At 42.9% G+C, this 72,089-nt stretch overlaps 1 long non-coding RNA gene across 1 annotated transcript; it reads left to right on the plus strand.

Moving 5' to 3' along the window:
* Nucleotides 1-535: 535 nt before the first annotated feature.
* LOC134943582 (uncharacterized) lies at nt 536-54,948 on the plus strand. The gene is made up of 3 exons (XR_010181623.1): nt 536-669; nt 45,730-45,847; nt 54,467-54,948. It is a non-coding gene; the product is annotated as an uncharacterized LOC134943582 (long non-coding RNA).
* Nucleotides 54,949-72,089: the final 17,141 nt, after the last annotated feature.

The following is a 72,089-nucleotide window of genomic DNA, read 5'->3' on the forward strand; positions in this document are numbered from 1 at the left end:
CATGTAAAAATAAATTAATAATAAAATGATATAAAAAAAAGCTTTCTTCTAACGCGTTTCGTCATGTAGAGACTTCTTCAGGGGTGTTCTTCAGGGTTGTACAAGGAAAAATTATAAAAATATATAAATAACAAGGAACATTGATAAAGAGAGGACCATTAAAACTTCTCCCTACATAACGTGTAGCATTCATCATATATATATATATATATATATATATATATATACACAGTACGTCAGCTTTTATAGATATAATACTTCACTTGTCCTGACTCAATGTGAAGGAGTGGAGAACTCTCCTCTGGGTACTTTCATCAGCCATTGGCTTTCTATGGGATTCAATGTTGCTAACAAGTTCATTCATTTACATAGGGTATACTCAAATTACATAGCTATTCCTCCCCCTTGAGCTACTTGTGTTCTGACAGTTTGTGACACTACCCCAACTCCTCCTATATCTGAGCTGATTTGGTGAGGTGTTTGGCTTACCTTTCCTAAGGCCAATGGTGCTGATTCTGTCATTCAGTGTTTTACCTCACAGATCCTCGGGCGGGGTTTTCCCTGAAGACGACTTGCCAGCCAGACCTCTCTCCACCCCCTGCACTCTGGTTCCTGCTGTCAGTGATTCCCATACTTCACCGATTTTGTCGGGTGTCACCTGCTATACTGGTAAGTGATCCCCCTGTCCTCTGTCACTTTTCCTTTCACTGCCCACTGCCAATGCTGTCTGGTTCACCGCCCGGTCAATGATGCGCACCGTTCCAGCCTCCTCACTGTTCACAGGCTCACGGCTCTTTCCCCTAACTGCCGAACCAGCAGCCCTTTTTATAACCACCTCTCCAACCGCTTGTGACTCCTACTCCTCAGCTACGGCATGCGGATGCATGCTTCCATGAGGACATTCTAGCAGCTTCTTCCCCCTCCACTGTATTATAGCTTACACTGCTATAAACCCTAAATTTCCCTGTTTTAATAAACTAGGCAGCACCTATTCCCTTTACCATGCCTACAGGGAGTGTCCCCCCCTTTTTACATTATTAGGCATGGTTACAATAGCATGATTTCTCAGCACCCTAGGCAAAATGTTTGACTTCTGCTGGGCCACTCCCCCAACATCCTCCCCCCCAAAATACGTCCCCTTCAAAAAAAAAATGAAAAAAAACCCACACTATAGCAGCTATCCAATTGCTGGCAATAACTTACCGCATGGCACAAACGGGCTAAATAACCCAATAGTACTCTATTATCTGGCTTACCAATTAGCACATTTTTACCATGCGGTAGATAACCAGTTTTTGGGCCTAATTCACACCTCATCACAGCAGCAAATTTGTAATCTGATGGACAAAAGCATGTGCACTGCAGGGGGGTGGGGGCAGATATAACATGTGCAGAGAGAGTTAGATTTGGTTGGGGTGTGTTCAAACTAGTGATGTGCACCGGACATTTTTCGGGTTTTGTGTTTTGGTTTTGGATTCGGTTCCGTGGACGTCTTTTGGATTCGGATGCGTTTTGGCAAAACCTCCCTGAAATTTTTTTGTCGGATTTGGGTGTGTTTTGGATTCGTTTTTTTTTTTTTTAAACCCTCAAAAACAGCTTAAATCATAGAATTTGGGGGTCATTTTGATCCCATAGTATTATTTAACCTCAATAACCATAATTTCCACTCATTTTCAGTCTATTCTGAGCACCTCACACTTCACAATATTATTTTTAGTCCTAAAATTTGCACCTAGGTCGCTGGATGGCTAAGCTAAGCGACCCAAGTGGCCGACACAAACACCTGGCCCATCTAGGAGTGGCACTGCAGTGTCAGACAGGATGGCACTTCAAAAAAATTGTCCCCAAACAGCACATGATGCAAATAAAAAAAGAGGCGCACCAAGGTCGCTGTGTGACTAAGCTAAGCGACACAAGTGGCCGACACAAACACCTGGCCCATCTAGGAGTGGCACTGCAGTGTCAGGCAGGATGGCACTTCAAAAAAATTGTCCCCAAACAGCACATGATGCAAAGAAAAAAAGAGGCGCACCAAGGTCGCTGTGTGACTAAGCTAAGCGACCCAAGTGGCCGACACAAACACCTGGCCCATCTAGGAGTGGCACTGCAGTGTCAGGCAGGATGGCACTTCAAAAAAATTGTCCCCAAACAGCACATGATGCAAAGAAAAATGAAAGAAAAAAGAGGTGCAAGATGGAATTGTCCTTGGGCCCTCCCACCCACCCTTATATTGTATAAACAGGACATGCACACTTTAACGAACCCATCATTTCAGCGACAGGGTCTGCCACACGACTGAGACTGAAATGACTGGTTGGTTTGGGCCCCCACCAAAAAAAGAAGCAATCAATCTCTCCTTGCACAAACTGGCTCTACAGAGGCAAGATGTCCACCTCATCATCATCCTCCGATTCCTCACCCCTTTCACTGTGTACATCCCCCTCCTCACAGATTATTAATTCGTCCCCACTGGAATCCACCACCTCAGGTCCCTGTGTACTTTCTGGAGGCAATTGCTGCTGGTGAATGTCTCCACGGAGGAATTGATTATAATTCATTTTGATGAACATCATCTTCTCCACATTTTCTGGAAGTAACCTCGTACGCCGATTGCTGACAAGGTGAGCGGTTGTACTAAACATTCTTTCGGAGTACACACTGGAGGGAGGGCAACTTAGGTAGAATAAAGCCAGTTTGTGCAAGGGCCTCCAAATTGCCTCTTTTTCCTGCCAGCATACGTACGGACTGTCTGACGTGCCTACTTGGATGCAGTCACTCATATAATCCTCCACCATTCTTTCAATGGTGAGAGAATCATATGCAGTGACAGTAGACGACATGTCAGTAATCGTTGGCAGGTCCTTCAGTACGGACCAGATGTCAGCACTCGCTCCAGACTGCCCTGCATCACCGCCAGCGGGTGGGCTCAGAATTCTTAGCCTTTTCCTCGCACCCCCAGTTGCGGGAGAATGTGAAGGAGGAGATGTTGACGGGTCACGTTCCGCTTGACTTGACAATTTTCTCACCAGCAGGTCTTTGAACCTCTGCAGACTTGTGTCTGCCGGAAAGAGAGATACAACGTAGGTTTTAAATCTAGGATCGAGCACGGTGGCCAAAATGTAGTGCACTGATTTCAACAGATTGACCACCCGTGAATCTTGGTTAAGCGAATTAAGGGCTCCATCTACAAGTCCCACATGCCTAGCGGAATCGCTCTGTTTTAGCTCCTCCTTCAATCTCTCCAGCTTCTTCTGCAAAAGCCTGATGAGGGGAATGACCTGACTCAGGCTGGCAGTGTCTGAACTGACTTCACGTGTGGTAAGTTCAAAGGGTTGCAGAACCTTGCACAATGTTGAAATCATTCTCCACTGTGCTTGAGTCAGGTGCATTCCCCCTCCTTTGCCTATATCGTGGGCAGATGTATAGGCTTGAATGGCCTTTTGCTGCTCCTCCATCCTCTGAAGCATATAGAGGGTTGAATTCCACCTCGTTACCACCTCTTGCTTCAGATGATGGCAGGGCAGGTTCAGGAATGTTTGGTGGTGCTCCAGTCTTCGGCACGCGGTGGCTGAATGCCGAAAGTGGCCCACAATTCTTCGGGCCACCGACAGCATCTCTCTTTTGTATGTGCAAAACATGGGACGTGCTGGAATTTGCCCAGATGTAATGCATGCACAATATTGCTGGCGTTGTCTGATGTCACAAATCCCCAGGAGAGTCCAATTGGGGTAAGCCATTCTGCGATGATCTTCCTCGGTTTCCGTAAGAGGTTGTCAGCTGTGTGCCTCTTCTGGAAAGCGGTGATACAAAGCGTAGCCTGCCTAGGAACGAGTTGGCGTTTGCGAGATGCTGCTACTGGTGCCGCCGCTGCTGTTCTTGCTGTGGGAGGCAATACATCTACCCAGTGGGCTGTCACAGTCATATAGTCCTGAGTCTGCCCTGCTCCACTTGTCCACATGTCCGTGGTTAAGTGGACATTGGGTACAACTGCATTTTTTAGGACACTGGTGACTCTTTTTCTGACGTTTGTGTACATTTTCGGTATCGCCTGCCTAGAGAAATGGAACCTAGATGGTATTTGGTACCGGGGACACAGTACCTCAATCAAGTCTCTAGTTGCCTCTGAATTAACGGTGGATACCGGAACCACGTTTCTCACCGCCCAGGCTGCCAAGGCCTGAGTTATCCGCTTTTCAACAGGATGACTGCTGTGATATTTCATCTTCCTCGCAAAGGACTGTTGGACAGTCAATTGCTTACTGGAAGTAGTACAAGTGGTCTTCCGACTTTCCCTCAGGGATGACGATCGACTCCCAGCAGCAACAACAGCAGCGCCAGCAGCAGTAGGCGTTACACTCAAGGATGCATCAGAGGAATCCCAGGCAGGAGAGGACTCGTCATATTTGCCAGTGACATGGCCTGCAGGACTATTGGCTTTCCTGTGTAAGGTGGAAATTGACACTGAGGGAGTTAGTGGTGTGGTTTGCAGGAGCTTGGTTACAAGAGGAAGCGATTTAGTGGTCAGTTTACTGCTTCCGCTGTCATCCAAAGTTTTTGAACTTGTCACTGACTTATGATGAATGCGCTGCAGGTGACGTATAAGGGAGGATGTTCTGAGGTGGTTAACGTCCTTACCCCTACTTATTACAGCTTGACAAAGGCAACACACGGCTTGACACCTGTTGTCTGCATTTGTTTTGAAATAATTCCACACCGAAGAGGTGATTTTTTTTGTATTTTGACCAGGCATGTCAATGGCCATATTCGTCCCACGGACAACAGGTGTCTCCCCGGGTGCCTGACTTAAACAAACCACCTCACCATCAGAATCCTTCTTGTCAATTTCCTCCCCAGCACCAGCAACACCCATATCCTCATCCTGGTGTACTTCAACAGTGACATCTTCAATTTGACTATCAGGAACTGGACTGCGGGTGCTCCTTCCAGCACTTGCAGGGGGCGTGCAAATGGTGGAAGGCGCAGGCTCTTCCCGTCCAGTGTTGGGAAGGTCAGGCATCGCAACCAACACAATTGTTCTCTCCTTGGGGATTTGTGATTAAGAAGAACGCACAGTTCTTTGCTGTGCTTTTGCCAGCTTAAGTCTTTTCATTTTTCTAGCAAGAGGATGAGTGCTTCCAACCTCATGTGAAGCTGAACCACTAGCCATGAACATAGGCCAGGGCCTCAGCCGTTCCTTGCCACTCCGTGTGGTAAATGGCATATTGGCAAGTTTACGCTTCTCCTCAGACGCTTTCAATTTAGATTTTTGGGTAATTTTACTGAACTTTTGTTTTTTGGATTTTACATGCTTTCTACTATGACATTGGGCATCGGCCTTGGCAGACGACATTGATGGCATTTCATCATCTCTGCCATGACTAGTGGCAGCAGCTTCAGCACTAGGTGGAAGTGGATCTTGATCTTTCCCTATTTTACCCTCCACATTTTTGTTCTCCATTTTTTAATGTGTGGAATTATATGCCAGTAATATATCTGGAATTAGACGGCAGTAATGTCTGGAATTAGATACCACTAGATAGATACCAGATACCACTGTGACTGGAATGATGATGACTTATGCACAGTGACAGGACACTACCACAGCACTCTACAGCAGCAAGATGCAGCACAAGACACTGGACTTCTAAACACCACAATGCAGCACTGATGCTGAGCACAGATATTGAGCACTGTTAAGGATACTAGAACTGACACTGGGCAGCAAGAACAGCACTGGACTACTGTACTGTACTGCTATATACTGTTCACCACAATGCAGCAATGATAATAATGAGCACACATATTGAGCACTGCTCAGGATACAAGAACTGACACGGAGCAGCAGAATACAGCAATGGACTACTGTACTGTACTACTATATACTGGTCACCACAATGCAGCAATGATAATAATGAGCACAGATATTGAGCACTGTTCAGGATAATAGAACTGACACTGGGCAGCGAGAACAGCTCTGGACTACTGTACTGCACTACTATATACTGGTCACCACAATGCAGCAATGATAATAATGAGCACAGATATTGAGCACTGTTCAGGATAATAGAACTGACACGGAGCAGCAAAATACAGCAATGGACTAATGTACTGTACTACTATATACTGGTCACCACTGAGAAGTTCGATAGACTTCTTGGAAAAACAGCCACTAACCCCTATTGCACACTGTAACTGAAGCCGCTGCAGCTGCTGTAATCTATACTCTGTCCCCAGTTAGCGTACACACGCCGGAATAGCCGTGCAGCTTACACTCAGTGCATACACACAGACCGACACGCTGAGAGCACGAGGCAGCTCTAGGTGTGGCAATTATACTATACAAACGCTCAACAGAAACTGAATGCGACACCAGTATTTGATTGTATGTTGTGGTCCAAAGCAGCAACAAGTAATAATATATTTGTAAAAGGGGTTTACAATAAGTTAAAATATAATGGTACAACACAATACAATTCAATCACAGAGAGAGAGTCACACCCAATGATACTTACGCTTTGTTCGCCTGCGCAACCCGGATCCGGTTCTCTAGTCGATCTGGCAAGATGACCTATGAGTCTTTTAAAAAGCAGAGAGAGAGAGCGACCGGCCCAGGTGCAAGGTTTATATACCCTTGCCCAAAATACAATACAATGGGGTTGTATGCTCTCCACTGATTGGTTGGAGGGATGGTCATTTACAGTACTGGAGAGGTCATTGGTCGGTTTGGAGAGATGGGCGATGCCTTGATCCAGGGGTGTGTAGCTCTGGATTCCAGCCGCATACCAAGTACATAATAAACACAAATATACCTTTAATCTGCCTTTGCGAATAACTATTCGCAACGACATGCGATCTTCTACAAACCAACACCGGATTATTACTCATAATTATCCGAACACGTAGATACCATGCATGATGCTCTGATCAGTTACTGTCCCCTCGTATACTGTAAAGGTGTATAATTCCCTTGTTGTGCCTTGCAAATAAGTAAAAGTTGCATGAGGGGAAAGGGCAGACTATGTGCAATGTGTGCACCAAGTTTGGGAAACATGCAATGTGTGACAGATATTTCCATGTTCATTAGATTACCCTGTCATGCTATCTTCAAGCAACATGATCCTACACATGAAATGACCAACCATTCTCAAGATACACACAAAAATAAATAAATAAATATATATATATATATATATATATACATATATATATGTATATATATATATACACATACATATATATACACAAGTGTTACTGCAGGATGCCTATAGTTAATAATTTGTAACCACAAGCTTGTGTGTATCTATTTGGGATATTTGTCTCCCATTGTTCTGGTTTCCATTAAACAATGACAGTTTGGTTTGTGTGTATCTTTCTTCACAGACCAGGGGGTCTGTTAAAACATTGGAATACCAAGACATTGTGTTGGAAAGATTTGCATGTTTGGTTAGATTAGTGTGTGTGTGTGAACAGTGACTCGACACAGACTGTGGCATGTACTGCATTAATTTCCATTGCAAGTAAGAATCTTTCTGTAATTGCTCATACCACGCCCGTACGTGCACTCCCGTGGGAGGCGATTGTACGCAATTTGCGAGTATGCTGCACGCACGCCAGCCTAAGTACATATATGGATGCCATCTGTGTGGTGTTTGCATGTGGTGTGTGTATTGCAATATTTTCCGACTTCGACAGTCCACCCTTTGGCAGTCAACAATAACTGCCACTAATATTAATAACAGAAGAATAAAAAAATATTTACATGCTATACATTACAATGGGCGAGTATGTACCTTGGAAGAGGGAGAAAAGGTCATAGGTGAGAAATGGATGGCCTAGTGTGATAGGAAAAACGTGTATGTATGAGTAACTGCCTGAGGGGGATGTATCATCGTGCATCACTAGCTTCTAGGCTTTGCAAAGTATTTATTTTATTCCTTCTCATCCCGTATTAAGGGTCTGTACATGGTCCAACAAACTCCACCGAGCTATATGATAAATGGGGAGCACATTTATCTGATGATACATCGTGGGGATCCATATGTGTGAGCAATTATGTGTCCCTATTATCTAATGACTATGTGTGTTTCACTAACCTAGCCCTACAGAGATGAACAGAAGACATGTAATGGTACATACAACAATAAAATGACATTTTTGGTGATTGATGAGTTGGGTTCCGGTTTGTGGATTTCCTTTTTCTGATGCTAGCCTTGGTGAAAGTGATACGCTGATCCTGGGATCCTACCAACCCGTACTCTCCATCAGAACTCACTCCAGATCCTTGCTCCACCTCTCTGGGACCCTCACAAAAACAAGTTGTCCTTATTAAAACCAAAGTCTCTAACAGAACCCGAAACGCAGTCTCTTGTAACCGATCCATTTCGTTAGGGGAAAGGATGAAAATAAGAAGGAGAAAAGAAAGGAAAAATGCAGGGGGAGGTGAAAAAAGAAAATGGTACGACAACCGTTCTAACTCTCGTTACTCTCCGTGCTCAGATGCCTTTCAACAGTCCTGCCTCTCAATTTTCCCGGAACAAGCACTCTAGTGATACGAGGTTCTCTTCCACCTGCTCTTTGTCACGAGTCTTCTCCGGGTCAGCGACCTTCTTGCAATGGGACGAGTGGACCCAAGTCTCTCTCTCTGCAACCTTCAATGCTTTTGTGCTGGTTAACAAAACTTGGTATAGTCCTTCCCACCTGTCTATGAGGCAACCTGAGCGTAAGAAATTTCGAATCATCACATAATCCCCAGGTTCAATGTCATGACAATTACTGTTTGGAAGGTCAGGAATCACCAGCTTTAGATTTCTTTGTTGATTTCTGAGCTGCTGGCTCATCCTAACCAAATATTGCACAGTCACTTCGTTATTACATTTCAAATCATCCTGGGGGTCAATCATTACGTGAGGTTGTCGCCCAAAAAGAACTTCAAAGGGTGATAGGTTAAGTGGGGACCTGGGAGTGGTTCTGATGCTGTACAACACTAGTGGCAATGCCTCTGGCCACAACAATCCAGTTTCAACCATCACTTTGCTAAGCTTGTTCTTAATAGTGCTATTCATTCTCTCCACCTTTGCGCTCGCCTGTGGCCGGTACGGAGTATGTAGCTTGCTATTAATACCCATCAGTTTGCACATGACCTGAAAGACTTCACCTGTAAAATGGGTACCCCTATCACTTTCAATTATTCTAGGGATACCATATCTACACACAAATTCCTGCACAATTTTCTTTGCAGTGAACGTAGCAGTATTTGTGGCAGCAGGGAACGCTTCTACCCAGTTGGAAAACACATCAATACAGACTAATACATATTTTAAATTCCTACAGGGTGGTAACTGTATGAAGTCAATTTGTATTACCTGAAAAGGGCCGTCTGTCGGAGGGATATGGGATGGTTCTGTTGGTATTGACTTTCCAATATTCTTCCTCAAGCAAGTAAGACATGTCATTGCTCTCTTACCCGCATGAGAAGAGAATCCTGGCGCACACCAGTAGGCTCTCACCAGCTTACACATACCCTCTTTACCTAGATGAGTCAGACCGTGTGCCACCTCAGCTAAGCTTGGAAGATATGCTCTGGGAGCCACTGGCTTACTGTGCCCATCTGTCCAAAGGCCCGAAGACTCTCTTCCATATCCCTTCGCCTTCCAGACGTACTTCTCCTGCAGGGAACACAAATCTTGCATTTCAATGAGTTGTTGTGTGCTTATTGTGTTAAATGTCTTCAGTGGTGTGATGTTGGTTAGTGTGGCTGAACTTGCTGCTGCCTTGGCAGCTTCGTCTGCCCGGCTGTTACCAAGTGACACTGGGTCTTGACTGTAAGTGTGGGCTTTGCACTTGATAACAGCCACTCTGTCGGGGTCTTGTACTGCTGATAGCAATCTTTTGATGTGGGTCGCATGCGCCATGGGTGTGCCAGCTGCTGTCATGAAATTTCTGAGGCGCCATAGGGCCCCGAAATCATGTACCACTCCAAAGGCATACCTAGAATCTGTGTATATATTAGCTGACTTACCCTTGGCCAATTCACACGCTCTGGTTAGGGCGACCAGCTCAGCAACTTGTGCTGAGTGCGGTGGGCCCAGGGGCTCAGCTTCTATGATACCTCTGTCATCTACGACTGCGTATCCAGTACACAGGTCTCCCGAGTCCGTCTGTCTGTGGCAACTACCGTCAGTGTAAAAAGTAAAATCTACGTTTTCCAGTGGGTTGTCACTAATGTCAGGTCTCGCAGTGAAAGTCTGGTTCAGATATTCCATACAATCATGCGTATCAGTGTCTGCACTAAATCCTCCTTCACCATCATTCTCATCCTCCACCCTTTGTGCCTGTCCAGGCACACTTGGCAGATAAGTTGCAGGATTTAGTGAGCTGCATCTCTTTATGGTGATGTTTACAGGGGCAATTAGTGATAATTCCCACCTTGTAAACCGCGCAGATGAGACATGTCTGGTTTGGGCAGAGTTCAGTAAGGCTGATACTGCATGAGGTGTATGGACGGTCAGGTTGTGTCTTAACACTACGTCTTCGCTCTTACTCACTAGCAAAGCTATCGCTGCAACACTTCGCAAGCATGTGGGGAGAGACCGTGCTACAGTGTCCAATTGTGCACTGTAGTATGCTACTGGTCTGCTGGCATCACCATGTTTCTGTGTTAAAACACCTGCCGCACACCCAGCACTCTCTGTACCGTACAATTCAAAGGGTTTCCCATAATCTGGCATACCTAATGCAGGTGCCTGTGATAGGCACTGTTTGAGTCTCTCAAATGCCAGTTTGGACTCATCTGTGTGCGAAATCCGATCTGGTTTGTTTGAAGAGACCATCTCTTGCAAAGGTAAAGCCAGTATGGAGAACCCTGGGATCCAGTTTCAGCAGTACCCACACATTCCTAGGAAAGTGCGGATCTGTTGCTGGGTTTGTGGCAGAGTCATGTTGCGAATCACTTCTATCCTATCAGCAGTGAGGTGTCGTTGTCCTTGTGTCAAGCAATGCCCCAAATACCTCACCCTTTTACTGCACAACTGTAATTTATCCTTTAAAACCTTGTGTCCTGTCTGGGAGACGTGAAGCAGCAGCTGCTTCGTATCTGCCAAGGACGTTTCAAATGAGTCAGAGCACAACAATAAGTCATCAACATACTGTATTAGCACTGAGCCATTTTCAGGTTGAAAGGATTGCAAACAGTCATGCAGTGCTTGGGAGAAGATACTTGGGCTGTCAATGAAGCCTTGGGGGAGACGAGTCCAGGTGTACTGTACTCCCCTGTAAGAGAAGGCGAAAAGGTACTGACTGTCAGGGTGGAGAGGGACAGAAAAGAAGGCAGAACAGAGATCAATGACAGTGAAGTATGAAGAGGTTGCGGGGATCTGCATCAAGATGACAGCTGGATTGGGCACTACGGGGAATTGACTCTCAACTATTTTGTTCACCCCTCTTAAATCCTGCACTAGCCGGTAACCCCTCCCCCCACTCTTTTTCACAGGGAAGATGGGACTATTGGCTGTGCTGGATGTCCTGACTAGGATGCCCTTTTGTAGCAAGCGCTCTATGACGGGGTACACTCCTAATTCTACCTCTGGCTTCAGAGGATACCGAGGGATTTTTGGAGCTATCCTACCATCTTTTACTTGCACTACTACTGGGGCTACATTCGCCATCAATCCAGTGTCTTGTCCATCTTTGGTCCAAAGGGAACCCGGTATTTGTGAGATAATTTCCTCTACCTTTGATGGACACTTGTCTATAACAGCAGAGTGCGACATTAGCCTTTGAGGGGTGTCTAATATATCTTGCACTTCTTGAACGTGATTCTCGGGTATATCCAAGAAGACACCCTCAGGAGTACAATATATGACACACCGCATTTTACACAATAAATCTCTGCCGAGCAGATTAGTCGGAGCCGATGCAGCCAGCAGAAAAGAGTGTTTGGTCTGCAGGGGCCCTATCGTAATCTCTGCCGGTCTACTCAAAGGGTAGTGTTGCACCGTTCCTGTTAATCCCATAGCCGAAATGGTTTTGCCCGTTGTCAGTAAATTGGTTGGAGCTTTGAGTACAGATCTGGCCGCCCCTGTATCTACAAGAAATGGTTGTAGTGTTCCTGCTACTTTGACCAAGACCTCAGGTTCATTCCCAGGGCCAGCGATCAGCTTCACAGGCTGCAGACTACAGGTGTGGCCTAACCTCTATTGGGGCCGTCGACCCACCCTTTGGGCGTTGGCGGCTATGATATGTGAGGGGAATAACGGTAAGTCTTCGAGGGCTCGCCAGTCCTCCCATGGTGGATACCTCCTTGTTTCCCCTCTATGCGGCTCGTACTCTCTCCTGTATGATCCCTGATCTCCTCTATGTGTATAATTACTTTGCTCGTGTTCTTGTCTAGGGGGTCTGAATTTTTGTGTGCTGTTACAATTGCTGGCATAATGCCCTTCCCTTTTACACAGATAACAAACTCTTGGCTTTTTCCATGTGTCAGGGGCCTGGGGTTTTGGTCGAGTTGGTGCTCCTTCCAGTGCTTGGATGCTCATAACCATCAACCGCTCCCCTTGTGCCTCCCTGGTTTTCTGGATATTACGGTCGTGCTCCAGTGCTGATTCCCTAAGTGCAGTCACGTAATACCCCTCCAGTTTGGCAGAGAAGTTTGCACCCTAGTTTTCAGTGCCTCCTTCAATCCCTCCATTAATACAGAGACAGCTAATTCCCTGTGGTTGACATTGTCTCTAATATCCTCAACCCCAGTGAATTTAGCCATTTCCATCAAAGCTCTGTGGAAATATTCGGATGCCAGTTCATTCTCTTTCTGTCTTATGGAAAAAATCTTATTCCATCTAACTACGGCTGGGAAATACAAACCTAGTTGTATATTGATTTGCCTGACATTCTCCTGATTGTAAGCATCAGTGAGTGGCACTTCTGCATCTAGGTTGCAGTCTGTAATAAATTTTGGGATGTCAATGTTAGAGGGGAGACTCGCTCGCAACACCGTCCGCCAATCTTTGTTTGTTGGTTCTTGGGAAAGTCCTAAATCTTTTATATATTTCTGGCATCCAACTAAATCCTTTCTGGGGTCAGGGAATTCTGCCATAATTGACCTCAGCTCCATACGGGACCAGGGACAGTACATTTCAATGTTCCTGATTGGGGTCACCCCCTGAGTGTCAGTTCTCCCGTTAGGGACTGCAATCACCCTAACTGGATGCAACTCAACCACATCTTTCTTGTTTGTCTCTACAATACGGGGAGTCACTGTTTCTGCATAATGGACGGTACCATACTTAACCAGTCACCACGATCTCATCTGCCCCCTCACTGGCTGATATGGCCATTGCCCTTGGTGGTTGGGCAATGCCCACCCTTGTGTCATGTATGGTGGCAGCCAGGGCAAGGGCTGAGATCATGCTAGGCTCATCCTCTACGTTGCTGTAATCTTGGGAAGAAGGTAAAACAGGGTACAAGGTACAAGCGTTAGTTTTAATACATTCGCTGCGCATTTCCCTGACCTCTACCTTTGTATCATTGGTGGTGACACTCTTCTCTCCATCAACATATGGTGGTGGTGGTGCTGTCGCATTCACGCTTCTGCCTGGTTTGGAACTTGCTGTGCGAGCAAGCTCCCTTTGCACATCCCCCTCTTGTTGCCACAAGTTTAAACAATCTGTATGCCTTACCCTTTGCTTTCTGGATTTGAGCAGACATATTCTAATCCTTACATTGTGTAGTACCTCTGGATCAAAACTACCTATCCCAGGAAATGATGCTTTATCCCCCACAGTCATTCGTGTCCATTCATCACAAAAGGTCTCAGTGTGGGGACCATACTTCCCCCACATTACCAACCGAGCAGACCCTCTGGGTCTCAATTCTGCTGTCTGAACCCTGACTGAGGAACGTCCCTGTGTTGTGCACTTGGCTCCCATTGTGGACCCTTTTAACACGGGAAAACTTCCTAAAATGCTCCAAACACAGTAGTCTAACGGTGGAAGTCCTCAAAGTTCTACCACTAACTTCTTCTGCTCCGAGTAGCACGGATCCGTCCTGTTTAGCAGACACGCGTAGCCAGTGCAGGCCCTTCTTCGGCCTATATCCCCTGGGCCTTTAGGAGTAACTTACCGTACCCAGTGAATATCTGCCTAAAAGACAATTTTTACACAAATCACGCTTGCATGTGCTTTACACAACGCGTATGATGACGAAGTTTACGCACAAATATGCAAAACTTCGTATCACGTTGCACCACGTATCGCTCACTCAACCGTGCGGTCCAATCGTACAGCTTATAGACACTTGCTATCTATAAGTTGTAGGATCACTGGAGTCTTCACACTGTGCTCCAAAACAGCCGGAGTGTAATACCAAGAAAAAAAACCTTTAAAACAACAACTTCACAAAGCTTTATCACACTCCGTTGCACGTGTTCACCTAGACCGTGCTCACCAAGTTCACCGAGTTTCACTGAGTTCACCGAGTTCACCAAGTCCACCAAGCAGGGTTCAATACATTCACACCTTTTTCAGCCCACACTAGCACTCTATAGTTTTCTGATCAGAAAAATATCCTTCCCTGTTAACTGATAGCTTTCCCCAGAGGTAACACACTTTATCAATGTTATTCTAATCTGCGTTTGAAACCGGATAGTTATGTGCTATTTGTAGATAAACATCTACTACTCCGCTTTAAATAGAACTATTGTGTGGTTTGTCCTTGGCGTTAGCGATCTTACGCAACTTGCGTAATTACGCAACCGCACGTGCCTTTTCACGCTTGTGCGTGCTCATGTACTTTGTCTGGGCCACGTGTACAAAAGTGCGCCCGCACTAAAACAAATCACACAGTATAAATGTGAGCGATATAAACTATTGTCGCTCACGAACACACCCCACATTTGCTCTGTTTTAACCTAAAATACTAGGCCAGAGCTGCGTTTTGTGTTCTTACAACTATATCATTAACATGGTTACTTCAAATGTATATAGCAACACAGATGTATCCGGTTTCACACAAACCTATAAATGACTGTTATAACCTATGGCAACAATATGTGGGATGGATGCAAAGTATGGGTACGCTGTGTGCGCCTTTATGCAAAGTTACATGTGCAAAAGAAAAAACAACAAACTTTTAAATGGCTTTTTTTTTCCTTTGTCCTTGCGGTTCACGCCAGCATCCCTAACCAATGCAGTACAGGCGCGGTTCAGCAGCACAAGATAGCTCAACACAATATAATAATGCTAATCCACCCTTGCTGCTGGCAAGCGCCTGTACTGTTGTGCAAAAGCCGGGTATGAGACGAGCCGAACGATGTCCCCAATTGAGAAGTTCGATAGACTTCTTGGAAAAACAGCCACTAACCCCTATTGCACACTGTAACTGAAGCCACTGCGGCTGCTGTAATCTATACTCTGTCCCCAGTTAGCGTACACACGCCGGAATAGCCGTGCAGCTTACACTCAGTGCATACACACAGACCGACACGCTGAGAGCACGAGGCAGCTCTAGGTGTGGCAATTATACTATACAAACGCTCAACAGAAACTGAATGCGACACCAGTATTTGATTGTATGTTGTGGTCCAAAGCAGCAACAAGTAATAATATATTTGTAAAAGGGGTTTACAATAAGTTAAAATATAATGGTACAACACAATACAATTCAATCACAGAGAGAGAGTCACACCCAATGATACGTACGCTTTGTTCGCCTGCGCAACCCGGATCCGGTCCTCTAGTCGATCTGGCAAGATGACCTATGAGTCTTTTAAAAAGCAGAGAGAGAGAGCGACCGGCCCAGGTGCAAGGTTTATATACCCTTGCCCAAAATACAATACAATGGGGTTGTATGCTCTCCACTGATTGGTTGGAGGGATGGTCGTTTACAGTACTGGAGAGGTCATTGGTCGGTTTGGAGAGATGGGCAATGCCTTGATCCAGGGGTGTGTAGCTCTGGATTCCAGCCGCATACCAAGTACATAATAAACACAAATATACCTTTAATCTGCCTTTGCGAATAACTATTCGCAACGACATGCGATCTTCTCCAAACCAACACCGGATTATTACTCATAATTATCCGAACACGTAGATACCATGCATGATGCTCTGATCAGTTACTGTCCCCTCGTATACTGTAAAGGTGTATAATTCCCTTGTTGTGCCTTGCAAATAAGTAAAAGTTGCATGAGGGGAAAGGGCAGACTATGTGCAATGTTTGCACCAAGTTTGGGAAACATGCAATGTGTGACAGATATTTCCATGTTCATTAGATTACCCTGTCATGCTATCTTCAAGCAACATGATCCTACACATGAAATGACCAACCATTCTCAAGATACACACAAAAATAAATAAATATGGGGTGTACCTCAATTGACTCTCCACTTAAAAGATAAGCAGCACTCTTTTATCCGATATTTAACTAATTATTTATTGTCTTTTATTACATGCAATTTATGTAGTTTTTTAGCTGTCCTTTTATTTTATTTTGTATTAGATTCCCGGCTTTTAAACCCACCCTGATACTAATTATTTTTATATTGTATAAATAAATGTTCTATTATTTTATACGTATCCATTAAGTCTCCTCATACTTATATCTTATTGTATTAGACACCGTTGGTCGCTGAAACCCTTATCCACTCCTTTCACATATCCTAACTGAGGCAGTTTATCCCTGCCTAATACTTAAGGGTTAGCTGACGCCTTGTATTACTTAAGGAGTGTCTGAATTTGTTGCATTTTTATCATTTTATTTGTTCTACTACTCACACACCTGTGGCGCCATACTTCCACTACCCAATATATATATATATATATATATATATACATACACAAGTGTTACTGCAGGATGCCTATAGTTAATAATTTGTAACCACAAGCTTGTGTGTATCTATTTGGGATATTTGTCTCCCATTGTTCTGGTTTCCATTAAACAATGACAGTTTGGTTTGTGTGTATCTTTCTTCACAGACCAGGGGGTCTGTTCAAACATTGGAATACCAAGACACTGGGGTATATGCAATTGCGGTCGAATTCCCGAAATTGTCGAATTTCGGGAATTTTTCGCCAAAAAAAAAAAATCGACAATGCAATTCAGTACTTTCCGCCAAAAAAACGGACTTTCAAAATTCGACTTTTTGAAATTCGACTTTTGACAAATTCGACTTTTTTGCAATGATACACATGCTGCAATTCGACCAAAGTCTATTCAATTCAAGTTTGGAAATTCGACAACAGTGCTTTTAGACAGTAAATTCGTCATTTTCAATCCGCCACACTTTGGAGGGTGAAACCAATAAAAAAAAATTAAAACATGTTTTTTTTGGTGGGTTTTTTTTTGGTAACAGCATATCTATTTATATTAGAAGGGATTAGGTACTTGGTTTGTCTTTTTTGGAGGCACAAGTATTATTTATATATTTTTTAAAATATATATATATATTTTTTTTAATAGCTGGAACGGTAAAATCAAGGAAAAAAATGGCGTGGGGTCCCCCCTCCAAAGCATAACCAGCCTCGGGCTCTTCGAGCTGGTCCTGGTTCTAAAAATGCGGGGAAAAATTTGACAGGGGATCCCCCGTATTTTTAAAACCAGCACCGGGCTCTGCGCCTGATGCTGGTGCAAAAAATATGGGGGACAAAAAGAGTAGGGGTCCCCCGTATTTTATACACCAGCATCGGGCTCCACTTGCTGGACAGATAATGCCACAGCCGGGGGTCACTTTTATACAGCGCCCTGCGGCCGTGGCATTAAATATCCAACTAGTCACCCCTGGCTGGGGTACCCTGGGGGAGTGGGGACCCCTTCAATCAAGGGGTCCCCCCCCCAGCCACCCAAGGGCCAGGGATGAAGCCCGAGGCTGTCCCCCCCCATCCAAGGGCTTCGGATGGGAGGCTGATAGCCTTGAGAAAAATGTCAGAATATTGCTTTTTCCAGTAGTACTACAAGTCCCAGCAAGCCTCCCCCGCAAGCTGGTACTTGGAGAACCACAAGTACCAGCATGCGGGAGAAAAACGGGCCAGCTGGTACCTGTAGTACTACTGGAAAAAAAATAGTCAAATAAAAACAGGACACACACACCGTGACAAGTACAAATTTATTACATACTGCCGACACACACATACTTACCTATGTTGACACGCCGACTGCCACAGTCTCCGACGATCCGAGGGTACCTGTTAAAAAATTATACTCACCTTCCAGCGTCCAGAGATAAATCCACGTCCAGAGTATAATTCAGGTACTTGGCAAAATAACAAAACGCAAAAACCCGTGCCAGCGGACTGAAAGGGGTCCCATGTTGACACATGAGACCCCTTTCCCCGAATGCAGAGACCTCTACGTGACAGCTGTCACTGAAAGGTCTCTTCAGCCAATCAGCGAGTGCAACGTCCTTGCACTCTGCTGATTGGCTCTGCGCGTCTGAGCTCAGACAGCGCATCGCAAAGCCTCTCCATTATATTCAATGGTGGGAACCTTGCGGTTAGCGGTGGGGTCACCCGCCGGTCAGCGGCTGACCGCGGGTAACCCCCCGCTGATGGCAAAGTTCCCACCATTGAATATAATGGTGAGGCTTTGCGATGCGCTGTCACAGCACAGACAGCGCACAGCCAATCAGGTGAGCGCCACGTAGTAGCGCTTCCTGATTGGCTGAAGGGACCTCAGTGACAGGAGTCACGAGGGGTCCCGGCACATTCGGGGAAAGGGAAAGGGGTCTCATGTGTCAATATGGGATCCCTTTTAGTCCGCAGGATCGGGTCATTGCGTTTTTTTTTTTGCCAAGTACCTGGATTATTTTCTGGACGTGGATGTATCTCTGGACGCTGGAAGGTGAGTATAATTATCTTTTATTTTCAGGTATCCATGGATTCTACTTGGAGAAGAGGACCGACTGCTTTGTGTCAACATAGGTAAGTATGTGTGTGTCGGCAGTATGTAATAAAGTTGTTCTTGTCACGGTGTGTGTGTCCTGTTTTTATTTGGGTATTTTTTTCCAGTAGTACTACAGGTACTAGCGGGCCCGTCTTTCTCCCGCATGCTGGTACTTGTGGTTCTCCAAGTACCAGCTTGCAGAGAGGCTTGCTGGGACTTGTAGTACTACTGGAAAAAAACAATATTCAGACATTTTTCTCAAGGCTATCAGCCTCCCATCCGCAGCCCTTGGATGGGGGGGACAGCCTCGGGCTTCACCTCTGGCCCTTGGGTGGCTGGGGGGGGACCCCTTGATTGAAGGGGTCCCCACTCCCCCAGGGTACCCCGGCCAGGGGTGACTAGTTGGATATTTAATGCCACGGCCGCAGGGCACTGTATAAAAGTGACCCCCGGCTGTGGCATTATCTGTCCAGCTAGTGGAGCCCGATGCTGGTGTAAAAAATACGGGGGACCCCTACTCGTTTTGTCCCCCATATTTTTTGCACCAGCATCAGGCGCAGAGCCCGGTGCTGGTTTTAAAAATACGGGGGATCCGCTGTCAATTTTGACCCCGGATTTTTAAAACCAGGACCAGCTCGAAGAGCCCGAGGCTGGTTATGCTTTGGAGTGGGGACCCCACGCCATTTTTTTCTTTGTGTTTTTCCCGTTTTTTCCCGTTTTTTAATTCGCGGCAAAATCCGGCAAATCGGACGTTTTTCGCCCGCGGGACTGTCGAATCCGTTTTTCATTGAATATGGTGAATTCCGTCAGCCACCTGCCGGAATTCACCTGTCGAATTGTGTCGAATTAAAAAACGGCGATAATTTGCCGCGATTCGCCGTGAATTGCATATACCCCATTGTGTTGGAAAGATGTGCATGTTTGGTTAGATTAGTGTGTGTGTGAACAGTGACTCGACACAGACTGTGGCATGTACTGCATTAATTTCCATTGCAAGTAAGTATCTTTCTGTAATTGCTCATACCACGCCCGTACGCGCACTCCCGTGGGAGGCGATTGTACGCAATTTGCGAGTATGCTGCACGCACGCCAGCCTAAGTACATATATGGATGCCATCTGTGTGGTGTTTGCATGTGGTGTGTGTATTGCAATATTTTCCGACTTCGACACCACAATGCAGCAATGATAATAATGAGCACAGATAGTGAGCACTGTTCAGGATAATAGCACTGACACTGGGCAGCGAGAACAGCACTGGACTACTGTACTGTACTACTATATAATGGTCACCACAATGCAGCAATGATAATAATGAGCACAGATATTGAGCACTGTTCAGGATAATAGTACTGACACTGGGCAGCGAGAACAGCACTGGACTACTGTACTGTACTACTATATACTGGTCACCACAGTGCAGCAATGATAATAATGAGCACAGATATTGAGCACTGTTCAGGATAATAGAACTGACACTGGGCAGTGAGAACAGCACTGGACTACTGTACTGTCCTACTATATACTGGTCACCACAATGCAGCAATGATAAAAATGAGCATTGATATTGACCACTGTTCAGGATAATAGAACTGACACCGGGCAGCGAGAACAGCACTGGACTACTGTACTGTACTACTATATAATGGTCACCACAATGCAGCAATGATAATAATGAGCACAGATATTGAGCACTGTTCAGGATAATAGAACTGACACGGAGCAGCAAAATACAGCAATTGTCTACCACTGTACTGTACTACTATATACTGGTCACCACAATGCAGCACTGATACTGAGCACAGATATTGAACTGATATTTAGCTGATATTGGGCTATTCAGGCAGAGAACGTAGCCACATCCTCTCCACTCAATCTACAATGCACAAGTGAAAATGGCGGCAACGCCCGGCTCTTTATATGGAATCCGAGTCTCGCGAGAATCCGACAGCGGGTTGATGAAATTTTCCCCAATTCGGGTTTTGCGAGCAAGGCGGGAATAACTGAGGCTGCCTCGGACCCGTGTAAACCACGTGAAGTTTGGGGGGTTATGATCTCGACAAACCGAACCCGCTCATCTCTAGTTTTAAGGGTTACTTGACCCTTCCTCTAGGGGGGGAATTGTCACAGGCCATAGCCTGTGTCTCCAACAGTGTCCAGTCATTGCTAGGTGACCAGGACGCTGCGTCCTTCCTCCCCCGTCCGCCGACTCCATAGCAACCAGGATGCTGAGCTGATGCGGCGGGCAGAGGGAACTTCCGCTTGGTGGGTTCAGTGAGTTGCCTGGTTACACAGATGCCAGACACTCACAGGACAGTGGGACATGCAGTGGGACAGCTGTATGGAATAGTAATTAAGGGGAGGATCTTTGCTTGTCATATTTTCTGGCTGCCGTGGGAGCCCTTGCTATTGGTTCCAGTACAAGCCTGTGAATTCCTCTGCCTGGTTACCTTATGATCGTCCTCTGCAGAGTTCTTGTTTCCAGCCCAGTGCCAGTGACTCCTGGCTTGTGTCTTGTCTTTTACACTCTTGTCTTTATTTCTCTGGATCTCAAGATTTTTCCCTTCGACACTGTATTGCCATTCTCTTTCTCCTGTCTTTTGTCTTTGAGCTACTCCTCTATTCCTTGGGTATTTCATTCTATCGGCATTGACTCGGGTCACTTGGGGTTAAGCTCATACTACCACCAGTGGCATCCCAGTACCAGTAGGCACATCACGGCTTATGGGAAAAGCAGCTATTATAGGTAAGACCCCTGCTGGTGAATTCTATGAGTCTTAACCCAGGGTGTACAAGGGTCACTGCTCAGAAGATCTCCATAAACCACAGCCTCTTCAGAAAAAAATAATAATAATCAGTTGTAACTATCTGTCCATTCACATTTGGACAGGAACTGATTAAATTTCAATTTGTTGCTGTAATTTGTTCTTCTGTGAGGTATTTATCATGTTCACTATTAGTCAGTGGTGGATTTTACCTATGGGCTGCAGGACTGCAGCCACCCCCCAGTAAAATCCGCTACTACAGGGAGTGAGACAGTTGCAGTGACTGGTGCATGCACAGTAAAACCGCAGCATGACTGCACATGCAGAAACCATGGCTTTTATGGACTGCAGCCAATACAGTCCTTAGAAGCTGGGGGTTTGCGCATGCTCAGTCAAGCTACTACTTGACTGCGCATGTGCGGACCTGGCTGGCAGCAGCAGCTGCTATCTCCTTTTCCCGGGAACTACCCGGTGGCAGCAGCAGCTCTTTACCATCCCTAGGACCCAGCAGGCAGCAGCAGTGGTTCTCTTTTTTCCCTGGGACCTGGCCCGTGGTAGCCCCCTCCACCTTAAAGGTAGGAGCCACTGCTGCTATTAGTTATTCTGTATTTATTTTTGTGTCTTTTTGGCTTAATTAGGTTCTTGTTGGTCAGTACCCCAAGGCAATCCAAACCAGAATTCTCTAAACAGGGCTTCTAGACTGAAACGTTTTCCAACTGGGTTTTGGAATCAAGTGCACATCCCCTGCAGAATCAATCCACAATGCTTGTCACAGTAAACAAGCATGATACAGACATTTGATACAGCCATCTGCATGTGTTTTGTTCTGGTAACAGTGTAAAGGTCTCATAATTGTGACAGAACATGACTTAGGGGGTCATTCCTAGTTGATCGTAGCCCTGCAAAATTCTGCAGAGCTACGATCATGTCCATAGACATGCGGGGGGACGCCCAGCACAGAGCTATCCCGCCCCGCATGTCATTGCCGGCCCCGCACCCGCAGAAGTGCAAAAGCATTGCACAGCGGCGATGCTTTTGCACTTTAGGAGTAGCTCCCCGGCCCGCAGCGGTTGCATGTGACGTCACGCAGCTGCTGCGCCCCGCCCCCCCGCACAGTCCGGCTACGCCTGCATTGGCCGGACCGCGCACATGAAACAGCGACCAAACGCCGCCGTTCCCCCACGCCCAGTGACCGCCTCTGCCTGTCAATCAGGCAGAGGTGATCGTAACGCAGTGACAGCCTTCAGCCGTCGGGCATGCACCGGCGCACTGCGGCGTTGGTGCATGCGCAGTTCTGACCCAATCGCGCCGCTGCGATAAACTGCAGTGTGCGATCGGGTCAGAATGACCCCCTAAGTGCAGTAAAAAAAACTATATAATATGGTTAATTTTCTTATATTATCAGATTTTCTCTAATATTGGCAAAATTGAAATCAGTTGTTAATAAAGAAAGATGGCTGTCAGTGTGCTTTGCAGAGGACTACATATGACAAGGCCATTATAAAACTTCCTTTCTGCACATCAAACTATTTTTTTTACTCAAAGTTATAACTGTAACTTCATATTGTAATTGTCATTAAATTTATGTTTCACTTCTGTTCACATCTGCTTAATTAGAAACCTTGTTTTTTAATGATTCACCACAGTAAGAAAAAAGAATAGAGGCATATCATATAATATTGCAGTAGTATCACATTGTTATAAAGTGCAATTAAAAGGAACATGTGCCTAAAACATAGTAATTTTTTTATTATAAAGTCTAAAATATCTAATTAAAAATGTATTTAGCTATGTTAGTGAAAAAATATATGGTATTTCACCTAAGTCCACAGGATCCACAGGATAACAATGGGCAATGGGATATGGGCCCTCATTCCGAGTTGTTCGCTCGTTCTTTTTCATCGCATCGCAGCGATTTTCCGCAAACTGCGCATGCGCAATGTTCGCACTGCGACTGCGCCAAGTAAATTTGCTATGGAGTTTGTTCTTTTACTCACGGCATTACAAGGTTTTTTCTTCGTTCTGGTGATCGTTGTGTGATTGACAGGAAGTGGGTGTTTCTGGGCGGAAACTGGCCGTTTTATGGGTGTGTGTGAAAAAACGCTGCAGTTTATGGGAAAAACGCGGGAGTGGCTGGAGAAACGGGGGAGTGTCTGGGCGAACGCTGGGTGTGTTTGTGACGTCAAATCAGGAACGAAACTGACTGAACTGATCGCAGTGGCAGAGTAAGTGTCGAGCTACTCAGAAACTGCTTAGAAATTTCTGTTCGCAATTTTTCGAATCTTTCGTTCGCAATTTTGCTAAGCTAAGATTCACTCCCAGTAGGCGGCGGCTTAGCGTGTGCAATGCTGCTAAAAGCAGCTTGCGAGCGAGCAACTCGGAATGAGGGCTATGATGAAGCAACAGCGGATTGGCACCAATCTATCAAAGCTTTCCATCCTCCAAGCATGCAACGGGCCCATCCATATATCTCCGCCACCTGGCTCAGGCAAATCAGTTGTATTCCAAAGCACAAGGCAGGAGCATCATGTAGAACCCTTATAAGGCGAAAAGAACACACATGCACACCCTTCCGTACAAGAAGGAAGAGGTTAGTGAGTAAAAGGATCCTCAAATCAAGTGCATAAGGGTGGGATCCCTGTGGATCCTGTGGACTTAGAAATACCATTATCAACGGTAAGTTCTTACCATAACGTGTATTTCTCTGGCAGGGTCCACAGGTTATCCACAAGATAACAATGGGATTTCTCAAATCAATTTAGTGATGGGTACGCTCCTGATTGGACAGGAGAACCCTTTGCCTGAATTCAGCGTCATGAGAGGCAAAGGTATCCAAGGCATAATATCTAATGAATGTGTTAATGGAAGACCATGTGCCTGCCATACATATCTGTTCTGCTGAAGCACCATGCTGTGCTGCCCATGAGGTACCTACCTTACGAGTAGAGTGAGCAGAGACATTAGCTGGAACAGGGAGATCAGCCTGAGAATATGCTTCTGAAATCGTCATCCAAAGCCATCTTGTCAGCGTTTGTTTACTAGCAAGCCATCCTCACTTGTAAAATCCATAGAGAATGAAGAGAGAATCTGTCTTTCTGATGGCATTGGTAGGATCCACGTACATCCTTAATGCACAGACCACGTCCAGCGATGCATCTCCCGCAGATAGTCCCGGTACCTGAAAAGCCGGGACTACAATTTCTTCATCAAGGTGGAAGTAAGACACCACCTTAGGAAGATACCCAGATCTAGTTCTGTGAACTGCTCTATCCGGATAAATAATTAGAAATGGGGAACGACATGACAATGCCCCTAAATCTGATACTCTTCTAGCTGATGCCATAGTCAGCAGAAAGAGCGATTTTATTAAGTGGTTCAAATGGGGCAACTTGAAGGGCTTTCAGGACTAAACATAAGTACCACGGCACTGTAGGCAGAACAAACAGAGGTTGAATGCGCAGCATTCCCTGGAAAAAAGTACGCACATCCTGTAAGTTGGCTATTTTCTTTTGTAACCATACAGTCAATGCCGATACTTGGACTCTCAAGGAAGCCACCTTCAAACCTTTATCCATTCCTGCCTAAAGGAATGCTAAGACCCTGGAAACTCTGAAAGATTTAGGGTCAACCTTTCTTTCACTGCACCAATGAATATAGGTTTGCCATATTTGGTGATAAATACGAGCAGAGGAAGGTTTCCTTGCTCTGAGCATTGTTTGATTTACCGGTTTTGAGAATCCTCTTGATTTCAGGATAGCGGTTTCAAGAGCCACGCAGTCAAAGACAGTCAATCCAGATGTCTGTGATATCAAGGACCCTGCGTTAGTAGGTCTGACGTTGAGGGAGCAGAAATGGAGCAGCCATCGACATCCTCTGCAGATCTGTGTACCAATGCCTTCTGGGCCAAGCTGGAGCTATTAGTATCACAGCACCCTTTCCTTGCTTTATCTTTCTCACCACCCTGGGTAATAGAGTGGTTGGGGGGAACACATAAGCCAGATGAAAGTCACATCTCACCGACAAGGTGTCCACAAACATTGCTCTGGGATCTTCTGTTCTTGACCCGTATGCGAGCACTTTGTTTTTCAGACGGAACGCCATGAGATCTATCTCTGGCAACCCCCATTTGTATACTAGAGTCTGGAAGACCTCCGAGTTTAGAGCCCATTTGCTTGCTTGAATGGTGTGTCGACTGAGAAAGTCCGGTTCCCAGTTTAGGACTCCCGGAACGAATACTGCGGACAAGGCTGGATGATGAAGTTCTGCCCACTTTATTATGTGACTTACCTACTTCATTGCTTTTTGGCTGCGAGTTCCTCCCTGATGGTTGAGGTACGCTACTGCCGTCACATTGTCCGAGTGGATCTGGACTGGTTATCCTCGAAGAATGTCCTTTGTCCGAAGTTCCAACACATTTATTGGCAGGCAACTTTCTTCTTTGGTCCATCGCCCCTGGAAACACAACCTTCCGGACACTGCTCCCCAGCACTGGAGAGTGGCATCTTTTGTCAGAATTTCCCAATCTGATATCTAAAAGGGTCTCCCCTTGTCCAGATGGGCCGTCTGTAGCCACCAGGCTAATGATCTTCTTACTTTTATCAAAAGAACCATAGTCTGTGTTTTTATCGTCTGATGTAATCCATTCCATTTGGCAAGAATCAGACACTGCAGAAACCTTGAGTGGAATTGTGCATACTCCACCATGTCGAATGTTGACACCATCAAACCCATCACTCGCATTGATGCATGAATGGATACTGTTTAACTGTGTAGCAAGTCTTGAATCCTTGACTGAACCTTGGATATCTTGTTCTGAGGTAAAAATACTCTCTGCAGACCTGAATCCAGTACAGCCCCCAAGTGAGTCATCCATTGTGACGGAACTAGAGACGATTTTGCCAAATTTATGAGCCCCCCCCATGCCTCTGTAGACATGTTATTGTCTGTTGGAGATGACATAGTAGCAATTCCTGTGACTGTGCAAGGATTAAAAGATTTTCGAGGTATGGAAAAATTCTTATCCCCTGCTGGCGGAGATAAGCTGCCATAACCACCATCATTTTGGTAAATACTCTGGGGGCTGTGGCTAAGCCAAAGGGTAGGGCCTGGAACTGAAAATGCTGTTGGAGGATAGCGAATCTGAGATAACACTGATGAGAAAGTGCTATAGGAATATGTAGGTAAGCATCCTGTATATCCAGGGATACCATATAATCCCCTGGCTCCATGGCCAAGACTATGGAACATAACGTCTCCATGTGAAACCGAGGTACCCAAATAAATTTGTTTGGCATCTTGAGATTGAGAATGGGCCGAAATGACCCATTTGGCTTCAGAACCAAAAACAGGTTGGAGTAAAAACCCTATCCTCGTTGTGTAGGGGGAACTGGAATGACTGCTCCTGACTGAAGCAATTTCTGAACTGCCTCTTGCAAAGCCCTTTCCTTCATCTCTACCCGAGATGGGATGGTACAAAAAAACCTTCGAGGAGGATGCTTCTTGTAGGGAAAAGCATAACCTAGAGATACCGCTTCCTGCACCCAGGCATCTGTTGTAGACTGCTGCCAGATCTGTGCAAACTGCAGAAGTCGTCCCCCTACCCTGGGATCCCCCAGGTGGAGGCCTGCACAATCAGGCTGATGGCTTGTCTTCTGATTTGGAAGCCGGCCCTCTGGTAGCCCAATGCTTTTTTTACTAACCAGACTTGTTGTATTGGGGCTGCTTGCGATCCCCTTTTCCCCTAGCTTTTCCTTGAGACCGAAAGGGCCAAAAAGCCGGAACTTTAGGTTTGAAGTTGTATGTGGAAGGAAACCTGATCTTTTTGGAGTCTGCTTCTTCCAAGAATATTGCAGCCTGTTTTCTATGAGCTATATGGGATTTTTGCTCTCTAGAAGCTACAGAAAAATTCCCCTCCAATGTTTAAGCCCAGGCAGCCACTGCCTTTGCCATCCAAGCTGAAGCCATGACTGGCCTTATGACTGCCCCATACAGGAAAAATATGGTTTTTAGAAACCCATCCACTCTCCTATCCGTGACATAATTTAATGATGTTGAAGACAAAGGTAATATAGATTTTCGCACTAATCGAATCACATGCGTATCTACTTTAGGAGCCACCTCCCTTTTTAAACAGTACCCGGCTGGAAAAGGATAATTGGAATCCCATTTTTTAGGAATTCTAAACTTCTTATTGGGCATAGCCCAAGCCTCTTCCATGATCTCTGTCAGCTGATCTGACCCTGGAAACTCATTTTTAACTGTTTTGGGACGTTTAAACACAGGTGCCTTGGTTTTTAACACAGGCTCTGCTGAATCCTCTAAGGATAGAATGGATTTCATTGCTTTAATTAACTCAGCTATGTCCACTGAGCTGAGACCTTCTTCCTCCTCTTTGTATGCCGAAGTAGAATTAATTGAGCTTTCATCTTCCGATGAATCCTCCTCTGCCTCATGTGTAGCCTGTGAAGGTGAAGATTTACTTACCATTGGTTTATCAGATTGTTTCTCTTGAGAAACTGCTGGTGGAATTGATATATCATAGGTAGGGAGCTGCATGTAAGGGTTAATAGTGTAACTTATTCCTGGTACAGAAGCTGTAGGAATTATCCATTCAGCTATACTGGATAAGGTCTGTGCAAACATAGCCCAAGGTGGATCCATCTGTACCTGATGTTGTACAGGGATCTGCCTTGTATTTTGCTGAAAGCTAAAACAATTTGCACACAAACCATCCTGAATCAGATCCTGGGAGGATAATACAGTTTTGCAAAACAAACATGATATGAGTGTTGGTGTTGCAGTGAGTGTACCTTCCTCACCTTTGCCGCTCTTAAACATGATAAATAATCAGCACTTTCAGAGTGTACTACAAAATTTGTGACTGTAATCACTTTAACTTTCTAAAGTGACATACAATCTGACCCTACTCATGCACCGGCATTGAGGATCAGAAAAACAAACTTACAGACATATAGTAAAGTCAGCATCACATCAGCAGTCAGTCACATGTTATAAATTAGTATAATTAGCAATATGAGCACATCATCAACTACAAACACATTTTTAAGTATGTAGGCGAACATATTACTGACCATGTTTAAATGGATCTAACGTATTCAGACGCAATGCGAAAGAAACACCAGTAAATGTAACAAACTCATATGCAATAGGCACTTATCTAACTATTCACATGGGGGGTAATTCAGAGTTGATCGCAGCAGGAATTTTGTTAGCAGTTGGGGAAAACCATGTGCACTGCAGGGGAGGCAGATTTAACGTGTGCAGAGAGAGTTAGATTTGGGTGGGGTTTGTTCAATCTGCAATCTAATTTGCAGTGTAAAAATAAAGCAGCCAGTATTTACCCTGCACAGAAACAAAATAACCCACCCAAATCTAACTCTCTCTGCAAATGTTATATCTGCCCCCCCCTGCAGTGCACATGGTTTTGCCCAATTGCTAACAAACTTGCTTCTGCGATCAACTCAGAATTACCCCCATGGTTTTGCCCAACTGCTAACAAAATTCCTGCTGCGGTCAACTTGGAATTACCCCCTTTGTTAGCAGTTGGGCAAAACCAAGGGGGTAATTCCAAGTTGATCGCAGCAGGAATTTTTTTAGCAGTTGGGCAAAACCAGGGCCCTCATTCCGAGTTGTTCACTCGCAAGCTGCTTTTAGCAGATTTACTCACGCTAAGCCGCCGCCTACTGGGAGTGAATCTTAGCTTCTTAAAATTGCGAACGACGTATTCGCAATATTGCGATTACACCTCTCTTAGCAGTTTCTGAGTAGCTCCAGACTTACTCGGCATCTGCGATCAGTTCAGTGCTTGTCGTTCCTGGTTTGACGTCATAAACACACCCAGCGTTCGCCCAGACACTCCTCCGTTTCTCCAGCCACTCCCGCGTTTTTCCCAGAAACGGTAGGTTTTTTCACACACTCCCATAAAACGGTCTGTTTCCGCCCAGAAACACCCACTTCCTGTCAATCACACTACGATCACCAGAACGAAGAAAAAACCTCGTAATGCCGTGAGTAAAATACCTAACTGCATAGCAAATTTACTTGGCGCAGTCGCAGTGCGAACATTGCGCATGCGCAGTCAGCGGAAAATCGCTGTGATGCGAAGAAAAATACAGAGCGAACAACTCGGAATGACCCCCATGGTTTTGCCCAACTGCTAACAAAATTCCTGCTGCAATCAACTTGGAATTACCCCCCATGTGCACTGCAGGGGAGGCAGATATAACATTTGCATAGAGAGTTCCTGCTGCGATCAACTCAGAATTACCCCCAACATGCTTTCTTTTAGTGCAGTGAGCTCTGTGGCCTAGTTCACTGATGGCTGTAAGATTTGTTCTCATTTCTGGTATGTAAGGCATGTCTTGGATCTCCGTGACATTTGTTCTTGCTCCAACTATCAGGCAAGCTTTAATTGTTCCATCTTTTTTAGCTACATTTGATTGCCAATCCCTTTGATTGCGATAGGGACACATTTAATTAATGTGGTGGCCTACTCCTCATTGCAGCTTAAATGCCTTGGTGTAACTGAATCAATATACTGTACCTGTAATATTTGCTATGGCTATCTGTAACACTAAGGGCTGACTTATGCCAATGCTGTTTTTTCTTTGCAAAGGAAATACATTCTTTTGCTTACACTCAAATACTTTGTGACCTATCTTGAGACAATTGTAGCACATGTACTTGAAATTTCTGAATGTTTCGTCTTTTGCATGCAGTAGCCTCAACATTTAACTCACAGGGCACAACTTCTTGGAACTGTAGTAACTTTGCTATGACTGTATCTGTGGTTAATTTTCCTGTGTTTGCTTCCAATGCCACAATGAGGAAGTCAAACTCAGGTGGCAAGTTCTGGAGCTCTGGAGCAATGTCTTCGTAATGTACAGTATGTGCAATCCAACAGACATTAGTTGCTGAGAAACAGTCATCATTCTGTCAATGTAGTCACTCAAACTGCTGCATTCACATAAATTGGTGTTATCCAATATATGTTTTAAATTTATTCTCCTCATGAGACCACCATCCTGGTATGCTTCCTGAAGTGCTATCCACATGCCTTTAGCTGACATATTCAAATGTATTATAGAATACACATGTTGCTCTACATTTACGCCAATAGCATCCATGTCTCTCTTTCTATGTCATCTGGGATCTACTGTCACTTTCCACAATTTCTCATGCTTCAGTTGCATTTCCATATTAAAATTACAGGTTGTATAATTATCTGTCCTTATTAGTTTGATAAACCCCATTATTGGTGTACTTCCTGTATACATGCTTCTTACAGTTATAATTGTGAATCTTGTGTGGTGCAATCTTCTGCCCTGCATCTACATTGTAATGGAAACACTCTGTGCTGTCTTCACTCTGTGGTCTATGGCAGTCTGTGCTGGGGTTTGTGTACTTAAAACCTGTGTGTCTGGGCCCATAATTAACCTGTTGGAAATGTGTGTACAGGCTTAAAGAAGTAGCAAAGTTTGTGTATACACCAGTGGACGCCTTATAACAATGAACAGCCCAGTGTTTTTAACTAGTACTTTTATTAAAGACTCTAAATTTCCTATTATTACATAGTATATAGTTCTTCTTACTAACAGCCAGCAGAGTGCGTGGGAAAAATCCCTTTTGTATTTCTTGTCTAGAGTAACCCCCTCCCGCAGCACCTGGGGATTGTTACCAGCTTGATTAGAGCAGTTTTCCACTATTTATTGCAGTTCAGAGAGGCATAGATGGAGCCAGCATTAGGAGGGCATGCTGGGTCCTGTGGTGCCATTTGGAGGATACAGGGGTGCCTCCAGGTAAACTAGCTCTCAATCTGGATATGTTCTGTATGTGCCATTATCATGTGGCCATACATTAAGCAATTGTATGACCCATAGTGGATGTTATTATTATTATTATGCTGTGTATGGGTTTGGGGAGTGGTACCCCCCGGGTCTGGTGGGGCTGGGCCACCTTGGGGTAGCATGCCATATTATTTATTTAGCACTTATGTAACAATCCTATTTTTTCACTAATATTACTCTTTTGGGTATTTTATTAACACCCTTATTTTTGTAGCACTTTCTAACCCATAGCTTCTGCTTCTTTCTTAACACATATTAACACTTTAGTATTTCAATGGTGTGCTGCCCTGGGGTGGTCGGGCCTGAGCCGACTTTGTGGGGTCCAAGCCCTGGACCTATGCTTAGTTAGGGACCTCCAGTAATAGAGCAGCCGTGAAGTGGCCTGGAGGCTTATCATATCTTTTGCAAAACATATGTAACGAAGAGCTCTAAATTTCCTATTATTACATAGTATATAGTTCTTCTTACTAACAGCCAGCAGAGTGCGTGGGAAAAAATCCCTTTTGTATTTCTTAAGTAAATATTAATCCATGGTTCTTGGCGTTACCCGAGGAGCACCCGAAGCAGATACGGTAAAAAGTGACAAGATCATTTTTGTGATTTATTAAATTCTACACACTGGAGGTGCAATCTAAATTTTGATCTGATTGCCTGTTTGTGCATTATCGTTCACGCAATGCAGGCCATGCTTCAATAATGATGTCTTTATGTCAACCCCCTTTTCATCTCCTTAAGGGAGGTTTATTAAAAAATCTTATTACATGGCTTTCCTATTTCCCACCTGAAGAATACCTATGTTAAATTTCAGCTTCTTAATATATCGGGAAGTAAGATAATTACTGATGAGTGAGTCAGTTAGTCAGTGAATGAGTGAGTGAAGGCTTTTGCATATATATATATATATATATATATATATATTTATATAATTACCACTCCTAGCAGGCGGCGGCACTCAGAGTCTGGTCTCAGCAATAAGGTGCAAAATGTGCTTTAATGGATGGAGTGATCCATTAAAGCACATTTGCACCTTATTGCTGAGACCAGACTCTGAGTGCCGCCGCCTGCTAGGAGTGGTAATTATACTAAGTATTTTCCGGAGGGCACCTGAGCACTATTTGCATTAAGTAACAGTGAGTGCCGATTCAACAGGGATATATATATATATATATATATATATCTATATATATATTCAGAGACTGCCCCGGCACTCCTCCAAATCAACTGGCTGTGGTGCCCTTCCTTGTGGACATGCCAGTCCACCAACATGTACCAAACGAAATCAGGTGGCACTCACAGACTTGTAGCTGGGTAGAAACAAACTTCACCCCGTGAAGATTTTTAATGAAAACAACAGGTAACGTTTCGGGGACATGTCCCCTTCCTCAGACAATTCAATAGTGCAAAAAGAAGTGTATAAATAACATACATTAGCCCCACTTACCCCCGCCATCACGACTCCCAGCTGCGTGGACCACAGAGCGTCTCGGCGTCCCCCGTCCCGCACTTCCGGCCTCGACGTCACAGTCCGACCGGAAGTGACACGTTCAGGCTTTGCCGGTCACCATGGCAACACGCTGGGAGCCCTGTGAATGTAAACAAAAACAAAGCAGCACTTATAAATCACAATCAAAAATGACCATGTGACATAAAAACGGCACACATCTCAAAAGCGCTCACACGGAGCTGGAGTGTGCCTATCAAAACAAACATATGTGTAATAATAAAAACATCATAAAAAATTACAAAACATGAACATGGATTTAGATCAAACCTACAACAACACATTATGTATGACGCACATGCGGATGTCAAGAACAATATTACCAACTCTCTAGTGCAGCTAAAATATAAAGCTCCATCAAAATTAACTAGAGGTGGACGGGCATGGATGGCTCTACTCTACGGGTCACAACTTATTATTTGCCAAAACTGTCCCAAATGTGAACCGGCAGCTCTGATATTGACTCCACTACTGATTGCGGTGATGCTATTTTATCAATGCGATTTAACCACGCTAGTGATTAAGAATCTGGAAGCTGGGCCTTTGTCAAAGACATTGATGAAAGGGTTCTTGTACCGATTTAGAGAAAGTTAATTAAACCCAAGGACTCATTTAAGCCTCTCGGTGCTAAGCAATCCAGGCGAAAAATCCACCTGGATTCAAGCTGTAATAGTTTTTTCCCCCTGTCACCCCCTCGTATGGACGCTGGTGCATGGTCTATGGCCCTATACCTCAGGCTTGCCAACGTGTGATGCTGTATGGCAAAATGCCTGGCCACTGGTTGATTGCTGGTCCCTGCCTGTAGGGCTGCCCGAATAGCAGACCTGTGCTGGGTTAATCGAACTTTCAATTGACATTCAGTTTTGCCCACGTAATAGAGCCCACATGGGCACACTATTACATAGACAACGAATCGGGACGTGCAGGTAAGTGGCCACCTAATTTTCAGACGTTGGCCCGTATGCGGGTGTGGGAAGGTCTCACCGACTAGCAAGAAGGAACAGGTCGTGCATCCTAGGCATTTGAAGCAACCATTTTTCCTGCTTAAAAAATGCTTGGATGTACTCTTGGTGTCAAAACAGAGGACTGATATCATCATTAGAGCCGCCGATAAAGGCGGCTCAGTTGTTATTCAGGACACGTCCTCATATGCTGCAGAGTGTGACAGGTTACTTAGTGACAGTAAGACATATTGCCTGCTTGACCATGACCCCACCCCTGTCTTCAAGCAGGAGCTTGATGCGCTGTTGAAACGAGCAGTAGGTGAGGGGTTGATATCACAGGTAATTAGTGATAAATTGTCCACAAAATGGCCAGTGGTCCCATTATTTTACACCCTTCCAAAGATCCACAAGGACGCACAGAGGCCACCAGGGAGACCCATCATCTCTGCCCGGGGGTCTCTGTGCGAACCAGTGGCTGTGTTTCTTGACACGTTTTTGCAGCCATGCATCCAAGCCACCTTTTCTTATCTAAAGGACACCAACATGCTGTTGGAGAGATTAGCAGGGTTGGGACCAGTCCCTAGTGAAACAACCATGGTGACGTTGGACGTGACCAGCCTCTATACATGTATTCTCCATGAGGCTGGGTTGGAGGCGGTTAGACGGCTTATCACGGGCAATAGTCTATACACAGGTCCAGATGTTAATTTGTTTATTGAGTTACTAACCTTCACATTGACACACAATTTCTTTTTGTTCAACGAGAAGTTCTACAAACAACTGACGGGTTGTTCGATGGGATCCCTGGTGGCCCCGTCATTTGCCAACTGTTATATGTGGGAGGTGGAGAGGGATCTGTTCTTTGTAGATACAAGCATCTCAAGAACAATTTTACTATATTTCCGTTACATCGACGACCTCCTGATTTTGTGGAATGATGATATACAGAAACTGATTGGGATCATCATGAAACAAAATAACTCTAATAGTCCCATAAAATTGACCTGGGACTTCAGCAAATCAGATATCTGTTACCTAGATGTATGTATTCAGCTCAGAGAGGAGCAGGTTGTGACAGCTCTGTACAAAAAGCCCACGGACAGGAACACCCTGCTCTGGGCAGAGAGCTCCCACCCTAAAGCGATGATTCGTAGCTTGCCCTACTCCCAGCTTCTCAGGGTTTGCAGGAACAATACCGACCCAAATATATGGGAGTTACAACTTGATGAGATGATACGGAAATTTAGTGAGAGAGGGTATGCATTACCAGAACTGAAAAAAGCATGAGAGAGAACTCTGTACAATTTTCAGAAACAAGCTAAGCAGCGTCACAAAACACTGCCCAGGGATATTATTCCATGGGTGATGGAGTATAATTCTAACAGTCCTGTTCTGGTAAAGTGCTCCTGTGCCGCATATTGTGTTATATAACTCCAGAAAAAAAATGGAGAACAAAAATGTGGAGGTTAAAATAGGGAAAGATCAAGAACCACTTCCTCCTAGTGCCAAAGCTGCTGCCACTAGTCATGACATAGATGGTGAAATGCCATTAACATCATCTGCCAAGGCCGATGCCTAATGTGATAGTAGAGGGCATGTAAAGTCCAAAAATCCAAAGTTCAGTAAAATGACCCAAAAATAGAAATTTAAATAGTCTGAGGAGAAACAAAAACTTTCAAATATGCTATTTACGACACGGAGTGGCAAGGAATGGCTAAGGCCCTGGCCTATGTTCATGACTAGTGGTTCAGCTTCACATGACGATGGAATCCCCCATACTCCCACTTGAAAAATGAAAAAAGTTAAGCTGGCAAAAGCACAGCAAAGAAATTGGCGTTCTAAGATGCCATCACAAATCCCTAAGGAGAGTCCAAGTGTGTCGGCGGTTGCGATGCCTGATCTTCCCAACACTGGATGGGAAGAGGTGGCTCCTTTCACCATTTGTACACCCTCTGCAAGTGCTGGAGGGTGCACCCAAAGTCCAGTTTCTGATATTCAAATTGAAGATGTCACTGTTGAAGTACACCAGGATGAGGATATGGGTGTTGCTGGCGCTGAGGAGGAAGTTGACGAGAAGGATTCTGATGGTGATGTGGTTTGTTTAAATGAGGCACCAGGGGAGACACATGTTGTCCATGGGATGAATAAGCCCATTATGAAACATAGGCAAACTACCAAAAAAGCCACCTCTTCGGTGTGGAATTAGGGGTAGGGACGTTAACCACCTAGGAACATCCTACCTTATAAATCACCTGTAGCACATTCATCAGAAGTCAGTGTCAAGTTGTGAAACTTTGGGAAAGAGTGCAAGCAGTCCACTGACACCTAAATCAATTTTTTCCACTTGTACCCAAGCTCCTGCAAGCCACACCACCAACTCCCTCAACGTCAACTTCTTCCTCAGTCAAGAACATCAGTATTCCTGCAGGCCATTTCATTGGCAAGACTGAGGAGTCCTCTTCTAACCGGTATTCCTCTGGAGGATCCTTGAGTGGTACGCCTCCTGCTGCTGTTACTGCCACTGCTGTTGTTGCTGCTGGGCGTCGATCGTCATCCCAGAGGGGAAGTCGGAAGACTACTTGTACTAATTCAACTAAGCAACTGACTGTCCAACAGTCCTTTGTGAGGAATATGAAATATGACAGCAGTAATCCTGTTGCAAAGTGGATAACTGAGGCCTTGACAGCTACGTTGGTGTTAGACGTGTGTCCGGTATCCGCCATTAGTTCAGTGGGACTTAAAGAATTGTTTGAGGTAGTGTGTCCCAGGTACCAAATCCCATCTAGGTTCCACTTCACTAGGCAGGCGATACCGAGAATGTGTCCTCAGTGTCCTCAGTGTCCTAAAAAATGCAGATGTACCCTTTATAATCTTAAACATGGACATGTGGACAAGTGGAACAGGGAAGACTAAGGACTATATGACTGTGACAGCCCACTGGGTAGATGTATTGCCTCCTGCAGCAACAACAACAGCAGCGGCACCAGTAGCAGCATCTGGCAAATGCCAACTCTTTCCTAGGCAGGCTACACTATGTATCACCGCTTTCCGTAAAAGGCACACCGCTGACAACCTCTTACAGAAACTGAGGGACATCATCGCACAATGGCTTACCCCAATTGGACTCTCCTGGGGATTTGTGATATCGGACAATGCCATCAATTTTGCGCATGCATTTCATCTGGGCAAATTCCAACACCTCCCATGTTTTGCACATACAGTTAATTTGGTGGGGCAGAATTTTTTTTTAAATGACAGGGTTGTGTAGGAGATGCTGTCGGTAGCCCCAAAAATTGCGGGCCACTTTCTACATTCAGCCACCGTGTGCCAAAAACTGGAGCGCCAGCAAACACTCCTGAACCTGCCCTGCCATCACCTGAAGCAAGAGGTGGTAATGAGGTGGAATTCAGCACTCTATTGCTTCAGAGGATGGAGGAGCAGCAAAAAGCCATTCAAGCCTAAACATCCACCTATGATATAGGCAAAGGAAGGATGATGCACCTGACTCAAGCGCAGTGGAGAATGATTTCCGTCTTGTGCAAGGTTCTCCAACCCTTCGAACTTGCCACATGTGAAGTCAGTTCAGACACTGCCAGCTTGAGTCAGGTCATTCCCATCTTCAGGCTATTGCAGAAGCAGCTGGAGAAATTGAAGGAGGAGCTAAGACGGAGCGATTCCGCTAGGCATGTGGGACTTGTGGATGGAGCCCTTCATTTGCTTTGCCAGGATTCAAGGGTGGTCAATCTGTTGAAATCAGAGCACTACATTTTGGCCACCGTGCTCGATCTTAGGTTTAAAGCCTATGTTGTATCTCTCTTTCTGGCAGACACAAGTCTGCAGAGGTTCAAAGACCTGCTGGTGAGAAAATTGTCAACTCAAGCGGAAACATGACCCATCAACAGCTCCTCCTTCACTTTCTCCCGCAACTGGGGCTGCGAGGAAAAGGATAAGATTTCCTAGCCCACCCACTCGCATTGATGCAGGGCAATCAGGAGTGAAAGCTGACATCTGGTCCGGACTGAAGGACCTGCCAACGTTTAGTGACATGTCTACTGTCAATGCATATGATTCTGTCACCATTGAAAGAATGGTGTAGGATTATATGAGTGACAGCATCCAAGTAGGCAGACAGTCCATATGTATATTGGAAGGAAAAAGAGGCAATTTGGATGCCCTTGCACAAACTGTCTTTATTTTACCTAAGTTGCCCCCCCTCCAATATGTACTCCGAAAGAATGTTTAGTACAGCCAGTAACCTTATCAGCGATCGGCGTAGGAAGTTACTTCCACAAAATGTGGAGAAGATGATGTTCAGCAAAATGAATTATAATTTTCTCCGGGAAGACCTTTACCAGCAATTGCCTACAGACAGTACACAGGGACCTGTGATGGTGGATTCCAGTGGGGACGAATTAATACTCTGTGAGGAGGAGGATGTACAAGGGGTGAGGAATTGGAGGATGAGGATGAGGTCGACATGTTGCATCTTTATGGCCAGTTTGTGCAAGGAGAGATTGATTGCTTATTTTTTGGTGGGAGCCCAAACAAACCAGTTATTTCAGCCACAGTCATGTGGCAGACCCTGTCGCCAATATGATTGGTTTGTTAAAGTGTGCATGTCCTGTTTATACAACATAAGGGTGGGTGGAAGGGCCCAAGGACAATTCCATCTTGCACCTCTTTTTCTTCTTATCATGTGCTGTTTGGGGACTAGTTTTTTAAAGTGCCATCCTGTCTGATACTGCCGTACAACTCCAGGGGTACTGCCGTATAAGTCCAGTGATACTGCCGTGTAAGTCCAGTCCAGTGGTGCTGCATCAGTCTAGTGGTGGTGTATTGTGCTGCCATAAGTCCAGTGGTGGTGTTCTGTGCTGTATATTATTTACTCCAAATAAAAGGGTTATATGCATTACTTATACAGGTTGAGTATCCCTTATCCAAAATGCTTGGGACCAGAAGTATTATGGACATCGGATTTTTCCGTATTTTGGAATAATTACATACCATAATGAGAAATCATGGTGATGGGACCCAAGTCTAAGCACAGAAAGCATTTATGTATCATATACACCTTATACACACAGCCTGAAGGTAATTTTAGCCAATATTTTGAATAACTTTGTGCAATAAACAAAGTGTGTGTACATTCACACAATTCATTTATGTTTCATATACACCTTATACACACAGCCTGAAGGTCATTTAATACAATATTTTTAATAATTTTGTGTATTAAACAAAGTTTGTGTACATCGAACCATCAGAAAACAAAGGTTTCACTATCTCAGTCTCACTCCAAAAATTCCGTATTTCGGAATATTCCGTATTTCGGAATATTTGGATATGGGATACTCAACCTGTATTATTATTATCCAAATAATTTTTACAGGGTTTGCCCTGTGTAGTGTAGAGGTACGCTCGCCTGTGCTGTATATAATTATAATAGCTCCAAATAAAAGAGTTATTATTATCCAAATTAATTTAACAGGCTTTGCCGTGTGTGTGTGTGTGTGTGTGTGTGTGTGTGTGTGTGTGGTTTAGGGGTATGATCTCCAATATTGTGCATGTATTACATCTGGGCAAATTCCATCACATCCCATGTTGTTTGTGCCACACACTTGTGTTGCTTAGCTTAGTCATACAGCTACCTCATTGCACCTCTTTTCTTCTTTGCATGATGTGCTGTTTGGGGCCTAGTTTTTTTAAGTGCCATCCTGCCTGCAATGGCAGTGCCACTCCTAGATGGGCCAGGTGGTTGTGCCGCACACTTGTGTCGCTTAGCTTAGTCCTACAGCTACCTCATTGCACCCCTTTTACTTCTTTGCATGATGTGCTGTTTGGGGCCTAGTTTTTTTAAGTGCCATCCTGTCTGCAACTGAAGTGCCACTCCAAGATGAGCCAAGTGGTTGTGCCGCACACTTGTGTTGCTTACCTCCACTTCTGCCACTCTCCTTCGACAAAATCTACACTGGCTCCCATTCCCCTACAGAATCCTCTTCAAACTCCTCACCCTCACATACAAGGCCATCTCTAATTCCACTGCTCCCTACATCTCCAACCTCCTCTCCCTTCATACCCCCTCCCGCCCACTACGGTCGGCTGATGACCGTCGCCTCTCCTCTGCCTTAGTCACTGCTTCCCATGCACGAGTTCAGGATTTTGGCCATGCTGCACCCCTTCAGTGGAACGCGCTCCCCCGCTCCATTAGACTCTCCCCGACCTTGCAAAGCTTCAAACGGGCACTGAAAACCCACCTATTTATCAAAGCGTACCCCTCCAATGCATAACCTAGTCCTTAGGCTGCTCCTCCATCCCCCTGCTCCACGCCTTGAACATCTCTGCTTTGCTTGCATACTGCCATCAGGCTTCCTCCTGCTTGCTTGCACCTCATGTCATCTGTCTGTCACCCCTCCCCACTAGATTGTTAGCTCTTCAGAGCAGGGCCCTCTTTCCTATTTTTGTCTAAGCCCTCTTCTCGACACATTTCAGTCAGCGACCATCTTTACCTGCTTTTTCTCCTGCTGGTAAAGGCTCCTCTCTATCTATGGCCGCCAGCCCCAAGTAGTACAACGATTACTCCCTTGCTACTTACATCTAAGCTATATTATGTTTTGAGAACTGTGGTGCTCTTTGTAACCTGTACTCTATTTTTGTTATTTAATTACTGTTATACTAAGTTTTGTCTCTCTGTACTGTCCTTTGTATGGCGCTGCGTAACACTTGTGGCGCCCTATAAATAAAATGTAATAATAATAATTAGCTTAGTCATACAGCTACCACATTGCACCTCTTTTTCTTCTTTGCATTATGTGCTGTTTGGGGCCTAGTTTTTAAATCTGCCATCCTGTCTGCCACTGCATTGCCACTCCTAGATGGGCCAGGGGTTTGTGCCGCACACTTGTGCCACTTAGCTTAGCCATCCAGCCACCTCGGTGCAACCTTTTGGCTTAAATACAATATTGTAAGGTGTGAGGTGTTCAGAATAGACTGGAAATGGGTGGAAATGAATGTTATTGAGGTTAATAATACTGTAGGATCAAAATTACCCCCAAATTCTGTGATTTTAGCTGTTTTTATGTTTTTTAAAAAAAAATCATTTAGATCCAAAACCAAAACACAAAAGGGTGGTTTTGGTAAAACCAATCCAGATCCAAAACACGAGTATGGAAACAGAGCCAAAACATAAACACAAAACGCCGCACATCTCTAATATGAACCTATATGTTCTGCACTCCTAAGATTTAAAGATACCTTTATGAGTCTTTTGCATATTCACTTAAAGTAAGAATAAACTGAACACTATTTTGGCTTATCATCACAGTGGTGCCCCATATTGTAGAGGACCTTTGCACCCTACCTTTTGAATTTAGAATTGTCATTTATACCTCCCTTCTTTTCTTCATTTTTTCATACCCTCATATCGATGCGACAAATTAAATGAAGAAACTCTAAAGGAGAGTCTAAACAATCAACATAGTGACTGTGTGTTGAAAAATTTACATCTGGATCAAGTTAGGCACAAGGACCGATTTATTTTGTTATATTCTTTGTTTTCATAAGTTTTTGGTGATTTTGTTTTTGATTGTGTCTATGCTGCCTTTCTAACTAGCGCCCAGGCTTTGGTATACCTACATATACAGTTTTCCATTTCTTTTCACCAAAATGTATCAATGACATTGTAGAAAATTGGTAAAGGAGCACAAATCAGTTTGGTGATTTTTATGACATTTTGGGCCATATGTATTAATAATCGCAGTACTGTCGTGATTATGAACACTCTGTATTGTGCCATATATTTTCATTTTTAATGAAAATATTCTTGCTTTGTATGTAGAGATACACATAGGGACAGTGGTAGCGATAACTGCTGTCTCTGTCAGTTTCAGAGATCCGAGTCTGTGACTGACAGAGGCTGCGGGAGGGAGATTGAAAGATATTTCTCCCAGTAACATTCCTCCATAAGATAAAGGTAGTTTACACCATCTGTAGATGGTGAAAACTAATCTGACCAAACTCTGAAAATCTTTGTTTTTCAGGGTTTAATACATATGGGTCAGATTGTAGTCTCCAATGATAATAATGGGGACTGTGATCTGTAGCGCTAATTAGCATTCTGCAGGACAGTTTTGTGAAATCTTGCATTATGCTATTAGTACAGTACACCACCACAAACCATAAAATTATGCAGAAACTTCAGTTTTTACATAATTTTATGGAAAAAAGCTTTATAAATAGGCCCCTTATTCTTTATAATAATCTTAAATTTATATTTAAGATAGAAACAGAAAGATATGCATTACTTGAAATTATATTACAAAGAGTTAACAACAAAAGAGCTATGGCTATTGTTATGCAAGTTTGGATTACAGTGTAGGTTCTAATAGCTACCTCCATTATTCAAGTTGCAATATTTATAAATTGAATAATACAATTCTGTTGTTACATTTTCTTAGTATTAAAGTAAATTGTAGTTGTATTGAGGATTTTATCACCTTATAAAAAGCTATTATTCAAACAGATCAGGTGGAAACAAAAGCACTATTACTAAACATGTAAAATAAGATCCCATCTTAAAATGTTTCTTTTATTGTGTTCGATTCATATAAAAAAAAATTCTAAAGATATAATATAGTAAATTAGCACTGAAATATACTTAAATGGGAAAATATTACTGGTTGAGCCAACTTTAAGTTTAGATAAACACATACATTGAAAGATATTTTAGGTCCAAGTTTGAAAAATGTTACTTATACCAAGAACAGTCGAAGATCTAACAAACGTAAATGTTTTTAAGTCAAGAAGGGATAGATTCTGCACAGAAACTGACTTTATACAGTGGATAAAATGTATTCTCTAATTGATAATCATGACTGTTTAAGAGACATTGTTTTGATAAAAGCATTAAACGTTATATTTTAATACATACATACATCAAATGTAAAAAGAGTGCTCCAGAAAAGAGTCTACTTTTTTCGTTTCAAACACAATTATCTGTATCCTTTACTCTAGGGAGCACCATCAACTCTATAATAGCTTTTGGATCCCATATAAGGGCCTATAAACTTAGATGTTGGTTACCAGATTATTTGACATACTGTATGTATGGCTGTTCCTGACAATAGGAACCATCCCATATGGCAACCTATTGATACCTAAAGAGATTAAATACTGTATATAGGGGGTAATTCAGAGTTGAGCGCAGCAGCAAATATGTTAGCAGTTGGGCAAAACCATGTGCATTGCAGAGTGGGGCAGATATAACATGTGCAGAGAGAGTTAGATTTGGGTGTGGTGTGTTCAAACTGAAATCTAAATTGCAGTGTAAAAATAAAGCAGACATTATTTACCCTGCACAGAAACAAAATAACCCACCCAAATCTAACTCTCTCTGCACGTTATATCTGCCCCACCTGCAGTGCACATGGTTTTGCCCAACTGTTAACAAATTTGCTGCTGCGATCAACTCTGAATTACCCTCCATAGTGCAAAATAGATTGATTTAGATCAATTTATATGTGCAGTTACAGGTGAATCTGCAGCAACTGAGACTAGTAGAAAACACTCCTGCAAATACAGAACACAGGCAGGAAAAGGGTGAATCAGTACAGGCCTACTAAAACTTAATACTCTGTAGACACACAGATCAGGGGTTTGGGTTTGTCGAGCCCAGAGAGATCAGAATTTGCAAAATTACTGTACTTAATGGCCTAGATCCAAAAATAAAAGAGGAATTATACAAAAGTAGTCCAGAGGCTGCATATCTAGCACTCGATACATGTATCACTATTTTGCAAGCATTATCACAAATAGAGAGTAGAAAGACATACTGTACCAAATCTGCCCCTCGTCCTGTCTGTGTTATAACCACAGACAACACCAGGTCAGGAAAAGGTAGACATAGTCAATAGAAACCATGGGCAGAAAAGGCAACATATAAGGCCCTTTGGTTTCATTGTTATCAACATGGTCACATGAAAAGAGATTGTCTGGCATTGACAGCAAAAGGTCACTCTGCCTATGGTGACACCCAATGTTTCAGGGAGCTCAATGAACTATACCTGTAGAAATAGAACATGAAGTGACTATACCCTGGCTAGTGGATCCTGGGGACACCAGAACTGGTGTGAAGGCAGATAAGATTACTCCCAGCTTAATAAATAATGATTGTGAGAATGCCATTGGCTTAGATGTCACTACTATTAAATTAAAATGACTAAACCTCTTTCAGTATAATTCTATACAGGGAAATCAGTGGTAGTCCAGATGCTAGTATCAGAGACATGCCTATTCAACTTATTAGATGCTGATTTATTGTCAGCCCTTGAAGAAGCCATAATATTGGAGATAGGGCTATAACAATCACAACTAGAGCAGGCAAGAAGTCTATTGCTTTTGACACCTATATATATGCTCAGTCATTTGATGTAAATATTAATCAGGTAGACATCAGTGTAGAGAAATTGCTGACCCAATTTCCACATCAACTTTGGACCACAAATAAAACTAACATGGTACTCTTACCCATTACACCAGTGTCTATACAACTCAAACTCAAATCCAACCAGTGAATTTTTAACAGTATCCTCTTAATCCAGACAAAACCAATGCAAGTGTAAAGCAGATACAAGAATATGCACAGGCTATAGTATTGTAGCCTTGCAGCTCCCCATGGAACACACCTCTTTTTCCAGTAAAAAAGAAAATAAAAGCTTGTTAAACAGTATCTTATAGGATGGTTCATGTACCTTAGAGAGGTCAATAAAATGATGATGATAAATAGCCCTTTCGTGCCAAATCCTTAAAAGCTGCTTAGCCAAATTCCTACTACCTGGTTTATAGTCATTGAATTAGCAAATGCTTTCTTCTCAGTTACTCTGACAGAGGAAAGATAAGACTATGCTATAAACAGTTTCATTATTAACATTCTTAGCAGAGGAAGGATACAAAGCATCTAAAGACAAACTACAAATGGTACAAACTTGAGTCCAATTCTTAATTCATTGTATATTAGCTAGAGTCAAGCATATTACAGCTGAAAGGAGAACAGCAATTTCACAGGTATCACACCCCAGGACATTAAAATAACTCAGGGCATTTCTAGGATTCATAACGTATTGTAGGGAGTGAATTCCAAATGCATCACATAAGCTTCAGGTACTGTAAGATGCTTTTAAAGGAGATCCTTAAAAAAGGAAATATACACTTTACTGTCATGAAAATGCAGGCCATGTCCAGGGTGTACCCACACAGGAACACGAGGGAAACAAAGGCCTCTTGGATACTTCTCTTTGAAGAAGAGCACCCCGTTGTGTCTTTTATTTTGCTTCTGCAGCCATACTTACACACAAAGGTGCAGATATTGTTTTAGGGAACCCACTTACAATACATGTCCCACATGTGGTCTCTGAAATGCTCAATCAGGCCAAAACCAGACATCTCTCAGCTGCCAGACACACAAAGTATGAAGTAACATTACTCACACCATCAAATAGCACAATTAAATGAAATGCAATTTTAAACCCAGCAACTCTGCTATAGCTGTGTTAAATAGAGGGAAAAAGTGATACTGATACAGATGTCAGTGCAGGAGATAGCTATGGAGATAGCTATGAGATGGATTGTCTTCAATTAATAAAACTAAATACAAGTGGCATTCCCACCATTGCTGATGAGCCCCTTCAGAATGTAGACCTTCACTTGTTTGTAAATGGGTCACATTATTATGTGGGGGGGTAAGTTATACACAGGTTATGCAGTAACCATATAAACTTATATTTATATACAGGTGGCTCTGCTTATATAGTCAAGGTATTCCTATGGAATTGTTCATGATTGCGGCCAATATGGAAGTCAGGTCAGCTGTTAAAAAGGTAAAGGCACATCCCTGAGACAATACTATGGAGGTAAGAAGCAATGCATTACAGACAAACAGCAATGTAGGCCATCCTGAATCCACCCCCAATTAATATACTAACAGTATCAGTTTAACTATTCATCCATAGCCTACTGCAGAAAATGCAAGCGCAAGCCCCACAGAAAGAAATAACAGCCTGGAAAAGACTGGGAGTGGAGGAAAAAGAAGGGAGGTGGATCAATGCATTGCCTGCCCCATTCACTCTACCCAGTCATGGCTCACATTCTTCATGGAAAGGTGCAAAATTCCAGACAGACTATGGTCAAGACTTTGGACAAACAATAGGTAGCTCCTGGGTTCATGCAGGCAACACAGTCCTATACCATGGGCTGTACAATCTGTGCCCTGCATAACCCAGGTAAAACAGTCTCTGTGCCTCTTAAGGCTACCACTAAGACATATTTTCCATTTTAGAGATTACCGATTGACTTTATACAGTTGCAAAAAGTATCAGTGTATGAGTATGTCTTGGTGTGCATGAACCTCTTTTCTGGCTGGCAAGAAGCCTAGCCTTGCAGGTCAGAAAAGAAACTGATAGCTGAAATAGTCTGCCGATATGGTGTACCTGAGGTAATATAGATTTACAGAGGTAAACATTTTACATTTTAAACCACATCTTGGCAGACCTGGAGATGACACAAGCCCTACACACCCTATATCACCCCAAACTAGTGGCAAGGTGAAGAGACTAAACCAGACACTTCAAATGAAATTTAACTAATGGTTGAAACCCATAGGAATTGGTTGGAATGCTTACCAGTGGCACTGTTCTCAGTCACACATAGTCCTAGTAGGATGCATAAACTTACCCCCTTTGAGACACTGGGTCTCCAGCTAGAACAGGATGTTATTTCACTCAGCAATTGCAGCATGAGCATAAGACTTGACACAGCATGTTATCAGCTTACAACATGAACAAATAGAAGTGTTTGCTTCTATTCGAGTTCCCAATTTCTCAGAAGAAACCCATGACCTGTAGCCTGGAGACTGGGTGGTCATAAATAAACATATGAGAAAAGGATTGACCAACAATTTGAAGGCCCCTACCAAGTTCTTCTCACTACGCTGAACTCAGTTAAGGTGACAGGATGAGACACTTAGATCCACACATCACACTGCAAGAAAATTAAAAAGGGAAGTATTGTTTCACAGCACAATGCTTAATATCTACCAACTTATTGATCCCAAACAGACATAGGTCTATGCACCTGTATAATAGGATGTGCAATTTTCTGAAACGGTATGGCTGTGATAGTTTGAGCATTACTCATAGACCATATACCAGATCACAGCCTATAACCAATTTTACAGAGATTGGTTATAAGAGCAAAAAGAGCATTAATAATTAAGCCTATCAGCATGCCTATGAGCTGGAATACCTCCTGTGGTCAGGTACTTCTGTAATAAATGCTCACAATATTAAGGCTTTGGCTAAGATCAAAACAAAGAATAATATAGAATGTATCTCTTGGGTGCTGACAATAGAAGTCCTGCAGTATGTATATATCCTATTCAAGGTTGCAGCTTCAACATGAGGTCACTTACCCCACATCAATTGCAAAAATAAATAAATAAATATATATATACAGTATATATATATATATATATATATATATATGAAGCGCTACCTGATACTGGATTTAATTTGAAATAACATAAATAATACAAACAATACAATACAATACATAACATACAATTTACCACTTGGGCGAGTGTTATAAAAATATCTAAAATCAATCATGATCTAGTCCAGCCACTCCAAAATGTTAGTAATGCAAAGCAAAGCAATTATTCTCAGTCATTCCAGCAAGCCAAGATTAAAAATAGGCTTTATGTTGTTTTAAAAATAGATAGATGGAGGAAAGATCAAAGGCGCTACTGTACTAACATATAATTATCAGAGAATATAATATAAGTGTACATCACATGGATTCTTTGCAGTCCTTTGTTAAATTCTTTATGTCGTCCCAGTAACTTCCAGATGTTGTTTACATGTAAAAACAAAGAATAAACACAAAATGTGCGGTATTGGTTTTTGTGATGAAATTTCTGTGAATTCTCCAGCAGAAAAGTGCCCTGTGTTTTGTGGGTTTCTTGATAGTAGATAGAGATAGTTCCTCACCACCACTTCATAGGGATAAATGAACGTACCAAGACTCACTTAGAATTTTATAACACCATACACATAAAGGTATCTTTTATACTTCAAATCATCACACGTAAGAGGTGTTCCGTTTAGTAGAACGTACCATACTCACTTTTCATCAGGTGAAATTCTGCATATATAGCGGTTTCTTTAAATAAACGGAAATACTCCTCTCTCCAACAGAGGATATATTGTCACATGAAACACAAAAAATAAACACAAAATGTGTAATACTATTTTTAGTGTTAGGATATTTGTGAATTCTCCAGTGAAAAGAAGGCCTTGTGAGAATTTCTTGATAGTTAGTAGGGATAGTTCCTCACCACCACCTCACAGGGATAAATGAACGTACCAAAACTCACTTAGAGTTTTATATCACCGTACACATAAAGGTACCTTTTATACTTCTAATCATCCTACGTAATAGATGTTCCGTATCATAGAATGTACCACACTCACTTTTTAACAGGTGAAATTTTACACGTAGCAGTTTCTTTAAACAAACGGAAACACTCCTCTCTCCAACAGTTGATATATTGTCACATGAAACACAAAGAAAATAAACATAAAATGTGTAATACTGTTTTTTTTGTGTCTCGAATATTTGTGAATTCTCCCATGAAAAGAAGGCCCTGTGAAGATTTCTTGATAGTTGATAGGAATAGTTCCTCACCACCACTTCACAAGTGCACGTACCAACACTCACTTAGAGTTTTTGATCACCATGCTTATAAAGGTATCTTTTATGCTTCTAATCACCTCACATGAGAAATATTTTCGTTCAATAAAACGTACCACACTCCCTTTTCAGTAAGTGAAATTCCACATGTAGGGGTTTCTTTAAACAGATGGGAAACACTCCTTTCTCCCAAAAAAATGATTTATTGTTGCATAGTAAAACTTTACACTCTTAAATAAAAGCTCTCCTCATACAGTTCCAAACAGTAATGGTTCAATAGAAAAATGTGTGTCAGATGGAATGAGACAATCACTAGTAAATTCTGGACTTATACTCGTGCACACAATTACTATTTTACCTTGGAATGCTGCAGATGGAGAAGAATGATACTGAATAAAAAAATCACTGTCTGGTAGCACCAACGCCATTACGACCGGAGGTCTTTATCAAGGTGTATGCTCAGATAGTGAAAAGGAAGATTATATATACCATTACACAGGAAGTAGAGATGCATTATGGCTAAAATTTCATAAAATACAAAAAATATTTTTTTTTTGTTCAACACAGTAATACAAAAACTGTTTAAGACATTGTAACACATCCCACAATATCTTAACTTTATTTCTAAATGCATTGAGGGGAAAATGAATGGCTAAAAAGGGTAGCGCATCGTGGTCACGGCCAGCGCCACTTCCGCGTTCCACGGTGCGTTCCACCGCCCTGGAAGTTAGTTGCGATCACGTGGCTTTGACTTCCTCCTGACGCTCTATGTATCCCGGTATCTAGGAAACAATACCATAGAATCCTGCACTGCGCTTTGCGTCTAAATATAAATCTTTATTGCGCATGTGTGGAATAATAATTAAAGTACAGACATCCTCATGGTCGCCTAGGTTATATACTTCCTGCGTTCCACGGTGCATTCCGGAACCCGGAAATGTTATTACAAATGCACACAACTTATTTATATTTTCTCAGCATGTTATATTTATATTATAATAAATTAAGAGATATAAATTATATGTAAAATACTGAGGTTAGGTGATTAAAAATAAAAAATTTAGATGTAATGACAAATCTCATATTAACCCATGAACTTTAAACCGAGTAGTATTACATAAACCATTTTAGCTCAAAGTCAGAATTTAAGCCACAGGGGATAATTTAAAGATCCATTGCATCTCGGCTCTTGCAAGATTAGTTTCTATGTCCCTATCCCTCCAATTAGATCTGATTTGTTGGATACCCATAAATGATGATATTTTAGATGTTGCACAATTATGTTTTTTGGCGAAATGTTCAGAGAGTGAATGGGTCTGCAGACCCTTTCTCACATTTCGTATATGTTCTGCGATTCTGGTTTTAAGTGCTCTTCCAGTCCTACCAACATATAGCAGACCACAATCACATTTTATTATGTAAACCACATTGATTGTGTGGCAAGTGATGAAATGATTTATTTCATATTTGACATTGTTGATAGAAAAACTTGTTATCTTAGAGGTTTCTGAGGGTATGGTTCTGCATGCTATGCATGTACCACACCTGTGGAAACCTTTCGTGCGTATTGGATTTGTGGACTCAAAAGGTAGTGCACTTTTTACCAAGGAATTCTTTACATTTCTACCTCTTCTATAGATAAATCTCGGTTGGGCTGGGATGATGTCTTTTAACACCGGATCTCTTAATAGGAGGTGCCAATGCTATCGAATAATATGTTCTCGCTTTTTATAATCCGCCCCAAAACCAGATATAAAGGCCCATTCTGCTTGACTATTAAGGGGTTTATTTCTCTCTTTTTTCAGGATTTCTTCCCTATCCATTCTTTCCACTTCTTTTTCCACCTTCTCTAAAAGTTTTAGTTCATATCCCTTTTTCAAAAATTTGTTTTTCATGTCATTCTTCTGATCCATGTAATGTTGATTTTCACTACAATTCCTTTTTAACCTCAGGAATTGTCCTTTCGGAATACCCCTTAATTAATGTGGGTGATGCTGACTTGTAAAAGGAATGAGACTATATGAATCAGTGGGTTTTGTATAACCTTTGGTGTGCAGAATATATTCCTTAATATAAATAGTCAGGTCTAAAAAATTAATTTCTACTTGACTTATATTTTAAGTTAATATTATATTTTAATCATTAGTATTTAAATGGGAACAAAAGTTTTCCAGATGTTGCCGTTCTCCTTTCCACACGAAGATTATATCATCGATGTATCTATACCATGACACCAAGTCCGCATCGGCCAGCATGTTGTTATATACCACTTCATCCTCCCATCTTGACATGAAGAGGTTCGCATAGCTCGGTGCAAACTTGGTGCCCATGGTGGTACCAACTTTTTTCAAAAAATATTCCCCATTGAAGAAGAAATAATTGTTCTCAAGTACAAATTGGATACTCTCCAAGATAAATTCTATTTTTCTGTTTCCAAATCTGATTTATCTAGATGCAACTTCACTGCATTAAGACCATCATTGTGGTCAATTATGGTATACAGTGAAGTGACATCAGCTGTGACCAGAAAGGCACCTTGTTGCCACTCTATTTCTGCCAGTTTGTTGATTGTATCTGTTGTATCTTTAAGATGTGATTTCCCTTTTGTTACCAATGGTTGTAGGTAGAAATCTATCATCTCTGAAATATTTGTAGTTATACTCCCTAACCCAGAAATTATGGGACGTCCAGGAGGTCGTGTAGGGTTCTTATGAACTTTGGGGAGGGTGTAAATGGTAGGAGTTTTTGGGTGCTCGACACTTAGAAATTCAAACTCCTTCTTTGTCAGAATGCCCTTTTCCAAATATTTGGTGATAAGTTTTAAATAGTTTTTTTTGATTCTTGTTGTTGGGTCCAACTTCAACTTTTGGTAGGTACCATTTGAGTTCAGTTGTGTCATAATTTCTTCAATGTAGTCGGCTTTATCCTGAACTGCTATTCCACCACCCTTATTGCAGGGTTTTATAATTATATTTTTATCATCTTTCAGTGATTTTATCGCTAGCCTTTCTTTTTTAGTGATATTGTGTTTTGGTGGTTGTTTATTCTTTTTGGAAGTTTTTATTTTCTGGAAGTCTTCTATAACTGATTTTGTAAAACTATCCACCATACATCCTTTCACATGAGATGGAAAAAAGGTGGATCTCTTTCTAAACAGAGTATTAGCTGCTGGATCTTCATCAGAAGTTTTATTTTCTTTATTTAGGGCGAAGAATTTCTTCAAAGTAAGTTTTCTAGAAAACTTCTGTATGTCAATGTGAGCATCAAACACATCCGTAGTTGATGTCGGGGCAAATTTTAGTCCTTTCTGTAAAATGTGTTTTTCCTCTTTAGTCAATGTACGGGAGCTAAGATTGAATATTTTTATTTCTTCTGCAGTATCTGTATCTTTAATTTCAAATACTTCTTTTTTCTTTTTTCTCCTTTTTTGTCCCCCCCTTTTTCCCCGGCTTTTTGGTTTAAATATCTCATACTTCCCCTGTTGTCTCGCCATCTTAAAAAAGGCCCCCGATCTTCTCTAAAATTTTCAAATGCCTCAAACCTGTTATAAGTATCCACTTGAGGTCTATTATTCCATCTATTATATCTGATGTGTAATGGTATATATAGTCTTCCTTTTCACTGTCTGAGTATACACCTTGATGAAGACCTCCAGTCGAAACGGCGTTGGTGCTACCAGACAATTATTTTTTTATTCAGTATCATTTTTCTCCATCTGCAGCATTCCAAGGTAAAATAGTAATTGTGTGCATGAGTATAAGTCCGGAATTTACTCGTGATTGTCTCATTCCATCTGACACACATTTTTCTATTGAACCATCACTGTTTGGAACTGTATGAGGAGAGCTTTTATTTAAGGGTGTAAAGTTTTATTATGCGACAATAAATCATTTTTTTGGGAGAAAGGAGTGTTTCCCATCTGTTTAAAGAAACCGCTACATGTGGAATTTCACTTACTGAAAAGTGAGTGTGGTACGTTTTATTGAACGAAAATATTTCTCACGTGGGGTGATTAGAAGCATAAAAGATACCTTTATAAGCATGGTGATCAAAAACTCTAAGTGAATGTTGGTACATGCACTTGTGAAGTGGTGGTGAGGAACTATTCCTATCAACTATCAAGAAATCTTCGCAGGGCCTTCTTTTCATGGGAGAGTTCACAAATATTCTAGACGCAAAAAAAAAAACAGTATTACACATTTTGTGTTTATTTTCTTTGTGTTTCATGTGACAATATATCAACTGTTGGAGAGAGGAGTGTTTCCGTTTGTTTAAATAAACTGCTACGTGTAAAATTCCACCTGTTAAAAAGTGAGTGTAGTACATTCTATGATACAGAACATCTCTTACGTAGGATGATTAGAAGTATAAAAGATACCTTTATGTGTACGGTGATATAAAACTCTAAGTGAGTTTTGGTACCCTCATTTATCCCTGTGAGGTGGTGGTGAGGAACTATCCCTACTAACTATCAAGAAACTCTCACAAGGCCTACTTTTTAGGGAAGCCAATCCCGGGCCATTTTTTCAATCCCGGGTATCGGGATTGAAAAACGGCCAATCCCGGGATTCCCGGGATACCCGGGATTCCCGGGATACCCGGGATTGGCTTTTACCTAGGTGGCCGCCCCTCGCCCCACTCCGCTCCGCCCACCCTGCACATATAACTCACCATATACCTGGGGCAGGCGGGAGGGGACCATCTTGTGAACGCTGCTGGCGGCTCCGTGCAGCGGCTGACGGCGCAGCGTGACCTCTCATGCTGCGCCGGGGACCATTAAGGAGGAAGCCGGGCAGCATTTGAGCGTCCTGAGGAAGCTCAACGCTGATCCCTCAATCCCCGGGATTGGAGCTTCCAATCCCCGGATTGAATCCCGGCCATTTTTGGGCCTAAATCCCGGGATCCCACCGATCCCGATCCTGGGATTGGCCACCATACTTCTTTTCACTGGAGAATTCACAAATATCCTAACACTAAAAATAGTATTACACATTTTGTGTTTATTTTTTGTGTTTCATGTGACAATATATCAATTGTTGGAGAGAGGAGTGTTTCTGCTTATTTAAAGAAACCACTATATGCAGAATTTCACCTGATGAAAAGTGAGTATGGTACGTTCTACTAAACGGAACACCTCTTACGTGTGATGATTTGAAGTATAAAAGATACCTTTATGTGTATGGTGTTATACAATTCTAAGTGAGTCTTGGTACGTTCATTTATCCCTATGAAGTGGTGGTGAGGAACTATCTCTATCTACTATCAAGAAACCCACAAAACACAGGGCTCTTTTCTGCTGGAGAATTCACAGAAATTTCATCACAAAAAACAATACCGCACATTTTGTGTTTATTCTTTGTTTTTACATGTAAACAACATCTGGAAGTTACTGGGACGACATAAAGAATTTAACAAATGACTGCAAAGAATCCATGTGATGTACACTTTTATTATATTCTCTGATAATTATATGTTAGTACAGTAGCGCCTTTGATCTTTCCTCCATCTATATATTTTTAAGCAATTCTTTGTGTGATCTGGATTTGGGCAGACCACAGGAGGATTAAGATAGGGCTGATACTTTTAGTGCGCCAGAATCCACACATTTTCCATTTTCATTGCTTTATGTTGTTTTAGATTGCACAGTATAAATAGCAACTTATACCTCATTTATGCTCTCCATATATCTGATGTAAAGTGACTATAATCAGTGACTATAATCAGTATACTTATCAGTCCTGTGTACCACGCTAACTCCTTTATATAACTCTGCATGTTCTCAGACCTGAATACTCTCCTTACTGATTAGTGACGTCTCAACGCTTTTTTCATCCGGCTCCGATCCTAACGCTGCAAGTATGGAGGATTTGCGCTTAAGACCCTCAGTCACGGGTGTGCTCCCTTTATGTGTTTCTCCATCTTTGATATAAGTGGCTTCCTCAGAAGGCTAAGATGTTTGGCAATGTCACTGTCAAGTACTGGATGTACTGTAAACAATTTTAGTGACCCTATAGCAGCACATTTACAAAAAGTATATGAACTGAACTGAAGAATCAGTTTAGAAAAGAACATAATGAATCTGAAGGGGACCTATCTGGATGGGATTTAACCTGGCTCAACCCTGCAAACTGGTATAAGGTGATAGGTGAATGGTCGTCGGATATACTACACATGGTAATCTAAGGCTTTGCGCTTGTTTTGATTGTACAGTATATGCAGTTGATAAGCTAGGAATATGGCTTAAGAAGTTGCTAACAATTAAATGTTTTTCTTCCAAGGATAAAAGTGCTGCCAATATTATTGGTCTTGCTATTCATGGCATACCTTGGTATAATTCAATCAGTCCTTACTGCATCCATTGTGACATCCAACAACTGATGGACTACATACTGTACCTGTCTCATGTGTGGTTACAGCTTAACTGACTCCTTGAAATTCAAGACTTCACACTAATTATCTGTTGATTTGGTGCAATGTTTCCTCCCATTGCATATGTAAGATAGGGATTTATACTATTCCTGTCAACAAGTAACCTAAAGTGCTTGCCAAGAACATTATATATGGTTTTACCACTCACAAATAGTTCCAAAAACTGATGGTTTCTTTTTTAGATTTAATAACATTAGATAGTATGTAGAAACGCAACCAATGTGGTGATGCCACAGGTGTTGCTGTCTATGCAAGGTAACCGGTATACCCTGCATCTGGCTCCAGAGCATTTTCCAGTGGCGATGTAACCATCCCCAGCTGCAGCTCTTGTTGTCACAGGTGAAGTATGCCCAGTACCGGATCTTGCCACGGGCAAGCAGTACTTTTGCCCGGGGCGCCGCCTTCCGGAGGGCGCCGGCGCCCTCCGGAGGGCGCCGCACCATGGCAAGATCCGCCACTGTGCCCTCTGCAGTGCCCCCCGCTGTGCCCGCCGCTGGTCCCCCGCTTTGAAGGGAACCAGACGCTAAGCGTCTAGTTTCCCTTCATGGAGAGGACTGTGCTGTGCGGTGCGCGATGACGTCATCGCGCACCGCACAGCAAAGGTCCTCTCCATGAAGGGAAACTAGACGAAGCGTCTAGTTTCCCTTCATGGACAGGACCTTTGCTGTGTGGTGCGCGATGACGTCATCGCGCACCGCACAGCATAGTGGCAGAGACACTAGGGGTCATAATTGACCTCTAGTGTCTATGCTGTGCTATGGGAGAGACGTAATGACGTCTCTCCCATAGATCCGAGGACAGACACAACCATCCGAGTCCAGGAGAAGAGCGGCGCCGGCGGAGGAGGAGGTCTGGAATCAGGAGCGGGGATTGTAAGTATATTTTTATTTTTTTTTTATTTTTTTTTCCAGCTGCGCTACAGGGGGCACAAATGGGGGCGTAACTGACCACGCCCCCATATGAAGCCACGCCCCCATTTTTGCCCGGGGCGCCACAAGGGCAAGATCCGGCCCTGAGTATGCCGACACATTTCGAGACAGCTATTATCTTTTTCAAGGCTTGTACTTCCCTGTGTGCTTGTCCTCTTTTTTATCTCTTAGAGTTTGATGTGGTTAGGTGGAAGTGACATCATCGGCACCGCAATTCCCGGAAGTCCACTGTAAACATTCCTTGCTGGTTTAAAAATGTGTTAATAAGGTGGAGGTCCTTTTCTTTTATGTTGTTGATTTCAAGGTAAAGGTCCCTTGGTTGCCGAAGGTCCTCGTATTGACACGGACCCACAACAAGAAGTGTGGTCCGTCATGTTGCCAGTGACCTTAGTGCAAATAAAGGAAGTTCACTGGTGGGCATTTTTATGTAGTGTCTGCGTGGAATCAAATATCACTTTCTGTTGTTAAGTGTTTACAAAATTTATTTTGTAGAAGGTGATTGTAAGTTTCTTTTGTAGCATTAAATAATATTCCTCATTTTGAAGTTGAGATTCTGGGATCTTTTGAAATTCTGTGCAGCTCCATATAAAAATGGTTATCATGTATTTGTGTGTGGCCTAATGAGAAGGAAGGTTCAATCACGTAGGAACCATTTCAGTTCAAAGTCCTTATGTAGGCCAGAAGGGGCCAAAGTCTAAAGTTTATAAATGGTCTTCATTTCATTGCGTGCTAGATTTCGTTCAATATTTCTATCACGCCATGCAGATTTGATGTGCTGGAGGCCGGTGAAAAATGTTATGTGAGCCAAAGAACACTGATGGTGGGTCCTAAAGTATTCTTACAGATGGTGAGTGGTTAGTCCTCGCCTGATGTTGCATTGATGTTTCCCTAAATGAGTTTTTAGGGCTCTGGATGTCCTTCCTACATAGGCTTCGTTACAAGAGCATGTTATTAAGTATATCACATTTGTTGTATTGCATGTTATGAAATCATTTACTGTATCTTGAATGTTATTTCATTTATTTCGATCTCTGTCTACTTTGTTGTTTCTGTTTTTATTTGTGTACAGGCTAAGCAGTTGCCGCACTTATGAAAACCCTTCATTCGTATGGGGTTTGTTGATTTCATTGGTAGAGCACTTTTCACCAGTTGTTGCTTCCAATTTGGAGCTCTGCTATAAATAAAAGGAGGTTTCTGAGGGATTATGTTTTTTAAGATAGGAAGATAGGGTCCTTACATAGCAAGTGCCAATATTTTTAATGATGGTCTCAATCTGTTTGTATCCTGAATCATACCCCATGAGGAAACACCATTGGTGTGAGTTATCTGCAGGTTCTTGCTTCTTGTTGGAGGTTCTCAACAGAGAGGATCTTTCTATTTCAAGTGATGAAGTTGCTGCTGCCTCTAGGTCTTGTTCTTTGTAGCCTTTTTTCTTAAATTCATTTTTTAGGTCTTTCATCTGATTGGAGCATATCACATCTTCACTGCAGTTTCTTCTGATGTGGGTAAACTTTCTTATGGTTATTCCATGTAACCAAGTCCGATGGTGTTCACTGTCAGTGGGTATGTAATTAATGGTGTCCATTTGTTTATGATGGGTTTTTGTCTGTATTGTATCATCTTTCAGGTAGATCGAGAGGTCCAAAGTCCCCATCGCAGTTCCTTTTTTCTGCAAATATTAATCACTATTGAAGAAGAAAAGGTTATTTTCTGAAATGAATGAGAATGATTCTTTAATGAATTTTTTCATGTCCAGAGTATGCTCAGGTTATACAAGAAAAAAGGTGATCGCATCTAATCCATGTTCGTGTTCAATTATTGTATATAGAGATGAAACATTGGCAGTTACAAGCAACATGTCTTGTTCCCATGAGATATCATGAAGTTTGTTAATAATGTCTCCTGTGTCCTTATAGTAGGAGAGATTCTGGATCACTAAAGGTTGTAGTAAGTGATCGATAAATGCAGACAAATTTTGATGTTAGTCCTCTTGTACCTGTTATGATAGGTCTTCCAGGAGGGGCTGTAGTGCTTTTATGCACTTTTGGAAGTACATACAGATGTAGCCGCTATTATCTATAGCGGCTCCATCGTAAATGTGTGACTAGGAGTGACTAGGAGATCCGTTCACCTAGTCACTCCAAGAGTGCACAGAGAGCTTCCCATTCTGTGTGTCTCTGTCTGGGCATGTGTCCGACCAGATGGAGATGCTCACAGCGTCCAGGCGCATCCAGGTGTGGCTCCATCTGTAGATGGTGGGGATGGTGGGATTTTCTATGTTGATGAAGCCATATTCGTCATCTGTCAGCGCCTCGACATCCAGCTGTTTCTTTAGTAATTTCTGAAAGTTGTTTTTAATAGATAGAAGGATCATTCTTGAGTTTTTGATATGTGGAATTGTCCAATAATTGTCTTTGCACTTCCTTTATATAGTCTATTTATCCATAATCGCGATCCCCCCTCCTTTATCACATGGCTTAATGATAATGCTGCAATCTCTTTTAAGTGTACCGATTGCTTACCTTTCTTTTTTGATTAGATTCAAATGCTTCTGTTTCTTCTTTTTAACTTCTTTTAGATCTTCGATGATCAGCTTCTGGAAGGTTTTGATAAAGTTGTCCTTGAAATGTGTGGGGAAGAAGTTTGATTGTTTTCTTAATTGATTTGATTTTCCATTGCGGGTGTTATGTATTGGGGTTTTCCCCAGAGGTATTATTTTCAATTTTGTCTGCTTTTTTCATTTCAAAGAATTCTTTCAAAGACATTTTTCTAATGAATTTCTGGATATCTATGAATTTCTTGAACTCATCTGGTATCGCTGTGGGAGCAAATTTGAATTCCTTCTTAAGGACTCTCTCCTCTTTCTGTGAGTGGTCTTGAGCTTAAATTGAAGATAATTCTTTTATCTTCTACCTCAATTTCAGGTTCTGTTTTTTTTTCTTGTTAGGTTTTGATTAAGGTTTTCCTGCCCTCTTCCCGGTGTTTTTTTTCTTTATGGTATTAAGGGTCAATTTCGCCTTCTTCTTGAATCCAATCTTTCTTCTCGAAAAGAAGGTTCAGTTCTTGATGGCTTATTTTGTTTGAGGGCCTTATTGGTTGAAACTTGTTGTTGTTCCAACTGTTCCCTTGGATGTGATGTAGATTTGGATTTTGGCCATCTGTCAACTGTACACCTCATCTCACGTCTTCTTTTATTTTCTCTACTGTATCTTGGGGTTCTTGATCTTCAAACTTTGTGGTTGTACCTCATTGTACATCCTGGTGTTCTTTCTCGAGTTCTATAATTATGTAACATTTCTTCATTGTACCTATCTCTAACTGGTAGGTTAGATCAGTTCCAAAAGATCCCAGAATCTCAACTTCAAAATGAGGACTATTATTTAATGCTACTTATAATCACCTTCTACATAAGAAGTTTTGTAAACACTTAACAATGTTAAGTGATATTTGACTCCGCGCAGGGACTACATAGAAATGGCAGCCATAGAACTTCCTTTACTTGCACTAAGGTCACTGTTACGATTCCTGTACTCCAGACTGGAGAAGATCTTATGGCAGAGATCTGAGTACAGGAATGAAATACAGGTTGTGGGAGCTGGAGAGCCTAGTAACCCCTGGCGCCCTAACTCCGTTGTCTCGCCCGTGTTATCAGAAATCCCCTGCGAGACTATGGTTGCTTGAGCCCATGGCAGCCACGTTCGAAGGGCGGATTATGTCTGCCCAACCCCGATGCCCCCGCAGGTCTTAATGGGAGACAAGGGGAAGTCCGAGACAGGGAGATAACAAGGGGCCCTCTGACTAAGCAACCAAGCCAGGGGTTACAAGCTAACTTAACTAAATCAAAAGGTATGTGCGGACTAGCCGCCAGGGAAAAGGACAACCAAGGATCCACGGATCCGACACTCCTATCCGGCACCGCTGGACACCAGAGTGGATCTTGTGGAAGCGGAATCCTCCGCAAAGCACCAGAACTCAAAATAAACACAATAATAAATAGTAGCGGACAAGCCGCAACACACGGCTGCGCCGCGACTCACGAACACCACCAGATGTTAAAGGTGCTCGGTCAGACTCCAGGAACAGATGGTAACTTCCGAGTACTGGATCACTGAGAACAGGAACAAACGAACAGACCGGGACTGGGAACTCTCTCTGCAGCAGAATCAGGCAAACAGGAAGCTATCACCGGCGTCTGTGAGGAGTCCTGGGAGTGCTTTTAACAGAGAGTCTTCCAATCAGCTGTTTGGAGGCTGATTGGATTAAATGCCATGCAGCTGACAAGCTGCATGGCCAGGGAAACAGATGAGTGATAATTACAACATGCCGTGCAGCTGCATGCTACACAGCCAGGAAACCAGTGATGATATAAACTTAGACCCAGCAACGGGGAACACGATCCGACAGTGGCGTCCCCGTTGCTAGGCGCCGGCCGCACTGACGAGCGGACCCTCGGCGCCTAACAGTACCCCCCCCTTGAGGAGGGGTCAAGGAACCCCTAAATCCGGGTTTCTGAGGAAATTCTTGAAAAAATGCCCTTTTGAGCCTTGGGGCATGAAGGTCCTCATCTAGGACCCACGACCTTTCCTCAGGACCATAACCTCTCCAATGCACCAAAAAATAAAGCCGACCCCGGGACAGCTTGGAATCGAGAACCTTCTCAACCACGAACTCCTGCTGACCCTGTACATTAACTGGTGATCTCCCCTGAGGTTTTTTACGAGGAAATCTGCTAGATGAAACATATGGTTTGAGCAAAGAGCAATGGAAGGTATTTCCGATTCGTAACGTTTTTGGTAGCTGTAACCGGAAAGCAACTGGATTGACTTTTTTGATAATGAGAAATGGTCCAATAAATCTAGGACCCAATCTGGCTGAGGTTTGTCGAAGTTTGATATTGCGAGTCGACAGCCACACCCTGTCTCCTACTCTAAAAGTGCACGGCCGCCGGAACCTGTCCGAAAAATCTTTTTCCTTGAAAGCTGCTTTTCTGAGAGCTATGTGCACTTTTTTCCAAATAAGTTTAAGATGAGAGGTCAGGGCCAGAGAGGAGACAGAGGAATGTTGGAAAAATGAATTAGCTCTGGGGTGGAAACCAAAAACTGCAAAAAATGGAGACACATTGGTAGAGGAATGACAGGCATTATTATAAGCAAACTCTGCCAATGGAAGAAACTCAGACCAGTCATTTTGGAGTTTGGCCGAGTACAAACGCAAATATTGTTTTAAGGATTGGTTCACTCGCTCAGTCTGTCCATTTGATTGTGGATGATAACCGGAGGTTAATGATAATTTCATTTTTAACGAAGCACAAAAAGACTTCCAAAACTGTGCAATGAATTGTGGACCCCTGTCAGAAACAATATCAGTGGGTAACCCATGGAGTCTGAAAACATGACGGAGGAACAAGACTGCCAATCCCTGGGCAGATGGCAATCGGGGAAGACCAATAAAATGAGCCATCTTACTAAAACGGTCCACTACCACCCATATGACTGTGCATCCAGCTGACAGAGGGAGATCCACCACAAAATCCATGGAGATATGCGACCATGGTCTAAGAGGAACATTCAATGGCATAAGTTGACCAATAGGCAAAGAACGGGGAACTTTATGCTGTGCACAGACCTGACACGAAAAAACAAACTCTTTAATGTCTTTAGAAAGACCAGGCCACCACACTGCGCGGGATACCAATTCAAAAGTTTTAGCGACTCCCAGATGCCCTGCAACTTTGCTATCATGAAATTCCTCCAAAACAGTTGCTCTCAAAAACTCAGGAACAAAAAGACGACCAGCAGGAGTATTTCCCGGAGCTTGATGTTGAAGCAGCTTCAATTGAGAAAAACATCCTGTGTGAGACCTGCCTGAATGACTGAAGGCGGAAGTATGAGAGTAACAGGACTGTTGTCTTGAGCTGGAAGAAAACTGCGTGAGAGGGCATCTGCCTTGGTATTCTTGGAACCAGGTCTGAAGGTGATAATGAATTTGAAACGAGTGAAAAATAAAGCCCAACGAGCCTGTCGGGCATTCAGTCGCTTAGCTGATTCAATGTATTGAAGATTTTTGTGATCTGTCAAAACAGAAATGGTATGGGTCGCTCCTTCAAGCCAATGTCTCCACTCCTCAAAAGCCCATTTAATAGCCAGCAACTCCCGATTACCAACATCGTAGTTGGATTCAGCAGATGAGAATTTCCTGGACATAAAGGCACAAGGATGTAACTCAAGGGAATCTGGATCCTTCTGAGAAAGGATAGCCCCTACACCAACCTCCGAGGCATCTACCTCAACGATGAAAGGCAATTCTGGGTTGGGATGTCTAAGGACAGGGGCTGAGACAAAGGCTTGTTTCAAGGCCTGAAAAGATACTTTAGCTTCACATGACCAATTGGTAGGATCTGCTCCCTTCTTAGTGAGTGCCACAATGGGAGCAACTATGTCAGAGAAAGAGTGAATAAACCTTCTGTAGTAGTTCGCAAACCCTAAAAAGCGCTGAATTGCTTTTAAGTTGGTGGGTTGCGCCCAACTCAGGATGGCTTGGAGCTTCTTAGGTTCCATTCGGAATCCCCGAGGGGAAATAATGTACCCTAAAAAGGATACCTCCGTGACGTGAAATTCACACTTCTCCGGTTTGGCATACAAGTGATTTTCACGTAATTTCTTAAGTACCTGACGCACCTGGGTAACATGTTGTTCTATAGAGTCAGAATAAATCAAAATGTCGTCTAAATAGACCACAACGAATCTTCCCAGAAACTCACGGAGCACATCATTAATGAGATCCTGAAAGACTGCCGGAGCGTTAGATAGGCCGAAAGGCATGACCAGATACTCATAGTGACCTGATTGAGTACTGAATGCCGTTTTCCACTCATCCCCCGACCTGATTCTAATGAGATTATATGCTCCTCTCAGGTCAATCTTGGAAAAAATAACAGCCGAACGTAGCTGATCAAAGAGGACAGAGATCAGAGGCAGAGGGTAAGTATTCTTTACTGAGATTTTATTCAGGGCTCGAAAGTCAATGCAGGGTCTGAGGGAACCATCCTTCTTCTCTACGAAGAAAAAACCTGCACTTAAAGGGGATTTAGATGGCCTGATAAACCCTTTCTCAAGACTTTCTTTCACATACTCATTCATGGCCACAGTTTCAGGACCAGACAATGCATATAACCTTCCTTTAGGCAACGTGGCACCAGGAATTAACTCAATGGTACAATCATAAGGCCTATGGGGAGGCAAAATATCCGCATTGCCCTTGGAAAACACATCCAAAAAATCTTGGTACTCTCCAGGAATATGTGCGGGCCTGGCAGCAGCTACTCGGATAGGAAGTGTAATACATTCTTTATCACAGATGGTACTCCATTGTAGAATCTCCCCAGACTGCCAATCTATGATGGGATTATGAAAGGCCAGCCAAGGGTGACCCAGAACCACAGGAACTGCTGGACAATGGGTAAGAAAAAACTCAATCTTTTCAGAATGTAGAGCTCCCACCGAGAGCAAAACAGGAGGTGTACATAGAGAAATAACCCCATTGGATAAGGGACTCCCATCTAAACCATGCATGGTGATACACCTACTTAAGGTTAACTGAGGAATACCTAAGGCCTTGGCCCATGTTAAGTCCATAAAGTTTCCTGCAGCTCCACTGTCCACAAAAGCAGAGACCGAGGAACAGAGGCTGTCATAAGAAACTTTAGCAGGAACCAATAGTGAATTATTTGAGGAGATGAGCTGTAGACCAAAGTGAACCCCCTCACTATTCACTTGGTCAGGAAGTTTCCCGACTTGTTTGGGCAACTACGGGCAAAATGTCCCTTACCTCCGCAGTACAAACACAGACCAGAATTTTGCCTCCTGGTTCTTTCTTCCGGAGACAATTTGGAGAGACCAATCTGCATAGGCTCCTCCATGTCTATCGGAACGGAAGAAACACAGGGAAAAGAAACTACAGATGCCCCTTTCTCAGTCCTCCGCTCTCTGAGCCGACGATCTATTTTAATAGAGAGCTCCATGAGTTTATCAAGGTTCTCAGGAGCGGGATACTGAAGGAGGCTGTCTTTTATAGATTCAGATAAGCCGAGGCGAAACTGACTGCGCAGGGCAGGATCATTCCAGCCACAGTCGTTCGACCAACGGCGAAACTCCGTACAATAATTCTCTGCAGGATTCCTACCCTGTCTTAGAGCACGCAACTGACTTTCTGCGGATGCCTCTCTATCAGGGTCGTCATACAACAGCCCTAAAGATTTCAAAAAAGCGTCTACAGACGATAAGGCCGGATCGTCTGTCTTTAAACCAAAAGCCCAGGTCTGAGGATCCCCCTGAAGCAGAGAAATTATAATTCCAACCCGCTGAGCCTCCGTACCTGAGGAAACTGGTCCTAAACGAAAATACAGTTTACAAGACTCTTTAAAATTAAAAAACTGTTTTCTATCCCCAGAAAAACGGTCAGGCAGATGCATTTTTGGTTCAGGGATGACCCTCGGGGAAGTCCGTAACAGATCTTCCTGTGAGCTCACCCGGAGGGACAGATCCTGAACCATCTGGGTAAGTTCCTGAATCTGACTAACCAAAAACTGGCCAGGATTTGGCCCAACACCGGTGGGATTCATGAGGCAGACAAAATTCTCCCTACTGGATAAGTGAAAAAATTAACTCCTGTTGAAATTTTTTCTTTTGTCTGGCCGGTGATAATGTTACGATTCCTGTACTCCAGACTGGAGAAGATCTTATGGCAGAGATCTGAGTACAGGAATGAAATACAGGTTGTGGGAGCTGGAGAGCCTAGTAACCCCTGGCGCCCTAACTCCGTTGTCTCGCCCGTGTTATCAGAAATCCCCTGCGAGACTATGGTTGCTTGAGCCCATGGCAGCCGCGTTCGAAGGGCGGATTATGTCTGCCCAACCCCGATGCCCCCGCAGGTCTTAATGGGAGACAAGGGGAAGTCCGAGACAGGGAGATAACAAGGGGCCCTCTGACTAAGCAACCAAGCCAGGGGTTACAAGCTAACTTAACTAAATCAAAAGGTATGTGCGGACTAGCCGCCAGGGAAAAGGACAACCAAGGATCCACGGATCCGACACTCCTATCCGGCACCGCTGGACACCAGAGTGGATCTTGTGGAAACGGAATCCTCCGCAAAGCACCAGAACTCAAAATAAACACAATAATAAATAGTAGCGGACAAGCCGCAACACACGGCTGCGCCGCGACTCACGAACACCACCAGATGTTAAAGGTGCTCGGTCAGACTCCAGGAACAGATGGTAACTTCCGAGTACTGGATCACTGAGAACAGGAACAAACGAACAGACCGGGACTGGGAACTCTCTCTGCAGCAGAATCAGGCAAACAGGAAGCTATCACCGGCGTCTGTGAGGAGTCCTGGGAGTGCTTTTAACAGAGAGTCTTCCAATCAGCTGTTTGGAGGCTGATTGGATTAAATGCCATGCAGCTGACAAGCTGCATGGCCAGGGAAACAGATGAGTGATAATTACAACATGCCGTGCAGCTGCATGCTACACAGCCAGGAAACCAGTGATGATATAAACTTAGACCCAGCAACGGGGAACACGATCCGACAGTGGCGTCCCCGTTGCTAGGCGCCGGCCGCACTGACGAGCGGACCCTCGGCGCCTAACAGTCACTGGCAACATGGCTGACCGCACTTCTGGTCACGGGTCCGCATCACTACGAGGACCTCCAGCAACCAAGAGGCCTTTACCTTGAAATCAACAACATAATAGAAAAGAACCTCCACCTTATTGCACTGAAGGTGGGGCAGATGTAACATGTGCAGAGAGATTTAGATTTGGGTGGGTTATATTGTTTCAGTGCATGGTAAATACTGGCTGCTTTATTTTTACACAGCAATTTAGATTTCAGTTTGAACACACCCCATCCACATCTAAATCTCTCTGCACATGTTACATCTGCCCCACCTGAAATACACCTTGCTAACAAACCTGAATAACCCCGATAAGCAAAGTTCTTCTAATATTTTTGAAGTACAGTAGTCATTTGCTTATTAATAATAATAAATTAGGAAATGCTGCCCCTGCTGCTAAATACAAGAAAAGCTCTGTCTGCTGTATTTGAAAAAGGGGGTCTCTCTCTCTGATGTATCTGAAAGGGGTGCTCTGCTGTATCAGTCTAAGCAGGGTGCTCTGTCTGCTGTATCTGACAGTGGTGCTCTGCTGACTGTATATGAAAAAGGGGTGGTCTGTCTTCTGTATCTGAAAGGGGTGCTCTGCTGTATCAGTCCAGGTGGGATGCTCTATCTGCTCTAGCTGAAAGGGGTGATCTGTGCTTCCATCCAGAGGCTCTTCCACAGTGTAAAATTAAATATTAAAAGTAAGTACAATATTCAGTTTTTAGTTTATTTTCAGTACTGTGACACTGCCTGTCAGGCCGCAGAATATTATTTCCTACTCATACATGGACTGTATTTTGCGAAACTGTTTGTAAAGGTCAAATGCAGTGTTCGAACACTATTTCTGAGGGTGGTCTTCAGTTTGCCGGCTGTCGGAATCCCGGCGCACAGTATACCGGCGCTGGAATCCCGACAGCCAGCATACCAACACTTTTTCTCTCTCTTGGGGGTCCATCACCCCCCTTGAGGGAGAATAGATAGCGTGGCCTGCATAGTGCGCCACTACCCACAGCATGGTGAGCGCAGCGAGCCCACAAGGGGCTCATTTGCGCTCGCCCAGCTGTCGGTATGCCACCCGTCAGGATTCCAGCACCAGTATGCTGGTCGCTGGGAGCCCGGCCGCCGACATACCCTACTACACCCATTTCTGATGCATGATGGTGGACACTGCCTGTCAGACCGCAGAATATTATTTCCTTCTCAAACACGTATTGTGTGACACTGTTGGTGAAGGTCAACCGCAGTGTTTGATCACTATTTCTGTTGCACACATGTATTTTTTTGTGACTCTGTGGGTGAAGGTAGCACCACAGTAATATATTTTATTTCCTACTCATACACATATTGTGTGACATGTTGTCTAAGTTCAACCAAAGTGTTTAATCACTATTTCTTATTCATACACATATTGTGCAACACTGTTGGTGAAATTAAACCACAGTGTTTGATTATTTAGTACTTATACACATATTTTATGCGACACTGTTGGTGAAAATAAACTGCAGTGTTTGATTATTATTTCATACTCATACACATTTTGTGCAACACTCTTGATGAAATTAAACCATTGTGTTTGATTACTATTTCTGTCTCATAATTGTATTGTGCGACACTGAAGGTGATACATTTTTTGTATAAATTGTGGTGTGTGCTGTACCCGACTTCATTTGTGTTTGTGCATAGATAAGGAGGACAAACAATTAAGAGGAGAGCAGGAAGCACACACTGCTAGTGGTGCATGTGCAGCCACCAGTTGTGATGAGTGGAAGTAGAACAGGATGAGGGGGATATGTGTGTACTACTACTATCTGACACTGAAGATGTAGATGATGTTGTTTGTGTAAATCAGCCACCAGTGGAAGCAGTTGTTGACCGTGATGAAGAGAAAGCCATTGTGATGCTTGGACATAACACAAAAAAATCCACCTCTTTGGTGTGGGATTATTTTACCCCTAAAGCACCTGCTCCATTTGTGAGGTCAAAGTTAGTAGAGGTAGGAATGTTAGCTTTCTAGGCACCTCCTCCATGTTACGTCATTTGCAGTGAAGACCTGAAATTTATTGTACAAGAATATAATGTCATTAACACCTCATCATCAACATCCTCATAGTCATTACTTATTGGAGGTAGTCTTTAAAAAAAAATGTTTTGTGGGGCCCCAAACAAACCAATAATTTTAGCCACAAGACATAGTTCCTGTCGTTGAAATTATTGGTTTGTTAAACTGTACATGTTCTGTTTAATATATACAAAATAAGGGTCAGTGGGAGGGCCCAAGGACAATTTCATCTTGCACCTCTTTTCTTTGCATTATTTGCTGTTTGGAGCATTGCTAACTGTGACGACAAACATTTGTTTAGTTTATTAAACGGCTACCCTGTCTGCCACTGTAGTGCCATTCTGTTTCCTAGATGTGCCATTCTGTTTCCTAGATGTGCCATGTTGGAAGTTTTTTTTTTTAAACATCTTTTTATTGGATTTTCCAAGAGAAATTACAGTGAACAATAATCCCATAGTAAATTGACAATGAATATGACAATGAATATCTGAGGGGTGGAAAAACTAGATGAGAAAAGCAGAACCAGACCAAAACAGACACATGAGGAAAACAAGGGGAGGGGAGAGACAAAGTATGTATATAGGCAAGCATTGAAGAATCATGAAAAGACCAATAGTACATAGCCATGTGGTTTCTAGACATTGAATAGTTTGTGATTGCATACAATATTATAAGAAAAGGTCAGGTTAGTGAACAGTACAAATCAGATAATTCTAGGTATAAGGCTCAGGTTGAAGTTAATAAGGTTTACTTACTGATATACATTATGATACAATAAAGTTAAGCAATATAGCTCTATACCAATCATGTGAGCCTAGATATTGAAGAATCAAGGCATGGGATTCCTCATCCAGAGTTGTAATAAAGTAATCCCATTTATTATGGAAGGAATGAGCATTGAGTTCTTCATTTAATAGGAGGGATCGTATATCAAAATAAAGAATCTGTAAGAGTTTGTGTTTAAGTTCTTGGATGGAAGGAGCAGACTTTTTCGTCCAGTGTATAAGTATTAACTTTTTTGCCAGAGTTAAAGCAGTTACAATAAAGGGAACAATATGTGAAGAATGCCCATGTAGAGGCTAATATCCTAAATTGTAGAGCAAGCAGGCTATTGGATCAAGAGATAAGTGGATACCTATAACAGACTGTAAAGTGGGGATTGAAAGTTTGGGCACCCAAGGCAAAAATTCATTTTAATGTGCAAAAAGAAGCCAAGGAAAGATGGAAAAATCTCCAAAAGGCATCAAATTACAGATTAGACATTCTTATAACATGTCAAAAAAAGTTTGATTTTATTTCCATCATTTACACTTTCAAAAGAACAGAAATCAAAAAATGGCATCTGCAAAAGTTTGGGCACCCTGCAGAGTTAATACCTTGTACTGCCCCCTTTGGCAAGTATCACAGCTTGTAAACGCTTTTTGTAGCCAGCCAAGAGTCTTTCAATTCTTGTTTGAGGTATCTTCGCCCATTCTTCCTTACAAAAGTCTTCCAGTTCTTTGAGATTCCTGGGCTGTCTGTGACGCACTGCTCTTTTAAGGTCTATCCATAGATTTTCAATTATGTTGAGGTCAGAAGATTGTGAAGGCCATGGCAAAACCTTCAGTTTATGCCTCTTGATGTAATCCACCGTGGATTTTGAGGTGTGTTTAGGATCATTATCTATTTGTAGAAGCCAGCCTCTCTTTAACTTCAGCTTTTTCACAGATGGCATCAAGTTAGCATCCAAAATTTGCTGGAATCTTATTTAATCCATTTTTTCTTCTACTTGTGAAATGTTCTCTGTGCCACTGGCTGCAATACAACCCCAAAGCATGATTGATCCACCCCCATGCTTAACAGTTGGACAGAGGTTCTTTTCATTAAATTCTGTGCCCTTCCTTCTCCAAACGTACCTTTGCTCATTCCGGCCAAAAACTTCTATTTTAACCTCATCAGTACACAGAACTTTATTCCAAAATGCATCAGGCTTGTCTATATGTTCATTTGCAAACTTCAAATGCTGATTTTTGTGGTGAGGACGTAGAAGAGGTTTTCTTCTGATGACTCTTCCATGAAGACCATATTTGTACAAGTATCTCTTTATAGTGGAGTAGTGTACCACAACTCCAGTGTCTGCCAGATCTTCCTGGAGGGATCGTGCAGTCAAACATGGATTTTGACTTGCTTTTCTCACAATCCTGCGAGCTGTTCTGTCTGATATTTTTCTTGGTCTTCCAGATCTTGCTTTAACTTCCACTGTTCCTGATGACTGACATTTCTTAATTACATTCCGAACAGAGGATATGGGCATCTGATAACACTTTGCTATCTTCTTATAGCCTTCTCCTGCATTGTGAGCGTCAACTATTCTCAGTTTCAGTGTTCTACACAACTGCTTAGAGGAACCCATGGTGCTGATTGATGGAGCAAGGTCAGATGAGTCTGGGCTTTTAAAACCTTTGAGATTGACATCACCTGGTCTTTCCAGACAATGATTGAGAACAATCCATGACACTGCCAGGTCTCAGCTGTCCAAAGGGGGCAGTACAAGGTATTAATTCTGCAGGGTGCCCAAACTTTTACAGACGCCATTTTTTGTTTTCTGTTATTTTGATAGTGTAAATGATGGAAATAAAATCAAACTTTTTTTGACATGTTATAAGAATGTCTAATCTGTAATTTGATGCCTTTTGGAGATTTTTCCATCTTTCCTTGGCTTCTTTTTGCACATTAAAATGAATTTTTGCCTGGGGTGCCCAAACTTTCAATCCCCACTGTATATATAACAAAGTTTTATTCCAAAATCTACATATCTTGTAACAGTCCCAGAAACAATGATAAAATTTGGCATTTAATAATTTGACACAACATCCAGATTCGCTGGCTGACATATATTTCCTCTGTGCTAGTGCTATATAGGACCTGTATAGAAATTGAAGGTGTACTTCTTGGAGATAGGCAGACTGTAAATATGAGGTGGAAGCAGTATAAGTCAAAAGTATTCTCTCCGAATCACCTAACAAAGAGGGAATATCTGTTTTCCAAGCAGTGAATGTATGATTGATGTGAGATGGTAGCCTAATTTTATAATCCACTAAAGGAACATAAATTTGCTTCACTCTATAAGACCTAGAAATATTGGATTGAAGGACTGTGAGAATTAAGTTAGGGGCTGTAGGTGACAGGGGACACACTGGAAGCGAATGAATATAGTGTCTTAGTTGCAGATAAAAAAATGGCTGTTGGGTATTGAGTACATTTGTTGGAGATCCTAAAAAGTTGGAAAAAGTCATCCTGGATCAAAGACCTTGCTCACAAGAAGCAAATCTCTTTCTTTCCAAATTTGGTAGCAAGGGTTATAAAGGGAGGGAGAGAAACTGGGATTGCCCCATATTGTGAGATAAGGGGAATAGTGGAAGTCTATCTTAAATCTTTTATGCAGGCTAATCCAGCAGAAGTATGTGTCTCGAAAGAGAATATTGGAATATATAGTATGGGGAATGTCTGAGGTATTGAGATGTAACAGGGCTGCTGGGGAGAAGGGGTGGAAAACAGACAAGTCTAAGGAGTTGTCGGTATATGTGGACATGGACAGTAACCAATCACTGGCATATCTGAAAAACACCACTAGGGTGTGTGCTTGAAATCAGGAATGCCAAGGCCACCTTGGGATTTGGGAAGAGTTAGTTTAGCATAGGCAATACGTGGGCGTTTCCCCTTACAAAGGAAGTGAGTAATGAAGGATTTTATAGATAAAATATCTCTATTAGATAGGGCAATAGGAAACATTTGGATGAAAGAGAACAGTTTGGTGAAAATGATCAATTTAATCGCAGCAGTCCTACCTAGCAGGGAGAGAGGTAAGGGGTTCCAGGAGGCAAGAAGAGTGTCTATTTTACGTAATAGAGGGGAGAAGTTTGGAGAATATAGGTTATCGGTCTTAGCGAGAATGAGGACACCTAAATATTTAATGATTCATGGAAATCTTAAATTTCAAAAAGACAGAGGAGGAGCAAAGGTCAAGGAATAGAAGCCAATTGGTAAAATGTTGGATTTATCCACGTTAATTATGTATCTAGAGATCTTCTCAAAAGCAGCAATCAGATCGATAATATGTGGAAAAGATTGTAAAGGTTCTGTTACAAATAGCAGCATATCATCTGCGAACAATGAGTCCTTAACTTCCTGGGAAGATATCTGAACACCTTTAAATTCCTGAGAATGACGAAGGGTGATAGCTAGGGGCTCAATGGCAATAGCAAATTGAAGATGGGAGAGGGGGCATCGCTGCCTAGTTCCTTTAAAAATGGGAAAACAGTCAGATATCTGTCCATTGCAGAGGATCTG

Source organism: Pseudophryne corroboree, chromosome 7 (assembly GCF_028390025.1).
Source record: "Pseudophryne corroboree isolate aPseCor3 chromosome 7, aPseCor3.hap2, whole genome shotgun sequence".
Lineage (NCBI taxonomy): Eukaryota > Metazoa > Chordata > Amphibia > Anura > Myobatrachidae > Pseudophryne > Pseudophryne corroboree.